We start from the raw sequence: 72,089 nt of genomic DNA on the forward strand, positions 1-72,089 counted from the left end.
GACGATCTTCTTAAAGACAGTATAGGGGCGTTGTGAGAAATGGGTAAGGCACGTATACCCACCATTACCAAGCAGGCACTCAGATATAAGTTGGGTGTTTCACGCATCTGAACCCTGACTAATAGTCATAGGGCAGATCGATAGTTCCCTACCTTACCTAGAAGCTTGTATGTGCTTTCAAAAAATAAAAACATGTGATGCATGTGACAATTCTATAAAATGCACGGAAACAACATTAACAAAAAGACAAAAATGCAAAAACTTAAACACATCAAATACACAAAGCTTAGTCCAATTATGTCGAAAACAATACCTTCCCCAGCGGAGTCGCCATTCTGTCGCACGTCCTCGCGCAACGTCGATGATGATTTTTGTTCGTTTCGTTGTTCGCTTGATTTGAGGAGTCACCACCTAGTATTTGGTTTAAGGTCACTAGGAAACCCAGGTGTACCGGTCTTGTCAGAGATTCATTGGTAAGGAACTGGTTGTGGCTAGAGAAGGTATTAGCACCCCTAGCGCACCCTACCTGAGGTAAGCTGCTTCGTGATTTTGACATTTTGTCTTTTCATCGGATATCCGGAGTACGACTTATATATAAGTTCATAATCCTTAACCGTGAGCAAATCAAAACATTAAATTCTTCTTTTATCTTTGCGGTCCTAAAAAAAAAATCCATGAAAAAAAAAACAAACATACATTCATTTTTATTATGTTTTCACATTCACCTATTACATGTTACAACATAACAAAAATTCAAATAAATCAAATACAATTGAAAAATTACAAAATAAACCCCCAAAATCCAAAAACTGTCAAACGCCTTCTCTGATCTGCATGAATAGTGGCGGCACGTCTTCTCCACGTGCCCCCACCACTAGTGATGCGTGGGTTCAGGTGTCGCGACAAGAAAGTCCAAAAAACAGGGGATCTGGAACGGCTTCCTCCCTTCTTCCTTTTTGTACCGGTGGTGACCTACAAAACAAGAACCCAAGCAAAGTTTCAGTTCCTTCCCTTTTTTTTTCCGGATCTGTTTCTCCCTACTCCTTTCTTAGATCTGCAGATCTTTAGTTTTTTTTATGGGTTTCGTCTTTTTCTCCTCTACTTCGGGTAGCTGTCAACAAGGAGGAGGCGTGGGATCCAGTTGCGGGTCTACAGGCGGTGCTACAGTGTCTTAGCTGCAGTAGAAGCCTGCCTGGCGAGAGCTGGGTCTCGGTTTAGCAGAGATGGGAGCGGCTGAAAAAGCAGGGGAAGAAGGAGCGGCGGACATATTTGGGTTCGTGGGGGATGTTGCTGCTGACGGCGAAGACCAGCTGAGAGGAGAGTGAGGGGGTGGTCTTGGCTGGTCCGTTGAGGCTTGTGTGTAGGGAAATGGGGAGAAAGTTGAGGCCGGCCTGTGGGAGAAGGAAGGAGGGGTGAAGTGGCTGAGGTCTCAGGCTAGGAGAGGGGAGCTTGTGATTAGGGGGAGCTGCTGCAAGTGAGGGTTGAGGGGGAAGAAGATCTGTGTCTGGGTCTGTGAGGGTGGCTGGCCGGTGCTGAGAGGGAAGAACGGATCTGGGAAGAGAAGGAAATGCGGGGAGATCGTTTGGTGAAGGGGAGAAGGTTAAGAGGCTGCAGGAGATGGGTGAAGGAGAAGAAACCAACGGGGTTCGAGCTAGGGGTCGGCGACGGCCGGCTTTTTGTTTGGAGTGGGAGAAGAAAGGATTAGGTTGTTTAGGGATTTTTGTTTTGCCCAAAAAACATTTGTTTCAAAATCCCCCCCATGTTGCGGTTTATTCTTCTCTATTTGTAGAGAAAAAAAATCATTTTTTTTCAAATGCTTAGTAAAACATCTGTATTTGATTTATTCTAAAAATAAGCAATATCAACGTCGCCTCGTTAAGGAAAATCAGTGATTTTAAAAATAAGGCATTGAAAGTCAAACGCGTTCAAAAGACCTTTGAAAATTTAAATTCTTTTTAGACAACGCTGAAAATGCTAAAAACGATGCAAACATATCAAGAACATATATTTTTTGGAATGAATAAAAGTACCATGCATGCAATGGTATACCTCCATTAGTTAGGATGATGTTTGAACGAATATGAGTAACTTGCTTGCATTGTTATGTATCGAATTAATTATGTTATTATTAGGATCAATACAATACCTTACATTGATAGGCATCGAATTAGCCATGATAACCTTGGAATAGATGTAATTATCTTACATACCTCAGTATGGATTGGGTATACACAATGACTTATAGATCGGGGGAGAAATGATAGATAATTGGTCACCATAGTGTCGGTGGCTAAGGATATATTACAATGATCCTTGGCACTGCAATGAGGGTGACCAAGGTTATGTGAATGATGTTTAGTGGTCATAGTGTCGATAACTAAGTTTGTGTGTGAATGATACTTAGCAACCATGGTTACAATGCATATGATATTAATAAAAAAGAAAAAGAAAAAAGAAAAGGGATCGGTACAAATAGAAAATTCAGCTGACATTGATTAGCTATCTGGGTTTGGATAGCTAATGGTATCAATGAGATTTCATTGGTACCAACATTTCAGGTGACATTGATTGGCTATCCGGGTTTGGATAGCTAATGGTATCAATGAGGTTTCATTGGTACAAGCATTTCAGACGTTATTGATTAGCTATCCGGGGTTTGGATTGCTAATGGTATCGATGAGGTTTCATCGGTGCCGACATTTCTTAAATTCATTAGTCGATCCTGAGCAATTGGGTGACTAATGATGTTAGTAAAGATTATTAACATTGGCATGGTTACTCCTAGTTCAGTGAAAAAGATAAGTTGATTAACTATTTTGGGTCGAGAATAGTTAATGATATCAATGGGTCACATTGGTATTGACAACCATTTCTGGTGTGATTAGATACTCCATGTAAGGAGGCTAATGATGTCAAGGGTTCTTGACATCGGCAACTTTGATGGTAAACCAGATATGAATAAGATTATATTAACTATTTTGGGAAGGAATAGTTAATGATACTAATCGATTGTATTGATATTGGCACATGAATGTAATTGATTAGTCTAGCCCAATATTAAAAGAATAATGATACTAATGAGATTTATTAGTGTCAGTGATTACCTTCTACAAAATGAAAGGGAAAATATTGATTAGTTATTCCAAAAGAATAAGATATGCTAATGATACCAAGAGAGGAATATCTTGATATAAAGTGAGAATTGATTTATAAGGAGATGGTGTTTGAAAATCATTGAGTAGTGCCAATGATTATTTTGGGTCAACGCTGTTGGGTCGTTCTGCCAAACATGACCCAATGATGTCGGGTCCTGCTGCGCAGCAAGACCCAACGTTGCTGGGTTTTTATGCCAAGCATGACCCAATGATGTTGGGCCCTACTACCTAGCATCGTTGGGCCCAAATGGATGCCCGACTGTTGGGTCCTTTTGCCAAGACCCAAGTTTATTGAGCCTGGCTCTGCCGCCCAACCCAATGATGGTGGGTCTGGGTGTCCAGCGGGCCACAACAGGGGTGGGCCCAGCTAAAGCAAGACCCACTAAAGTTGGGCTCTACTTCACCAGAACCCAGTAAAGGTTGGCCCAGCTGCCAGCAGGGCCCACTGTTGTTGGGTATTTGGTCGGTTGTCGGAACCACCAAAATATAATTCCACACATCCATTTTTATAAATATGTTGTTCATCGAAGTAAAATAAATATTCTTTCACCTAAAGCAAATAAATTTGATATCCCTTAAAGCCGAGGGAAATCAATGAGATTACGAGTACATTAGTTAAGAAAAGCTCTCTAATCAATCTCTTACCAAACGTTCAAAAGCTTGACAATTTAACTTAGTTTATTCCTACCTAATAAATCAAGATGAGAGTTGCAGCAATCAAATTAATTCTTTTGCTTCTTACTCTAATCCCTAACAACAATTATGGATTGAAAGAAACTAGAAAGCATACATGCCATCTCAAAACAATTCAATAAACTTGAATAATAATCAATAGCATAATTCCGAACAAGGAAAAATAAATACTTGAATCTGAAAGAATTACAATGATAACGTTACTTCTCACAATGTGATAATAGAGATGGTGTGTATCCCTCTTGAACCAAATTCAGGAGTTTAGTTCATGGTTGCTGGAAAATTGACAAAAGCATAGAAAAAAGGAATGATTTCCAACCCTGTTTCACCTGTGTTCTACTCTCTTTATCCTCCCCCTTTGCTGCCAAAATCTTCAAGATTCTTAGGCTAACTACAAGTCTTCATGATGCTAAATTCTTTCCTTCTTTATCTAGTCTTTAAGGTTGGTGAATCTTCTCAGAACTTGTGTTAAAAAGAGATTATGCTGCTATCACATTCTGCTCTAATTCAAACTTTGCTGCAACTTAGACTTTGTTTCTGACTTGGTTTCTTGCAATATCCAACTATCCCAGTTGTATTCATTCATTCATCATATGTTAGAGTCTTGATGTGCATTTTTATTGGGTCCTAAGGCCCACTATTTTTATGTCAGACTCTCAGCCGTATTAGGATGCTCGACACTGTTGGTTTCCTGATCAGAGTAGGAAACCCATCTCGTCCTCCAGATTGCGTCTGGAGTTTAGCCTTCAAAACAATTTTATCTAAATTGGAATCCTTCATCAAAGTTGTATTCCTGGATGTGTAGATGAATTTGGGCTTTTGAATATCCTGATTTCAATATTTGAAGCTCAAGATATTCCCGTTTGAATATCTAGTGTGAAAGTAGAGAATCCTGCTGCGAGTAGGATTCTGACCCGAGTTTTCAGGTTTGATTTGAGGTCTAAATGAGATCATAGTTTTGCCTATAATACCTTCCTGGAAAGCTTGACATGTGTACTTAAACTTAGATTAAACCCATATTGTCATTCTGGAACTCTAACTTGGCAAAAAACCTGTTACAAGAAGCTAGATCCAAAACGTAAAATGCAGAATTTCTTATCTTTTAGCGATTAATTCACGAAGTCTCTTCTGCATGTCAAACTCATAAAAATAACTTCCAATCAACTCGAATAAGTTCAAAATCCCTTAAAAAGAATAGTGTAAAAGGAATAAAAACATATGTATATTTTGCACTTATCAAATTCCCCCACACTTAGCTTGTGCACGTCCTCGGGCAAAATTTCAATCTAACTTTTCCAATGTAAAGAATGTAATGCCATCAATGAACAACAATTAAATTATCAGAAAGTTATGTTCTTTCAATGTGGGTTAAAAAACTTTTTTGGTTTAAATACTTCAACTAAGAAGAACATGATAGTATCTTTTCAATGTGGGATAGAAAACCTTTTGAGGTAATCTTTTAAATTTAATTGTTTACAACATGTATAGACTATATCCACATGGATTATTTCTTGATTTTTCATATAAAATATTAAAACCTCAAATGTGTTTTTTCAATTTTCCCGGTTTGACCCGAGCCAACCTTTATAACCCAAGACCCAACCCTTGGCCAAGTCAACCCCTAGGTTAGGTTTGATAACTATAGTTGTCATGAAAATATATTTTTTGATTTGTTATATTTTTTGAACTCAAAATACGTTGAAAAAATATACATAAATATTTTTTTATAAAAAATAAAAATATTTGACAAACGGCAAAGCGTGGGTCACATAACTAATACACTTTAAAAATGGTTGATAACATAGTTATCTATTAGATTCGAATATATAGGATTAACCAAGGAAATAAAAAAAAAATTAATGAACAAAATAATTAATTAGTTCGGTTTTTATAAAAGACTAAATTAATATGCGATAAAACTAAAAAGAGATAGAAATAATAATTAGAACTAGACAGATTTTGAAGAGGCTCGATTGCACAATATTGTCGGTTTGATCGCTTTTGGTTTAATATTTTTTAGTATTATTCGCTTTGTTTCTACAAATCTGGTATTTCTTCTTCCCTTTAGTTTCTGCAAATCCGATATTTCATCTTCCCTTCTATTTCTGCAATTTAGTATTTCATCTTCTCTTCAGTTTCTACAACTTGGCATTTCTGTTCTATTTTTGCAATTTTTTGTTTTGGAGTAATCATATAACTTCGAGAAGATATTTGTTTAGTTTTTGTGATATCTGTTCAGTTTCTTCAATTTAGTATTTTGTTTTTCGCTGATTTTGCATTCTGGTTCTTTGTAATTGTTGATTATGGCTATTGAAAGAGATGATTCGGTTCAGTTTATGAGTGTGAGGTTTGATGGGAAGAACTTTTTATATTTGAGTTATGTAATGCGAAATTTCTTTAAAGGCAAAAAGATGTGTGGGGGATATGTCAGTGGAACCTATGTGGTACCTAAGAATACTGAGGAAGGGGATGTTGCTTTGATAGATGCATAAGAAGCAAACAATGCAAAGATTATTACTTGGATTAACAATTTTGTTGAGCATTTTATAGGTACGCAGTTGGCGAAGTATGATACAGCTAAGAAGGTTTGGGATCATCTGCAAAGGTTATTTATGCAATCAAATTTTACAGAGCAGTATCAATTAAAGAATGACATATGACCTCTTCACCAGAAAAATGTGAGTATTTAGGAGTTCTATTATGCAATGATAGATCTTTAAGATCAACTGGCTACTTGTAGAGAGTCCAACATCATAAACCATGGTGAGACCAGTTCTATTATGCTCAGAACCAGGTCTAGGTTTCAAGTCTTCATCATAAAGAGCAAAGAGGTATGTATCGAATGATTTTCCTGGCATGAGTGGAGTGCCCACCATCGATTGAAGGTGTGCAATCAAATTGCCATTGTAAGCCTTGGCATTCTCAATGCTTGGCCCTACTTGGTTGTCATCTCCTTTATATGGCCATCCAGTCTCAGCCACCACAATCTCAACATTCTTAAATCCCATAGAATTCAGTGCAGAATAAACTGCATCCTATCAAAGAACCATCTCAACCGAAAAACTTAAGTTATTAGGTAAGGTCTCAAGATATGATTTATATTATTCTCTAACACACCCCCTCAAGTGAAAGCCCTTTGGGCTTGAAACTTGCACAGTCTCACATTACCTTGTGCTTAATTTTTATCAAATAAATGGGGATGGTAAGATTTGAACTCATGACCGCTTGGTCATTAAAGCTCTGATACTATGTCAAAGAACCACCTCAACCCAAAAACTTAAGTTGTTAGGTAAGGTTCAAAGATATGATTTATATTATTCTCTAACACTTCCACCTGCAATTGATTAAACCACTTGTCAGTAGCATTTATTGACACAAAATTTTCGCACTTGCAATTTGATTTACTCTCACCTGAGCATCGAACATGTTCATGTACTTGATCTTAGTGTTTCCATCCATTCGTCCTGCAATCGGCTGGAAAAGGCAAAAAGCAAGAGTGTCAGGCCTTGTATGGCTTCTGGAGGCAAAGTAAGGGTAGGGATTGATTGCGAAAGGCGAACCATTCGCACTATTAAACTCCAACAAGCCCTTCATCAGATCCCCATAACTTGGATCAAAGCTTCCAGAAGAAGGTGGCTCAGACTGCTTAAGCACTCCCATCGGATGAACTGTGGAGACCTTAATTTTACCCCCGAACGATGCATCATTTAGAGCATTCTATACATTTTGCATTGCTGGTAAGAGCTTGTTAAAGAGATTCTGGTTATTGGAAGTCATGACCTCGTTGCCAACAGTGATGAGGATGATATTGCTAGCTGGATAGAAGGGAAGCACCTTTGTGTTGATCCAGCTCTTGGCAAAATTGGGATCAGAGTCTAGTCCTGGAATGTCACCATTTGCAGTGCCGATAACAATTCCAATTCCGGTGTTGGCTAAGGCTTTGATTATGGCGGGGTCCGATCCATATAATCGGACCTTTTGGATTGAAGTGGATTGAAGAAGCTTTGCGGTGGATGGTGGTGGTGGAAGGTTGTCCGCAACTTGGCCATAGTTTATACCGATGAATGATTGCGAGCCTGCACAAAAAGCAGCAAAATTTAAAGCATATGATCAAACATCAATTTTTAAACGACAAAACAGAACACCAACATTTTATGTTTTCATAGACTGAAATGAAGACAGCTCATTAAGGTAAATTTTTAGAAATGGAAGGAGGTAATTAAAATAGAAAGAGACGCAAACTTACTTGCGATTTTTACGGTCTGTAGGAAGGAAAGGAGCAGGAAAGCAACAGTATAAGGAAGCACCGCCAAGGCTTAGGAGGTATCTCAAATATTTTAGCGTTTTAAAATAAATTAATTAAAAATATATCTGGAATATTTTTTATTAAATACCATTCAATTTTTATTTTATTTTCTAATAAGATTGTAGCATTTTTTATAATATTAGCAAATGCTATTTTATACAACCTTTTTCTAATGTTTTATTTGTGTGTTTTTTTAAAATTTTATTATGTTACTTTTATGTGCTTCTCTGTTTTTTATTATCAAATAATTAAATAAGTAATAAATTTCACAAAATAAAGTTATTATACCTAATAAAGCTCATGACCAAGCTGATAGGTTTGGTGGGTTGACTTGGGTCGATCCAAAATATTATTGTCTCTATATTTAAGAAAAAAAAGTTAAAACGACATTCTCTTGATTTGTTTTAAGTCAATCTGAGTCGACCAGATCAAACAAGTCACATCAAATCAACTTCAACCCATTTTAATTTGAAACTCAGTCGTGTAATGGGTCTGCACAATGAGTCTTCAATATCAATTAAAATTTATTAAAATAAAATAATTCAATATATATTTGGGATATTATTTTATCAAATACCATCAAATTCTTTGTTTGTTTTTGAATGATATTATAACATTTTTTTATAATATAGGAAGCACTTTTTTTGTACAACCCTTCATGAATTGTATTTCGTTTTTTGCTTAAATTTTATTTGGTTGTTTTCATGTGTATCTTTATTTTTATTATTTCATAATTAAATAAAAAATAGATTAAATAAATTTATTAAACCTAACTAGATCTGTGACCCGGATCGTGAGTTTGACGAGTTAACTTAGGTTAACGCAGATTGATTCAAAACATCTTCTAAATGTTTTTTTCAAAAAATTAAACAAAGTTATCTTGAATTTTTTTAAATCAAATCGTGTTTTGACCGGGTTGTGTTTGGAACTACATGTCAATCAGGTCATATCATGTCAACTTCAACCTGATTTAATTCAACTTGATTTAATTTGAAACTCGGGTCAAACAAGGAACCAAGTATAAGGGTCTCTAGATTGCCCTGTTGAGCTAGACTGGATTTGATAAATTAGCCAAAATGTTCCCTGAATCAACACACAATTTGTGTATCATTCTTATATATTTTTTTTATTGCATTTGTTTTCAAATTATCAAAACTTTAGTTTTTTTTTAATTTAAACCTCCTTTTATGATTACGATGAGGTGTTGTAAAAAAATATTATTGTAATAAAATGCTAAAAAAAGGGGAGCGTGTTAATATTTTTTATCCTTCTTTCAAATCTTTCATTTTTTATATTTTTGTTAAATAAAGAATATAGAACAAAAAAGATATATATATATATATATATAAATATTATAAGTTTTTTTTATTTTTTTGCTTAATTAAGCTCTTTTCTTGGTTGCAAGGACGCGAAAACCTTCGGATTTCAAGAACCGTGAGATTTATTCTTCCTTTTATTTTCAGTTTATGTTATAAATGAGTATGATTGTTTTCCTATGCATATTTCCTATGATTGTTGTTGATGATTGCTAGAGCGGACTCTAAGTTATTGTTGTGAACAATCTATTACTAAGTTTAATATCAAAACCGGAGTTGTGATATATGAACTTGTGAAGCAACTAAGCTTGATAATTATGGCGGAACTACGTTATTGAACTTAGGGAGAACATTTGAACAAAGTGACACAAGCTATGGACAGCTTGTATGTTAATCTTGATGAAATTATCTAGTTCTTAAAGCTACCATTAAATTGAATCATTAGTGCGGACACTTTGATTGTTTGTTGGTTAGGATTAGTTATACGGCGGATCCGTTAATTAATCAATGTTAAGAAAAGATAAAATTTCAGAACATAAACTGCAATTTTCATTTCAAGGATCGGTTCTAATTTCCATAGGTGGATGTGTGCTTGCGACCAAGGTTTGTTTTCTTGATAAGTTTCGGTTTTAATTGATTTTGTTTGCTAGTTTAATTGCTGTCATAGCTTAGATAATCACAAACCAAATCCCCCCAATTACATAACGCACAACATAAAATTCTGACTTGAAACTTCCTCGTGGGATCGACCCCTTGCTTGCTCTATACTATCTTGTGTGGTGTTTTAAGCTAGGATAATTAATTTGTGCGACCGCGACATCGCAACAAATTTTGGCGCCTGATTAGTACTTAAAAGTGCATTCTCATTAAGGCTTTATATCATCGTATTGCACTAAAGTATCGTTAAATTCCCTAACTAAAGCATGTTTTATAATAACAAGTCTAATAATATAATATATCTTTAATTTATGGTAAATGCTTGTTTTGAATGCAGGTATATCTCACAATTCAAAGGATTGATTGATGTGATTAACAATTGAAAGTGAAGAGACAAAAAGAGGACTAGGCTAAGAGAAGAGATGCTGGTTCAATTCCAAACTGGAACACCATTCGGTTATTTGATCATAACTGGAGTTGTAGAACTCGGATTTAGTTCCACTTTATATGGATGGAAAGATAAAACATAGACCTAAAACTTTCATGAAGGGTCCAAGACTCAATTCTGCCGTTTTCAAGTTCAAATCTTAGCAACAACGGAGAAGTCGGAACCTGTCCTGCAGCTCAAACACTGTTCGGTTTTCAGCTCATATCTTGAGTTCTAGAAGTCCAAATGAGCTCTGGTTTTTTTTGCTGGAAAGCTGAGACAATTTCCCACAGCTTTCATGGAACAAAGGGCTCAAATTCTGATGTTAGAAATGACGTTTTGGCCAGCCAACAATATCAAAAATCTGCCAACAATTTCAAGAACCAGCAGCCAACAATGTCAAAAACCAGCCACCAAATCAATGGTTGGCCACCAACTATTTTCTTAGTCCACCAATCAATAGTTCTGAATCTTAGCCTATAAAAGGAGGCATTTGCCATGTATTTAGATATATTATTTTTCAGATCAAAATCGTCTTCTTGCTTTCTCTCTTTATATCTTTGTAATGTTCAAGTTTTCTTTCATGTTATATTAATCTCTTGTTTATGCTTTTTCATTTCCCTTCATATACTTAGTTAACTTATATCATAATTATGTTCTTATCTTGTTTATTTATGTTTTTCTTCTTCATTATGTTTAGCTAAGTTAATTATGTCAAGGTGAAAAGGTTTTACTAATGGTGTTAGAATAGGTATAATATAAACTCAACATGGACTTTAATGTTTATATCCAAGATAAATTGTTATTAGCATGTCTTATCTTTTTATCTTACTAATTCTTAATACCTTGCTTGTTAAATGGTTAATCTAGATTTATGTTGTATAACACTTGGTACATCGAATGCTTGATCCTTCATAGTTTTCGGCCGACATCGTTGTTATGATAGGAACTTGATTTGTTGTTAACATAAGCTAGCAACATGAATGCCTGATGATATTTATAAGTATGGTGTTACTTAGACAAGATAATTAATATGATCATGTTAATACTTTATAATGAGCCATTAATGATAAATCATCCGATTAGAACCTCCTTTGTGTGTGGTTTCTAGTTGAGTAATAAAAAGAGTTTATATTATATTTATTTGAAATACCATTAGTGAATCCTCTAACCTTGACATTTGTTTTTATCATTGTTTAATCCTAACATTAATCTTCCATCTCAAAGTTCTCATTAATTTCTTCCTCTTCTTCTTTTTATTATTATTATTACTACTATTACTACTACTACTACTACTATTAATATTATTACTATTATTATTATTATTATTATTATTATTTACATTCTTGTTATATGTTATGTACGTTAAGTATGCTCTGTGTTTGATCAAGGATCTTGACATTGTTGGTCTTGCCTTGTTCATTCGCATCATAAATCTGTTTATATTATATAATATATCTCTTTGATCTTTTCATAAAATCAGTATATAGGCTGGAAACCTGTGACCCGATCTTTTAGATCATTCTCAGGTATAACAACGCCACGTACTGAGTATTATTATTATTATTATTATTATTACTATTATTATTATTGTTATTATTGTTGTTGTTGTTTCATTGTTATTTATAATTTATACAATTAACCTCTCTGTGGTTCGACCCCGGTCTTACCGGGTTATTTATTACTTCGATACTCCTGCACTTGGGAGAAGACATCAATCTTTTGGTCGTGTCAGCGCCGTTGTCGGGGAGGTAATTTTAGTTGATTCTTGTGCTTGTATTGTTATTTTTATTTTCCATGATACAAAAAAGAAAAGAAAAGAGAAACAGAATTTTTGCTTGCGGCAGTATTGTTCACTTACGGTAGCGGTACTGTTCAAAACAGATTTTTTGGTGGAATTAGGTATCAGCCTTTTATTTCCTAAAAGGAAACGACATTCTGAACAGGACTAGTGATAAAACACTAGCCCCACCCTATCGAGGCTAAATTCCGTTGTTTTCTAGTGTTTTTAGGCAGTTTTAGTTTTCTATTGTAGGATTTTCGTACAATTTGCATTTTTTTCGATCTCTTATGTGGTTGGTTTCTTTTGAGTTTTCTTGATGAATTATGCCAGTAACCCGTTCTACCAATCAAATTCAAGTGCAGTTGGATCTCGAAATAGAAAAAACTTTACGCAGGTTATGAAAGGAAGCTCGCCTCAACACCATGGCTATTGCACGACAACAAACACTCAAGGAGCTTGCTGCTCCTAATGTGGAAAATCAGCCACTGTGCATAAACATCGACAATAATGTAAACTTTGAGCTCAAATCTGGTTTTATACATTTGCTACCAACATTTAATGGTCTTGCAGGAGAAGATCCTCATACTTATCTCAAGGGGTTCCATATGGTTTGTGTTGGCATGAAACCGAACGGAGTTGATGAAGAACAGGTTAAGTTGAAAGCTTTCCCTTTCTCTTTGAAGGGGGCAGCAAAGGCATGGCTTTTCTCTATTCTCCCAGGATCTATTGGAACTTGGAATGCCATGAAGAAGATTTTCCTTGAGAAGTATTTCCCAGCATCTCGAGTTGCCAACATAAGGAAAGAAATATGTGGGATTCGACAATCTCATGGAGAGACTCTTTCCGAGTATTGGGAAAGATTTGAGCAACTATGCATTCAATGCCCTCATCATCAAATATTCGATCAGCTGCTCATTCAATATTTCTATGAAGGATTGATGCCTACTGACCGTAGTATCATTGATGCTGCAAGTGGAGGCGCATTCGTGGATAAGACACCTGAGGCTACACGCCAATTGATCTCAAACATGGCAGCCAACTCAAAACAGTTTGGCATGCGTGGAGACTTCTCCAACAAACGAGTAAATGAGGTAAGTATTTCTAACATTGAAAATAAAGTTAATGATCTTACTTCTCTTGTGCATTCTTTGGCTTGTGGAAATGTGCAGCAGATGAAAGTTTGTAGCATATGCTCCTTACAAGGACATGCTTCGGATATGTGCCCAACAATGCAAGAAGATTACATTGAACAAGCTCATGTAATTGATGAAGCATTCAACGAACAGCCCCAGCGTAAATATGATCCCTTTTCCAACATGTACAATCCCTGATTGAGAGATCATCCCAACTTACGCTATGGGAACCCACCTCAACAAGGCAATCAAGGCCGACAGTTCCATCCCCATGGATTTCAATCCTAACAGAATTATCAAGCAAGACAACCCCCTCCATTTACAAACTCCAATGTTATGGGGTCATCATCCAATGATGATCTTCGTGAGATGATGAAAACTTTGGCTTCTAACACTGTGACCTTGCAATAAAATGTCATGTCTTTTCAACAAGAAACAAGGTCAAGTATTCACAACTTGGAGAAGCAAATGGGGCAAGTAGCTTCAAGTGTGGGGAAATTGGAAGCACAAATGAATGGAAAATTGCCCTCCCAAGCATTGAATCCAAAAGAGAATGTTAGTGCGATCATGCTGCGAAGTGGGAAAGAACTTGAAGAGAAAAGTTCGAAACAAATTGAGATGAAGGAAGAAGAAGAGATAGAAACTGAATTGAATACAAAGAAGAAACATCCTCCTCCTCCACAAACTGAAACAAAGACCAACACTCCAAAGGTAACTCCTCACTTAATGAATTCCAGTTTTAAAACAATTCCACCCTTTCCTGTGAGTTCTTCTAGGTCAAAGAAAGAAGACAAAGAAAAAGAGATCTTAGAGGTTTTCAAGAAAGTGGAACTGAACATTCCTTTGCTTGATGCTATCAAGTGAATTCCCAAGTATGCAAAATTCTTGAAGGAGTTGTGTACTACAAAGAGAGCTTTCAAACTGAAAGGTCATGAAACGATAAGTATGGGTGAAGTTGTATCTACCATTGTTCAAGAGAATCTGCCTTTGAAACAAAAAGACCCAGGTGCGTTTACTATCCCATGTGTTATTGGTAATGCTAGTTTTAAAAGAGCTTTATGCGATTTAGGTGCATCCATTAGTGTTATGCCTAAACATGTTTATGATTCTCTTAGTCTAGAGCCTTTGAATAAAACTAGTATTGTAATACAACTTGCGGATCGTAGTTTTGTTTACCCACTTGGTGTGATAGAAGATGTCCTAGTCAAGATTGATAGTTTGGTTATTCCATGTGACTTTTATATTCTTGATATGGAACATGATTCTTGTGATTCATCAACCAGCACTCCTATATTGTTTGGGAGACCATTGTTGAAAACTGCCAACACAAAGATTGATTGTGGTAAGGATACCTTGTCTATGGAGGTAGGAGATGAAAAAATTGAATTCAATTTTCATGATGCAATGAAATATCCTTATAGCAATGTTTATTCTATCACATGCTATAACCAAATTGATAAGTGTGTGTAGCAAGTTTGTGATTTTGATTGTGAAGACGGATTAAGCATAGCTTTGAGCTATGGCTATGATTTCACCAAGATAGAAGAGATGGAGAGGCACATGTGTGTTCCCCAAAATGTGCACGAATCAGTATTGGCCTTACAAGCTTTGCAAACCGTTCCCCATGGTAATGTCTTTGTTGATTTAGTACTCTCACATAAAAAGCTTTTGCCATCTATTTTACAGGCCCCCGAGTTAGAATTAAAACCTTTGCCTGATAATTTGAAGTATGTATTCATTGGCGATAACAGTACACTTCCCGTTATCATAGCAAAAGGTTTGACAAGTATGCAAGAGGAAAAACTTGTGAAGTTGTTGTGTGATCACAAGATGGCCATTGGATTTAGCCGACATCAAGGGCATTAGTCCCTCAATGTGTATGCATCACATACTATTGGAGGACAACGCAAAACCAACAAGGGAAATGCAAAGGAGGTTGAACCCGCCTATGATGGAGGTAGTGAAAGCTGAAATTTTAAAACTGTTAGATGCAGGAGTCATTTACCCCATCACTTACAGTAAATGGGTCGCACCAATCCATGTGGTGCCCAAAAAGACTGGAATCACGTTGGTGAAAAACAAAAATGATGAGCTCATTCCTACTCGCATCTCGAGTGAATAGAGAATGTGTGTTGATTATAGAAAGCTCAATCTTTCTACACGCGAAGATCATTTCCCATTACCATTCACGGATCAAATGCTTGAACGCCTAACAGGTAAGTCTTTTTATTGCTTTCTTGATGGATATAGTGGATACAATCAGATTGTTATTAATCCTGAGGATTAAGAAAAGACTACATTTACATGTCCATTTGGTACATATGCATATAGGAGAATGCCTTTTGGTCTCTGTAATGCTCCTACAACTTTTCAAAGATGCATGATGAGTATTTTTTCTGACTATGTTGAAAGAACAATCGAGGTTTTTATGGATGATTTCATGGTGTATGGTGATTCTTTTGATAAATGTCTGGAAAATTTAACTTTGATCTTGAAAAGGTGCATTGAAACTAACCTTGTCTTGAACTATGAAAAGTGTTATTTTATGGTAGAACAAGGAATAGTTCTTGGGCATGTTGTGTCTTCACGTGGATTAGAGGTTGATAAAGCTAAGATAGATGTTATTTCATCATTGCCTTACCCCTCATGCGTGAGGGAAGTTCGTTCTTTTCTAGGCCATGCAGGTTTCTATCGATGCTTTATCAAAGATTTCTCGAAGATTACAGTACCCTTGTGCAGACTATTAGCCAAAGAAGTGGATTTTGTGTTTGATCAAGCATGTAAAGATGCCCATGATGAGCTTAAGAGACGTGTCACATCTGCCCCTATCATCCAACCACCAAATTGGGATGAACCTTTTGAGATAATGTGTGATGCAAGTGACTATGCGGTAGGAGCTGTGCTTGGGCAAAGAATTGGGAAGAATTTGCATGTTATCGCCTATGCTTCTCGCATGTTGGATGGAGCACAATGCAATTACCATACAACTGAAAAGGAATTTTTTGCAGTGGTGTTTGCTCTTGAAAAATTCAGGTTATATCTACTTGGTACAAAAGTCATTGTTTTTACTGACCATGCAGCTCTCAGGTATGTTTTGAAGAAGAAGGAGTCCAAACCAAGACTGATTAGGTGGATCTTGCTTTTACAAGAATTCGATCTTGAGATCAAAGACAAAAAAGGTGCCGAAAACCATGTGGCTGATCACTTGAGTCGACTGAGGACCGAGGATATACAGATCGAAATAATAAGAGAGACATTCCCCGATGAGCAGTTGTATATGTTGCATTCCTCTACAAGACCATGGTATGCTGATTTGGTAAACTATTTAGTTACCAAAGAATTCCCTCCAGGTTTGTCTAAACCCCAAAAAGATAAGTTACGAGCTGATGCTAAATATTATTTTTGGGACGATCCTTACCTTTGGAAATTTTGTGCGGATCAAGTAGTTAGGAGGTGTGTACCACAAGATGAATTTCATTCCATTCTCACTTTTTGTCATTCTCATTCTTGCGGTGGGCATTTTGGAGCAAAAAGAACAGCCCACAAGGTACTTGAAAGTGGTTTCTATTGGCCTTCTATTTTTAAAGATGCATATCACTTCTGTAAATCATGTGAAAAATGCCAAAGAACAGGTAATATCACTCATAAGAATCAAATGCCTTTAACGAATATTCTTGTAAGTGAAATTTTTGATGTTTGGGGTATTGACTTTATGGGTCCATTTCCTTTTTCTTTTGGCAATCTTTATATTCTTCTTGCTGTTGATTATGTGTCCAAATGGATTGAGGCAAAAGCCACACGAACTAACGATGCTAAGGTTATTTTAGATTTTGTCAGGACTCACATATTTGACAGGTTTGGAATCCCTAAAGTTATCATTAGTGATCGTGGCACTCATTTCTGCAATCGTTCCATGGAAGCATTGCTACGTAAATATCATGTGACTCATCGAACTTCCACATCATATCATACTCAAACGAATGGCCAAGCTGAAATTTCAAATCAAGAAATCAAGTCCATTTTGGAGAAAACTGTGCAACCTAACCGGCGAGATTGGAGTATACGTCTTGGAGATGCACTTTGGGCTTATCGGACTGCTTATAAATCACCTATAGGAATGTCACCTTATAGAATGATTTATGGGAAAGCATGTCATCTACCGGTGGAGCTTGAACACAAAGCTTTTTGGGCCATTAAACAATGTAACATGGATTATGATGCTGCTGGGATTACAAAGTCTTGAAATAAACACATTATTAAGGTAAGCATTTTTCATTCCTAAAGTCTGTAGTTTTTTTTTAAATTTGTTCAATATATATTGTTATTATTATTGCCATAATAATTGAATACTTTGTTGAATTTTAATTGTTATTGTTGAATTTACCTTGTAATTAGTAATTGAATGTATAGGAATAAATTGAATTATTTTATTCAATTTTACTCTATTATTGCATGATATGTGTTTAATTATTTCCATTAATTTTAATTGAATATATAGATGTTAAATTTCTATAGATGTTAGGTTGTATATAAGATTTTGCAATGGAGTCAATTGGCTTGTGGATATTATCAATATTTACAGGTTTGAAAACTGTGGGTAGTCTCCAGTATAGGAGAGGTGCTGTCGAATGTTTTTTAAATAATCAAATTTAATTATGTAATTACTCATATAAATTTATGTAGATGCGTATAATGAAATCAACATAATGTCGTCAACAGATGGTTGCAGCTAGTTCTTCTAGTAGCGAGGATGACTTATCCTTAGTTGCTCACCAAGAAGAGGCACCTATGCCAACTTGTGATGCTACCTCTTCTAGCGTGGTTTCAAAGCGCAGAGGCGGTGTGCCTTCACAGCGGGGTCAATTCACCCGCAAGTATCAGGCACATTGGAATGATGAGCTTTCAATGTCAGTTTGTTTAGGTTTTAGTTTTTTTTGTACTTATAACATAATTTATGAAGAACTAATTAATATTTTATTAATTTTATTTTATTTCAGGTTCACAAACATTAAGGCTGCTCGGACAATATCATCGGCGTTTAAATTGTCGATGGAGATTCCATTATTTCAATAGAGTCAGGTTTCCAGACATCCTAAGTGGAGAACTAATATCGATGCATGGTTTCGATGATTTCAGGTAGGTGTTAACTTCTAATTTCCAGCTTACTTTTAATAAATTATTTTTATAATTTTATATCTTGTACTATTTTTATTTAAAATGAATTATTTATACACAACACAAATTTGAGTGGGATAGCGCGAACAACAATGTTGTGAGGAGGGTATGGGAGAATCACGCGGCAACTAGGTAACATCGAAAATAATATAATTTTTTGTTATATAATTTTTTGTTCTAAATTCTAATTTGTTACTATGGAAGTAGGTTGCGTGATTTTTGGTACGACACACAAAAAAAGTAAAAAGATATGCGAGAGATAACGATTTAGAAGGCTGGAATGAGGTGGCGGTTTGGCGGGAATTCAAACCGCCATTCATCTCGGGGGATATATGGACGCAATATATTGAGTACATGACGTCTAAGCGGTTTGCACGATGCTCACTGTCCGATGCCGACAGCCGGAACTGACAAATTCATGGTTTGGTGACCACGCACACTAGTGGCTTCGTTCCGCTACTTGCACATGCGAAGCGGATGGTAAGATTAATTTAAATGAAATATATCGTTAATTAATTTGTTGTTGCTTATAAATATATTTAACTTGCAACATTTTTTTCAAATAGGCTACGTCTCTTGGACGTGAGCCGAGCCCAATGGAGTTGTTTATCGAGACGCACGTGCAGAGTGAAGACCGCCAAAAGGGGGTGCAACAGTTCGTGAACAACCGTGCTCAACACTTCGTGGTATGTTCGTTCAATCATTTTATTTCGTAAGTTATTATTTTCTTGAATTGAATATGATGATTTTTGTTTAAAATTTTCAGGAGACCTATAATAGACGGTTGAGGGAGAGATATGGGGACGATCCTTTGACCCATCCAGAATTTGATCCGGATTTGTGGATGGAGGTAGGATCGTCTGGTGGACTCGATAAAAATCGGGTCTACGGCCTCTCCAACACTACGGCCGAAAACTTGTGGGTGGCCCGTAATGTCTCAATCGTTGGGAGCTCTCCATCAGTATCGAGCGCCCAGTCTGAGGAGTTCATGGCTTTGAAACAACAACATAAATGAATCTCGATAGATTATGAACAACTCTGTCAAATGATCATGGACATTAGATCAAGGATGAGTGATGATACATGTGCATCCTCTTTTTGGCCGTACAGTCCCGAGAACAACTAACCTCTTCCTCCTCCTCCTCCTCCAGCTCCGCCGTTATTCTAGTTTAATTTTGTTTTTGAAACACATTAAATTTGTAATGAATATTTGGATGAATATTATTTAACATTATTTTTATATTTTTAATGTTTAATACAATTTTATTTGGTTAATTAGTTTATTTTTACTATTAATCAATATAATATTTTTTAAAAAAATTATTTATTCTAAATAATGTTTTTTAGATATTTTAAATAAATACCGATGACCTTACAGACGGAACAGGTCCGTCAGTATTAGACAGAAAGTTGAAAAAACTTTACTGCCCATGCCACAATCACCGACGGAATAACATCGTCGGTGATTTACTGTTGACAATACCGACGTATTGTATCCGTTGGTATTTTATAGAGAGTTCTGAAATATTTACTGCCCATGCCACAATCACCGACGGACTGGTCGTCGGTGATTTACCGGTGAAAATACAGATGGAATAAGTCCGTCGGTAAAGTTCTAGCGGAGAATTATTTTTTTGTGCGCTTTGTCCGTCTGTAAGACCGTTGGTGTTTTTTTTCCCCGACAGAAGTAGCGACGGAAATGAGAATTACCGACGATCAATATTCCGACATACGGATTCCATCAGGGATGCTGTTGGTAAAAAAAATTTCGATGAATTGTGTGTCTGACACTGACGAAATTAATCCGTCGGTAAAACTGTTTAATGGTGTAGTGGGTGTTGGATCTACTGGTGTTTGAGCTTAATGTGATTTGTAATGTTTTTTCATAAATGTTTATGTTTCTTGGTGTTTAAATTTATTATTTAAACAGTAAAAGTTCTGGATTTTTATCAGAAGTTTGATAGAAGAGATTGATGGCATAAGAGATGCTATTGTGTTCGGTTCAAAGCAAGCCCCACCTGGTTGGATCGGATCACGGTCAATCCCTCGTCCACAAGCAAAATCCAGATTAGCCATGTTGCTTTGTTTGTTTGGCTATGGAGTTTTTGGTTTAGTCGGAGTCTTAAAGCATAATAGATCAAGTTAATTAAACTTTATAAACTACTGTTACGACGGAGATGAACCGAAAGAAACAGTGGCAACAGGGAAGGCATGGATAAGAACTGTAAAAATATTCACAATTCCACCAACGAAATCTACCAAAATTGAGGTTTCTGATACTCATAAGGATCAAATTTCTACCAAATGAGCCAGTAGGTCCAGATATAAAATATATAAAGATTTCACGATGTTGAATAGGATAACACCTTTCCTCGTCCCATTAGATTAGGAACTGAGCGCATGTGCTAAAAGTGTTAATGGAGCTACTTCATAAACTTAACTTTTCCTTTCTTTTCTCTTCAGCTAAATTATTTTTTTAAAAAAAATTAATAATAATACTCAACCAGCAATTATTTTTTGAACTGATTTTTCAATTATTTTTTCTATTTATTCCTAAATAATAGAATCGACAGAGTAACTTATAAAATAGAGAAAAAAACCCTAACCTATCTTCATCGTCCCTTTACAACTTTTGATTCTAAGTTTGCAAGTTATAAAAGAAAAGGCAAATCAAAGAAAGTCTCATAAACCCATACAAGAAACCTAAATTGAAAATCCTAATTAAATATACTTTGTTGCTGCCGCTGCCGCTACTGATGCTAATGTTATTCGTGCTCGAGCTCGTGCTCGTGCCCGTGCCCGTGCCCGTGCCCGTGCTCGTGCTCGTGTTGCTGCCGTTGTTGCTGGTAATGGTGTTGGTGGCGGTGACTGCGGGTGCTGGTGATGGTGATGGTTGTGCTGCTTTTGCTAGTGACTGGGTCTGACGTTTCAATAAATTAAATGGGTTTTGGAGGTGCAATATGCAATAATATTTTGGATTTATTTGCGTAAAAATGATGATTCCTGTATTTCAAATATTGTTGATAAAGATGTTAGATTAAAAAATTGAATATTTCTTTCTACATTTTTTTTGTAATTATTAATAGAAACATAGAGAGCGATTAAAAAGATGTTATGGGCCTATTCCAAAAATTATTAATAGAAATATTGCTGGTAATGGTTTTTCTTTTTTTGTTAATTTCCTAACAGAACAAGCCTATTCCAAAAATCATAATGTTTAGGATAGAAAATCAGAATCTTTTTTGTTCAGAAGTTAAGTTCAAGGAGCTTTTTATTAGTAAAATTTGGCCTTTTTCTTTCTTGAAAAGGAACTGTTCAAACAAAATGCGTAGTAAATTTAAGTGATGTTTTAAAACCCATCTTCCCATCCAAACACAGAAATTTAAATGCCAAATCAAAGGAAAGCTCAGGAATAGCAGAACACTTGGCTGTTGAAAACTCGAAATACCAATGAAATGCACGTAAATTTTGTTCTTACCTGGCTACTTGTAGAGAGTCCAAAATCATAAACCATGGTGAGATCAGTCTTGAAAAGTCCAAATGATCGCTCAGAACCAGGTCCAGGTTTCAAGTCTTCGTCATAAAGAGCAAAGAGGTATGTATCCACTGATTTTCCTGGCATGAGTGGAGTGCCCACCATCGATCGAAGGTGTGCAATCAAATTGCCATTGTAAGCCTTGGCATTCTCAATGCTTGGCCCTACATCGTTGTCATCTCCTTTAAATGGCCATCCAGTCTCAGCCACCACAATCTCAACATTCTTAAATCCCATAGAATTCAGTGCAGAATAAACTGCATCCACCTGCAATTGATTAAACCACTTGTCAGTAGCATTTTTGTTAGATCATCTATTGATACAAAATTTTCGCACTTGCAATTTGATTTACTCTCACCTGAGCATCGAACATGTTCATGTACTTGATCTTAGTGTTTCCATCCATTCGTCCTACATTCGGCTGGAAAAGGCAAAAAGCGAGAGTCTCAGGCCTTGTATCGCTTCTGTAGGCAAAGTAAGGGTAGGGATTGATTGCGAAAGGCGAACCATTCGCACGACTAAACTCCAACAAGGCCTTCATCAGATCCCCATAACTTGGATCAAAGCTTCCAGAAGAAGGTGGCTCAGACTGCTTAAGCACTCCCATCGAATGAACTGTGGAGACCTTAATTTTACCCCCGAGCGATGCATCATTTAGAGCATTCTGTACATTTTGCATTGCTGGTAAGAGCCTGTTCATGAGATTCTGGTCATTGGAAGTCATGACCCCGTTGCCAACAGTGATGAGGATGATATTGCTAGCTGGATAGAAGGGAAGCACGTTTGTGTTGATCCAGCTCTTGGCAAAATTGGGATCAGAGGCTAGTCCTGGAATGTCACCATTTGCAGTGCCGATAACAATTCCAATTCCGGTTTTGGCTAAGGCTTTGATTATGGCGGTGTCCGATCCATTTAATCGGACCTTTTGGATTGAAGTGGATTGAAGAAGCTTTGCGGTGGATGATGGTGGTGGAAGGTTGTCCGCAACTTGGCCATAGTTTATACCGATGAATGATTGCGAGTCTGCACAAAAAGCAGCAAAATTTAAAGCAGATGATCAAACATCAATTTTTAAACGACAAAACAGAACACCAACATATTTTTTGTTTTCATAGACTGAAATGAAGACAGCTCAGTTAAGGTAAATTCTTTAGAAATGGAAGGAGGTAATTAAAATAGAAAGAGACGCAAACTTACTAGTGATTTTTACAGTCTGTAAGAAGGAAAGGAGTAGGAAAGCAACAGTATAAGGAAGCACCACCATGGCTCAGGAGGAGCGGTTTCTATTCTGCATTTTTTGAAACTGGAGTGGGCATTAAATATAGAATATGCTACAAGTCGAGGGAGAAGCGTAAAGATGACTTCGGATATATTCTTATTATAGAATATGGTGAAACTTCAAGTAGAAATTTATTAAGATATACTAATTTGGTGGCCCGTGGGTTCATCTTTTAAAATATTATAAAAATATAAGATGTAAAAATATTTGATCTGGCTGCAACATTAGACTCGAGAGCATTGAGTATAACTGCAATGCCAAACCTAACAATAATGTTTATAATATTAATAATAATATTTCACTTGACTGTCAAAATTTTTATTTTTTTTAATCTTTCAAAAAAAATTATGGTTTTTCTTTGATAGTAATAATAGTTTTTTTAAAATTTATTAATGATAATGATAATGATAATGATAATAATAATAATAATAATTATTATTATTAATTTGACACTTCAAATCAAATCTATGGTTATTTTTCAATATTGATAATAATTATTTTTCAAATCTATTTATTATTTTATTAATAATATTAATTATAATAAAAATAATTATATTTATAACACAAATAATACTATTTTTAATATTAATTCTTTTAATTATAATAAAAATAATAATATTTATAACAAAAATAATAATATTTTTTATATTAATACTTTTAATTATAATAAAAATAATTATATTTATAATCAAAATAATTATATTTAGAAACTTAAGACCCAAGAACCTTGGGTCCTGAAGCAGGATCCATAGCCTTGGGTCTTGACGGGTCTAGCGCGCGGCTGGACCCAAAGCTATTTTGGGTCCTTCCTGAGCAGGACCCAACTTAATATATTTTCTTGGTTGTGGCTGCTCAGCTAGACCTAATTTTAATATATTTAAAAATAAAATTAATAAAAATATTTGTGAGGTATATTTGTGTAAGTTTTAGACAAAATGATAAAATAAAAATATTTGAGATGTAATTTATAATTAAGTAATACAATTGGAGTTAAATTTAAGGTATTTCTAAAATGCATCAAGTTTTAAATTGACTATCGAACTTAAATAAAAAGAATAAAAAAGAATGGTATTCTAATATGTTTAAATTTGTTTGTAAACACTAAAAGATTTAGCAGTTTTACCTACAGATCGAATTCGTCGATGTGAGATTCATAGTCCATCGATAAATTTTTTACTGACGGACTCACTGACAAAAAACGTCCGTCGACATCCCTTTCGTCGGTAATACCACATTCCGTCGCTATATCTGTCGGTAAAAAAAATTGCCGATAGTTTTACAAACAAAAAATGCGCGCCAAAAAAAAATCTAGCTGGAAATATACCGACGGATTTTACCTCCATCCACAAATTCAGATGGAAATCCGGATAGGTCGAAGGATCGTCCCCATATCGATCTCTCCCTCAACCGGCTATTATAGGTCTCCTGGAAATGAAAAAAGAAATCATATTCAATTCAATAAAAATAATAACTTACGAAATAAAATGGTTGAACGAACATACCATAAAGTGTTGAGCGCGGTTGTCAACGAACTGTTGCACCCCCTTTTGGCGGTCTTGACTCCGCATGTGCGTCTCTACAAACAGCTCCATTGGGCTTGGCTCACGTCCAAGAGACGTAGCCTGTAAGAAAAAAAATTAATCAAGTATCAACAAATTATTTACACAATATATTTCATTTAAATTAATCTTACCATCTGTTTCGCATGTGCAGTAAACGGAACGGAGCCGTCGGTGTGCGTTGTCAGGGAACCATGAATTTGCCGGTTCTGATTGCCAGCACCGGACTGTGAGCGTCGTGTGAACCGCTCCGACGTCACGTGCTCAATATATTGCGGCCAAATATCTTCTGGGATGTGTAGCGGTTTGAAATCCTTCCAAACTATCACGTCGTTCCAGCCTTGGAAGCCTCTATCTCTCATGTTTTTTTTTGCCTTTTTTTATGCTTCATACCAAAAATCACGCAACCTACTCCCATAGTCACAAATTAGATTTTAAAACATAAATTTTTTTTAAAAAAATATATCATATTGTTTTCGATGTTACCTAGTTGCCGCGTGATTTTCCCACACCCTACGAACAACATTTTCATGGGCGATGTCCCACTGTAATTTGTGTTGTGTATAAGTAATTTATGTTAAAATAAAAATAATAATTGATTACAATTATATTAATAATTTATTAAACATAAGCTGGAAATTAGAAATTAACACCAACCTCAAATTTTTTAAACCACGCATCGATATTCGATATCCATTCAGGATGTCTGGATACCTAACTCCATTGAAATACTGGAATCTCCATCGACGATTTAAACAACGATGATATTACTTGGGCAACCTTAATGTTTGTGAACCTGAAAATAAATTAAATGAATGAAATATTGATTAATTGCTCATAAATTATGTTATAATTAAAAACAAAACTAAAACCGAAAGTAACTTACATTGAAAGGTCGTCCTTCCACTGTGCCTTGTATTTGCGGGTGAATTGATTCCGCTGTGAAGGCACATCGCCTCTGTTATGTGATGCCGCACTGGAAGCAGCATTGGTAGATGGCGTAGGTGCCTCTTCTTGATTGGCACCTATGGACATGTCGTCCTTGCTGCTAGAAAAACTAGCTGCGACCCTATGTGAGCGAAGAGTTGTTGATTTCATTTTACGCATCTACACAATTTTATACGAATAATTACATAATTAAATTCGATTGTCAATTAATACCCTGTTAAATTCTAATCTTTAATATATATATATATATATATATATATATATATATATATATATATATAAAATTCTGTAAAGGTGTTTTACTAGGGCGCTTTACACTATGCCTCTCCTCAGAAATCCCGACAAATTTCAATAGTGCCTTTTTAGTTGTCAAGGCTGGAGGAACTATACGTTAACAAGCAATTAATTGTCCAAACTTGATCCAAGGCAAAGTTGATGAGATAAAGTTTAAATTTATAGCATAAAAACATATTTAAAAGAAAAAAGACCAATCATAAAAAAATTAGCATGGCTTTTCTAGAATTACTTTTGCCTTTTATCGCATATTAATTTAGTCAAACCGAACTGATTAATTATTCTGTTCATTAAATTTTTTTTATTGCCTTGGTTAATCCTATATATTCGAATCTAATAGATAACTATGTTTTCATGTTTTTTTTTTTCAACCATTTATTTCATGTTTTTGTTTTTCTTAGGACCATTGACCTGCCTTTTGGTTATGTGGAAATTAAACAAGAGGGAAAGGCAGAGAACTCAAATCGATCCAAGTCCTTGGAAAGTTATGGTGCGACTACAAACACTTCAAAGCTAGCTTGTTAACGTATAGTTCCTCCAGCCTTAACAACTAACACTAAGCATTGTCACAACCATTGCATCTGCTTATAAATTCTTTGAAGACAAGTTCTCCTTCCAAGTTTCAAAGCTTCTCCGTAGGCACAAACATAGATAACGTTGAAATCTTGTATGTAGATCGTTAGGGGCCAAGTTCATGTTGAAAAGAAGTATTGAAAACTGAAAAGCATTCTCCACCCTTCAATCCTACAAGTGAAACGGAGAAGACGAGAAGGTTTCCTCTTTTCCGAGACACACAAAGGGTTATTGGTGTGAAATCCATAGATCAAATTGCTATGTAAACTTCTGAAAATTGATTTGAGCTTAGGTTAACTTTGCACTTTCCTATATTTGTGTGAGTTTTCATAGTTTTTTGTTTTTATAATATGCACAAAACATCATCATTAAAAGCAAGTTTTCCATACTTTTTCCTATTTCTTTATGTGAGTTTCATAAAAAAAAACTTATCATGCCGCACTCTCAAACACACACTTTGTAAAATAACAATACATCTTCAAAATTATAAGAAAAAAATAATGGAGATTATTATATAGTTCTTAACTTAGTTGTTAAAATTGATTCGAGATCCAACCTAACCTGACTTAGAGTTTGAATTATTAATTGGTTAAGTCAATTCATGATTCATTGGGTCAATTTAAATCTATTATTTTTATCTAGAATAATGTTTTTTTTTTATTCTCTGCTTTTATAGTTTCAACTAAGGTTGCATAGTAACATTCCAAGTTAGATTGAATTTAATAATTATGATAGTTAAACGTCAATTTTATTATTATTAATTTTTATAATGTCTTGTCTTTTCAGTGAAAATTTATCTCTTATGCTCTTGTACCGTGGTTTGGTCTTTTTTCTTTTAATTATGTCTTTATGCTATAAATTTAAACTTTATCTCATCAACTCGGCCTTGGATCAAGTTTGGACCTTTAACTACCAAAAATATATAAATATAAGAGATCATCAACTCAAAAAAATCAATTATGATAGTTAAACGTTAATTTTATTATTATTAATTTTTATAATGTCTTGTCTTTTCAGTGAACTCAATGTAATTAATGTCTCTTTAATCTATTTCTTATGCTCTTGTACCGTGGTTCAAGCATTGGCATCAATAAAAGACAAGGAAAGTTCTCTCCCACCCGTTTTCTAGTATGTGGTTGTGCCAATTTATTAGGATGTCCCATGCTGAGTTGGTGGTTGTTATCGATGGATGAAAATGACCTCCAATTTGGATTTCTTTTGGTACTTCATTGTTCAATATATTTATTTGATTCATAATTGTGTTGTAGCACACGTTTCTAAACCTAGAGGTCGCGGCTTATTTCAACGTTGTGCCCACGTATTAGCAGGTTCGGATAAAGGAAAATTGTGCATGTTTATTTCTACAGTGAATATTTGAAACTTGGAAGGAGAACTTGTCTCAAAGAATTTATAAGCAGATGCATTGGCTGTGACAATGCTTAGTGTTAGTTGTTAAGGCTGGAGGAACTATACGTTAACAAGCTAGCTTTGAAGTGTTTGTCGTCGCACCATAACTTTCCAAGGACTTGGATCGATTTGAATTCTCTGCCTTTCCTTCTTGTTTTCCACATAACCAAAAGGCAGGCCTCAGAGATTATTATACATAAAGCTAAATCATGTGAGGAAAGTCCTGTTCATGAAGACTCATTGTACTATGAATTGAAATAGTGTTAACAAAAGTCTTGTTCATCAAGATTCATGACACTGTGGATTGGAGTAGTGTAATAACATAATTGTCCTTGCCACAGAGAGGTGCAAAGACTGTAGGGAGAGGGTGGGGTTGTCTTTTTATTTGGATGCATTTGACATTAAAGAAATGGTTTTGGAAAAAACAGTCAATGCAAATTTTAGTGGGGCATAGTGGGGCTACAAACCCCAGACTGCAGACACCTGGTGCTAGGCTATCATGCCCTGCCACATATGGTGGACTAAGCAGTAAAAGTTTTGGGTTTTGTGAAGGACTTCCTTTTGTTAATGAAGACACCTGCAACAAGGCTATATACACTACCAGATTTCACAGTTTTATCGACAGACCGAATCCATCGGTGTGAGATTCAGACTTTGTTGGTAAATTTTTTACCGACTAAATCACCGACGGAAAGTGTCTGTCAGCATGTCTTTCGTCGATAATCCCACATTCCATCGCTAAGTCTGTCAGGAAAAAAAATATTATCGATGGTTTTACAGACGGAAAATGCACGCCAAAAAAATTTTCCCGCTAGAAATATACCGATGAAAATATTTCGTCGGTGATAATGGCATATCCAGTAAAATTTTTTCAACTCTCAGTAAAATGCCGACGGACTCTATCCATCTGTGAAGACGTCGGTGATTGTGGCATTTCCAGTAAATATTTTTCAACTCTTAGTAAAATGTCGACGGACGTTATTTGTCTATGAAGACGTCGGTGATTGGGGCATTTTTAGTGAATATTTTTTACTTTCTGTAAAATGCAAATGGAGACATTCCGTCTGTACATTCGTCAGTGGGGTTTTTTAATTTGTTTTCAAAAAAATTATTTAGAATAAATACTATAAAATTATATAAATTAATAGTAAAAAAACCAATTATGCAAATAAATTTTTATTAAACATCAAAAAAAAAAAGTTAAATAAAATTCACAACAAATTGAATGTGTTTCCAAAAAAATATTAAACTAGAACAATGGCGGAGCTGGAGAAGAAGGAGGAGGAGGAGGAGGCTGGTTGTTCCTAGGACCATACGGCCAAAAAGGGGGCGCACATGTATCACCAATTTGTGATGTCATGTTCATGACCATTTGACGGAGTTGTTCATAATTCGCCGATAGTTTCTTGTATTTTTCAGTGAAATGAGTCGTGTGTTGTTTCAAGGCCATGATTTCCTCAGTTTGGGTGCTCGATACTGATTGGGAGCTCTCAACGATTGAGACACTACGGGCCGCCCGCAAGTTCTCAGCCGTAGTGTTGGAGAGCCCGTACACCCGATTTTTATCGAGTCCACCAGGCGATCCTTCCTCCATCCACAAATTCAGATCGAAATCCGGATGGGTCGAAGGAGCATCCCCATATCTCTCTAAGTGTTAACATTTCTTAAAATTGTGAAACCAATCTCCATATTTCAAAACCATGATGAAGACATGTATTAAGCAAATCTTTATACCTATCCCAACACTTGTTAAATGTTTTCTCCTGGTTTTTGAGTGAATGTGGTGATTTGTCTTTTGAAAGAGTTTGTTCTATGAGACGGAAAAAACTTCTTTAAAAATTGTTGTTGCATTTCATCCCAAGTACGAATGGATCCTGACCTAAGATTTTGTAGCCATGTTTTATCTTTATCTTTTAATGAAAAAGGAAAAAGCTTTAATCTAATGGTGTTTATGCTACAATTTAAGTCATTATAGGTGTTACAAACTTCTTCAAATTCTCTTAAATGCAAGTATGGATTTTCTAATTCTAAGCCATGAAAAGTAGGTAAAAGTTGAATAATGTCTGGCTTAAAATTAAAATGAGATGCATCAGGAGGAAAAATTATACATGATCGTGCACTTGTTCTTGTTGGATTCATGTATTCTTTAAGTGTTCTAACACGATTATTCTCATTATGAATTGACTGGTTATCTTCGTTAGCCATGTTTTCTGAAAAAGATGAGGATTTCCTAGAAAGTCTACCACTTAATGTATGTGTCCAAACTCTCATGCAAGTGCAGAAAGAAAGAAAGAAAGAAAAAAAGAAAAAGAAGAAGAAGAAACAAAAATTAGAGAAACAAATAAAAGTGAAAAGAAAGGAAAATAAAAGAAAATATATAATTTATAAAATAACTTACCACCCCGGCAACGGCGCCAAAAACTTGACAAGACCAAAAGATTAATGTCTTCTTCCAAGTGCAGGAGTGTCAAAGTAATAAATAATCTGGCAAGACCAGGGTCGAACCACATGGAGGTCAACTATATAAATTATAAATAATAATGATGATGATGATGATGATGATGATGATTTAAAGAGGACTTTGAGATGTGAAGACTAAACAATGATAAAAACAATTGTCAAGGTTAGAGGATTCACTAATGGTATTTCAAATAAGTATAATAAACTCTTTTTATTACTCAACTGGAAACCACACACAAAGGAGGTTCCAATCGAATGATTTATCGTTAATGGCTCATTATAAAATATTAACACGATCATATTAATTATCTTATTTAAGTAACACCAATACTTTTAAATATTGTCACGTATTCATGAGCTAACTTATGTTAACAACAAATCAAGTTCCTATTACAACAACGATGTCGGCCGAAGACTATGAATGATCGAGCATTTGATGTACCAAGTGTTATACAACATAAATCTAGATAGTCATTTAACAAGAAAGGTATTAATAATTAGTAAGATAAAAAGATAAGACATGTTACTAGCAAACTTTCTTGGATATAAACATTGAAGTCCATGTTGAGTTTATATTATACATATTCTAACACCATTAGAGAAACCTTTTCACCTTGACATAATTAACTTAGCTAAACATAATTAAGAAGAAGAACATAAATAAACTAGATAAGAACATAGTTATGATGAAAAGCATAAACAAGAGATTAATAATAGCAAAACTTAAGCATTACAAAAATATAAAGAAAGAAAGCAAGAACATGATCTTGATCTAAAAACCAAGATGACTAAATACATGACAAATGCCTCCTTTTATAGACTAAAATTCAGAACTATTGATTGGTTGACTAACTATTTAGTTGGTGGCCAACCATTGACTTGGTGGTTGGTTTTTGACATTGTTGGCTGGTTATTGATATTGTTGGCTGGCCAAAACGTCATTGCTAACATCAGAATTTGAGCACATTGTCTTCATGAAAGTTGTGGGCAATTGTCTCAGCTTTTCAACTAAAAAACTAGAGCTCATTTGGACTTCTAGAACTCGAGATATGAGCTGAAAACCGAACAGTGTCTGGGTTGCAGGACAGATTCCAACTTCTTCGTTGTTACTACCATTTGAACTCGAAAATGGCACTTTTAAATCTTGGACTCCCCGTGAAAGTTTTAGGCCTATGTCTTAGCTTTCCATACATATAAACCAGACCTAAATCCAAGGTCCACAACTCTAGTTATAACCCAATAACCGAATGGTGTTCCAGTTTGAATTGAACCAGCATCTCTTCTATTAGCCCTTTCTTTGTCTTCTCAATTTCAATAGTTAATCACATCAATCAATCCTTTGAATTATGAGATATACCTACATTCAAAATAAGCAATTACCATAAATTAAAGATATCTTATATTATCAGACTTGTTATTATAAAACATGCTTTAGTTAAGAAATTTAATGATACTTTAGTGCAATATAATGATATAAAGCCTTAATGAAAAAACACTTTTAAGTACTAATCACAAGCCGAACCAGATTTTCCCATCTTCATCCTCCAGTAGCAGCCTACACACAGCGGCACCCACGGAAGCAGCCCCATTTCCAACTGAACTCGCTGACCGGGCAGCCACTACCATCTCCACAGCAGCTTCAGCGGCCACGGACGACAGTAACAAAGTCAACCCCGTAGCTACCCAACAGCTAGATCTGCCATAGGCAGAAGGAAAAATGAATCGGGAGGAAAGAGAATAGAAGGCTTTAAACAAATCTAAAAAAAAACTTAAAAAAGACTGCTTGTGTTTCTTGTTGCACGTGATAGTGGTTCTCACCACCGGCGAGGAAGAGAAGAGGAGAAAAAGCCAAACCAGATCCACCCGTTTTCAAGGTTCTGCCCTCAGGCATGCACCGCCAGCGGTGGCGGTGCGTGGAGAAGAAGCGCAACCACTATTCCGGCAGTTCTAGAAGATTTCTCGGCAGTTACTGATTTTTGGGGTTTATTTTGTAATTTTTGAATTGGATAATGTGTTGTTTGATTTTTATTATTTTGCAACATGTAACTATGGGTGTGGGAGAAAAACATAATGAAAAGGGATATATGTGTGTTTGTATTTTTTTTATGTATGTTTTAGAATTATAAAATAAAAAATACAAGAAAAAAAATTTAACGTTTTGATTTGCACACGATCAAGGATAATGATCTTATATGTAAGATGTATTCCTGATGTTAAAAGAAAAAAAGAGTTTGTTTGTGTTTTATTGACGTTAGAATTGTTATATTTTCTTTGTCTAATAAGATAAGAATCTCCTTACCGAGGAGAACTTTTTTTAATAGGCCATTGACAAGACAAATTGTCAAAACTTCTAAATCACATCAAATTGCAAAGCAGCTTACCTCATGTAGGGTGCACTAGGGGTGCTAATACCTTCCCTAGTCACAACTAGTCCCTTACCCTTGAATCTCTAACAAAGGCCAGTATATCCGAGTTTCCTAGTAACCTGAATCAAATACTAGGTGGCGACTCCAACAATCGAACGAATGAACGAAAATCGCCATCGACGCCGCATAGGGATATGCGACAACTCTGATTCTAGCCTCCAGCACTGCCATTTTATCTTGATCGATGCTATCAAATGACTTTCGTTGGCAAATACGTCCATGACTGTCAGGGCTTGTGCAAGTATTGATGACTACACAAATATTGGATTGTGTTAAGGATCTTGACCATGTTTATCATTCTTTCTTCGAGCTAAGCTGTTGTCGGAGTCTGATTGGAGGTGACAGGTCAGTTAGAAGGACCTTCACCAAAGGTATTTCCCACTGTTTGCTCGAGTAAGCTAGTGAGGCGAACCATACTTGTCTTCAGAGATTCCAACTCTTCTTGAAAATAGGCGTCACGATGAGCACACTCTTCATCTTCCATGTTTCTTGCTCGGAGTCGAGTGTTGTAGATTCTTTAGGGACCTATATTTCTACCTGGTGCATGTATGTATGTTATTTACAATGAATGGATGTAAATTTTTGTACATTCTTATTGGATATGGATGGCTATTTAGGGAGCTTATACTCTAAAGACAGGTTTTGGGGATATTATATGATGGGTAGGCTTTCTACCTAGTCTCAAAAGGGTCTCTTGTTGTCCTAGTGATCACCCTTGTGAAGGCAATGTGGGGGCTCAGTAGGTAACGGGATGGCATGTAGACCAATCATTACTATTCTAAGCACTCAGTGAACAGTTAGGGTTTACACAAACTTAAACCGTGACTAAAAGTCGTAAGGTAAGTTGTTAGTGCCCCACTCAACCTAAAGTTTTTCAGTGTAAACTCTCACACAAAAAAGTGAATGATGCATGAATCTATTCTATACAATGTGTGAATGATACGTCCAAGAATCCAAGCGTAAATAATAAAAGGAAATTGAATATTTTAAAAAACAAACATACAAACCCAACAACAACACAAAAATCAGACATAAATAAAGTTTAGTCCATAGGGTCCCCAGCGGAGTCGCCATTCTATTGCACGTGCTCGTGCAGTGTCGATGGCGATCATCCGCTCTCGTATGTATATGTAAAATATGGTGTAAACACCTAAAAAAATAAAGAGTAAATGATACAATCCGGGCAACAAAAAAACAATTAGATTCGGATTCTGATGTAAAATGCACAACTGTCCAGTTTTACGGCAACAATTATAATTCTCAATCCGACCGTTGGATCGGGCTGAAACTTTATGTGGAGTCTCTTGACATGTTGTCGTACCTTGGATTAAACTTCCAGATCAATCATAGTTTGGGAAGGCTTTTCAATATGGGTCCAGAAAAGCTGTATGAATTTTGTTATTTACTTCATTTTAACTTGTGGACTTCCTATTTGGCAAGGATTCTTTTCCTACAAGGATATGGCAGCTTGTTTTGGGAATTTTCTAGTTCTACAAGGATCTTTAATGAGCTGCAATATAATCTCCAAGTGTGGCAAAGATTCATTAATGTTTCATAATCCTTTTCTTATAAAGATTCCTTATTCATCCTAGCTACACAAGGAAAAAAAGGGATTGTGGTATTTAATGACAAATTAGTTATTTTTTATTATTTTCTTTCATGTTTGGGCTTAATTAAAACTTTGTTTTGAGCTTGGATCCAAGGCTTGTTTGGATTAGGTTGTGGGCTTTTCAGTTTAAGGTTTTTGGGTTAGTTTTGTATGTGGGTCAGTTCAGCCCACAAGGGTAGATCTATTAGGGTTACTTTTAAGAACTCTTAAACAAATGTAACCTAAATTTCAGAGCTTTGATGATTATTACTTCTGAATTTTTTAGTTTTAACATGTGAGAGTGATTCTTGTATTCTTCAGTTCTTGAACGAACTGAATCTGACTTATCGAAGATTAACTGGCTTTGTGGCGTCATTCTACTCATTCCAATAGTGTTGGTGCCTTAGGGCAGGTTGTCATTGTGTCACACTCCTATCAGACCTATTTCGGCTTTCCAGGATCAGATCTTAATCTTGATTGTGGGTTGCGTGATCATGAGGTTCGCATCAGTTGGTATCAGAGCTAGGCTCTGAAACAAGGTCATATCCTTATGTTATTTTTGTTTTTTTAGTGTTTGCGTCCATCTTCTGGTTCTTTGTGTCTGCGTCATCTAAGCAAAAAAACAAAACAAAAACAAAATAAAGGTTATATTTCATCTTGTTACTATCTCTAATCATATCAGTATATTAAAAAGAAAAAAAGAAAGACAGAGAGAGGGATTAGTTGAAATTTAAAGGATCATTCAATTTTTACCGTAGAAACACAACTCTTGGTGAACTATAAGCAAATCACCTCAGAATCAATTGAAACTTCATAATCAATCTATTGGGGCTGAAATTACATCATATGTCAAATTTGGGCTTATTCTAATATTTTTTTCTTAAGGTTTTATTTCGAGGTTCAATTTTGTCATAGAAACATAACTTTTAATGAACTATATGCAAATCAACTCAGAATCAATTGCAACTTCATATTCTGTCTAATGGTGGTGAGATCGCAACATATGTAAAATTTGGGTTTATTTTGATATAGTTTGCTTGAGGTTTTAATTCGAGGTTCAATTTTGTCGTAGAAACACAACTTTTAGTGAACTATAATCAAATCACCTCAAAATCAATTGCAACTTCAAATTCTGTCTATTGGTGGTGAGATCGCAACATATGTAAAATTTGGACTTATTTTGATATAGTTTGCTGGATGTTTTAATTTGAGGTTCAATTCTACCGCATAAACACTATTCTTAATGAACCATAAGCAAACCACCTTAGAATCAATTGAAACTTCATATTATGTGAATTGGGGATGAGATTGCACACCTTTTGTTAATGAAGACACAGGTGTTTTATGGTTTCATTTCCTTTTTTTATCTTTATATTAACCTTTTGTTAATGAAGACAATTCCTTTACGTAACAAGGCTATATATATTTTATATCATCATGCAAAAATATTCACAAGTCCACCAACGAAACTACCAGAATTGGGATTTCTGATACTGAAAAGGATCAAATTTCTACCAAATGAACCGGTTCGTCCATATATAAAATATATAAAGAAGTAACCATCTAATAGGTGGCCCAGTGGTAAGAGCTTGGGACTAAGAGGTTTATTCCCCCTGCGGTCTCAGGTTCGAGCCCTGTGGTTGCTAATATGATGGCCACTGGAGACATACATGGTCGTTAACTTCAGGGCCCGTGGGATTAGTCGAGGTGCGTACAAGTTGGTCCGAACACCCACGTTAATCAATATATATATAAAGAAGTCACAATGCCAAATACAACAACACCTTTCGTCATTTTATTGGATTGGGAACTGAGCGCACCATGTAAAAGTGTAAATGGAGCTTGCTCATAAACTTAACTTTTCCTTTCTTTTTTCTTTGGCTAAATTGTTTTTTTTAAAAATTAATAATAATACTCAACCAGCAAATATTCACTGAACTAATTTTCTAATTATTTTTTCAATTTACTCTTAAACAATAAAATCAATAAAGAAACATATAAAATAAAGAGAGAAAAACCCTAACCCATCTTCATTGTCTTTTTACAACTTCTAACTCTAAGTTTGCAAGTCATAAAAGAAAAGGTAAATAAAAAAAAGTCCCATAAACTCATACAACAAATCTAAATTAAAAATTCTAACTAAATTTATTTTGTTGCTGCTGATGATGCTGATGGTGTTTGTGCAATTGCATGAGCACGAGCACGAGCACGAGCTATTGCTTGTGGTGGCTCCTTGTGGTGCTGCTACTGGTGACTGGATCTGTTACAATAAATTAAATGGGTTTTTGCAGGTGCAATTTGCAAGAATATTTTGAATTTATTTGTCTAAAAATGATGATTCTATATATTTCAAATATTATTGATAATGATGTATATTAAAAAATTGAATATTTCTTTGTACATTTTTTTTTTTATCATTACTAATAAAGATAATAGAGACATCGATTTTGTTCTTACCTGGCTACTTGTAGAAAATCCAAAATCATAAACCATGGTGAGATCAGTCTTGAAAAGTCCAAATGATCGCTCAGAACCAGGTCCAGGTTTCAAGTCTTCGTCATAAAGAGCAAAGAGGTATGTATCCACTGATTTTCTGCATGAGGTGCCCACCATCGATCGAAGGTGTGCAATCAAATTGCCATTGTAAGCCTTGGCATTCTCAATGCTTGGCCCTACGTCGTTGTCATCTCCTTTAAATGGCCATCCAGTCTCAGCCACCACAATCTCAACATTCTTAAATCCCATAGAATTCAGTGCAGAATAAACTGCATCCACCTGCAATTGATTAAACCACTTGTCAGTAGCATTTTTATTAGATCATCTATTGATACAAAATTTTCGCACTTGCAATTTGATTTACTCTCACCTGAGCATCGAACATGTTCATGTACTTGATCTTAGTGTTTCCATACATTCGTCCTGCATTCGGCTGGAAAAGGCAAAAAGCGAGAGTCTCAGGCCTTGTATCGCATCTGTAGGCAAAGTAAGGGTAGGGATTGATTGCGAAAGGCGAACCATTCGCACGACTAAACTCCAACAAGGCCTTCATCAGATCCCCATAACTTGGATCAAAGCTTCCAGAAGAAGGTGGCTCAGACTGCTTAAGCACTCCCATCGTATGAACTGTGGAGACCTTAATTTTACCCCCGAGCGATGCATCATTTAGAGCATTCTGTACATTTTGCATTGCTGGTAAGAGCTTGTTCATGAGATTCTGGTCATTGGAAGTCATGACCCCGTTGCCAACAGTGATGAGGATGATATTGCTAGCTGGATAGAAGGGAAGCACGTTTGTGTTGATCCAGCTCTTGGCAAAATTGGGATCAGAGGCTAGTCCTGGAATGTCACCATTTGCAGTGCCGATAACAATTCCAATTCCGGTGTTGGCTAAGGCTTTGATTATGGCGGGGTCCGATCCATTTAATCAGACCTTTTGGATTGAAGTGGATTGAAGAAGCTTTGCGGTGGATGATGGTGGTGGAAGGTTGTCGGCAACTTGGCCATAGTTTATACCGATGAATAATTGCGAGTCTGCACAGAAAGCAGCAAAATTTAAAGCAGATGATCAAACATCAATTTTTAAACGACAAAACAGAACACCAACATTTTTTGTTTTCTTAGACTGAAATGAAGACAGCTCAGTTAAGATAAATCCTTTAGAAATGGAAGGAGGTAATTAAAATAGAAAGAGACGCAAACTTACTTGAGATTTTTACAGTCTGTAAGAAGGAAAGGAGTAGGAATGCAACAGTATAAGGAAGCACCACCATGGCTAAGGAGGAGCGGTTTCTATTCTGCATTTTTTGAAACTAGAGTGGCATTAAATATGGAATATGCTACAAGTCGAGGGCAGAAGCGTAAAGATGACTTCGGATATATTCTTATTATAGAAAATGGGTGGTGAAACTCTAGAAACCAATTAGAATATATTAGTTTGGTGGCCTGGGGGTTTACCTTTTAAAATATTATAAAAATATAAAACATAAAAGCACTGAATCTTGTTGTAAGGTCGGATCTAAAAGCATTAAGTCTGTCTACATTACCATAACCAACAATAATATTTCAAATATAATAGAATCTAATAGATAACTATGTTTTCAACATTTTTAAAATGTATTTGTAGTTGTTTTTTTTTCTTAGGACCATTGACCTGCCTTTTGGTTACGTGAAAAACAAGAAGGAAAGGCACAGAACTCAAATCGATCGGAAAGTTATGGTACGATGACAAACACTTCAAAGCTAGCTTGTTGATGTATAGTTCCTCCAGCCCTAACAACTAACACCAAGCATTGTCACAACCATTGCATCTGCTTATAAATTCTTTGAAGACAAGTTCTCCTTCCAAGTTTCACTACCAGAAAATTAATAAATACAAACGGAAATACCGAGAGAATATTTCCGTCGGTAATTTTTCGAGGGATTTTACCGACATAAATATTCCCTCGGTATATACCGAGGGAATTACCGTGGGAAAACAAATTAAAACAAAGCAAAAAAAAATGATGGCGTGTCATTTTTACTAACGGAATTCGCCGGTAAATTCTATCACATATGCAGGAAAATTCGTCGGTAAATTCGTTGGTAAACTGTGAACACTGTTCATCATGTCAATTACAAAGGGAATCACCGACGGAATTTTTCGTCGGTATTTTCCAGAGAGCTCTAGAATTGTTCACTTTCCAATTGCACTGTTAATTGTTGTTCTTTACGGACAAAATCACTGATGGATTGAAAAGTAGTCGGTGTTATTTGGTGGTTTTCTGAAAAAATTCAATTAATTTATAATTTTCATTTAAATATTACAGATGGAATCACCGACGGATTGAAAAATCATCAGTAATTGTTGGCGGTTTCTGAAAACTTTTTACAAAATTAAAATTTTAAATTAAATATTACCGACGGAATAATTAAAAAATATTAATATTCAATTATCCGTCGGTAAATCCGTCTCTAACGTGCCCCAATAAAAAGCCTGAATCCCCTTATTTCACAAGAGACAAACTCATTTCTTATTATTCTTTTTCTTCTACTTCTTCTTCTTCTTCACTATATGTCAAAACAATCAATATCTATTTCTTTCTCTTCTTTTCTCTCCTCATCTCCTTCTTTTTTCCTCCATGCTCGAGTATGTCTTCTTCTTCTTTCTTCTTTTATCCTCTTAGTTTTTTTTTTAATTAATATGCTTTACGAATTATTTTTTCTCTCCTTAGCTTCACTTGTAACTACATTAAGGTAAGATTTTTCTTTTTTCTTCTTTTTTCATGATTTTTTTCACTATATTTGTTTTTTATTTTATTTTTAATTGTTTTTGTTCTTAATAATTGTATAAATGTTGTTGTGATCTTTTTTTTTTCATAAGAGATCAATTTTGAGTTGATTTATTTAAAGGATTTTTAAATTTTTAGCAATTGCAACTTCATTTTTTTCACATAAATTTTTTTAGTTGAATTTATTTTTTTGTTTTATTTATTTGTTGCAAATTTGTTTGAGTTGATTTTCTTATTCTTTTTTCCAAGCATTTTGAGTATATATTATAGAGTGTTGATTTATGTTAATTTAATTATTTTATAATTTTATTACTAACGGATTATCGACGGACAAAAAATTACCGATTAAAGATTCACTGACGGAGCATTTCTATCGGTGATTTCGTTGGTAAATTAATTATCGACGGAATATGTGTCTTACGCCGATGGAAAAATTCCGTCGATAAAATTGTTAAATGTTGTAGTGTTTCAAAGCTTCTCTGTACAAATAAACATGCACAATTTTCCTTTATCTGAACCTACTAATACGTGGGCACAACGTTGAAATAAACCGCGAGCTCTAGATTTGGAAACGTGTGCTAACTAAGTACGCTACAACACAAAATTATTATCATATGAATCAAATAAATATATTGAACAATGAAGTACCAAAAGAAATCCAAATTGGAGGTCATTTTCATCCATCCATGACAACCACCAACTCAGCATGGGACATGCTAATAAATTGGCACAACCACATACTAGAAAACGGGTGGGAGAGAACTTTCCTTGTCTTTTATTGATGCCAATGCTTGAACCACGGTACAAGAGCATAAGAGATAGATTAAAGAGACATTAATTACATTGAGTTCACTGAAAAGACAAGACATTATAAAAATTAATAATAATAAAATTGACGTTTAACTATCATAATTATTAAATTCAATCTAAGGTATGTTACTATGCAACCTTAGTTGAAACTATAAAAGCAGAGAATTAAAAAAAAAATTATTCTAGATAAAAATAATAGATTTAAATTGACCCAATGAGTCATAAATTGACCCAATGAGTTATAAATTGACTTAACCAACTAATAATTCAAACTCTAAGTCAGGTTAGGTTAGGTTGGATCTCGAATCAATTTTAACAACTATGTTAACTATATAATCTTCATTATTGTTTTCTTATAATTTTGAAAATGTATTGTTATTTAATGAAGTGTGTGTTTGAGAGTGCGGTATGATGAGTTTTTTTTTTTATGAAACTCGCATAAAGAAATAAGAAAAAGTATGGAAAACTTGCTTTTAATAATGATGTTTTGTGCATTAAAAGGGTTCTATATTATAAAAATAGAAAACTATGAAAACTCACACAAATATAGGAAAGTGCAAAGTTAACCTAAGTTTGGTGAAATTTGGGTTTCAGTTGTTTGATGAGATGTCTTTCTTGCAAATGAATGACTAATTTATTAAGAGATCTAGACAAGAGACAATTTCCCTTGTTGATGTTTAGTGTATACAAATCAAAGCTCAAACCAATTTTCAGAAGTTTACATAGCAATTTGATCTATGGATTTCACACCAATAACCCTTTGTAAGTCTCGGAAAAGAGGAAACCTTCTCGTCTTCTCCGTTTCACTTGTAGGATTGAAGGGTGGAGAATGCTTTTCAGTTTTCAATACTTCTTTTCAACATGAACTTGGCCCCTAACGATCTACATACAGGATTTCAACGTCATCTACGTTGTGCCCACCACGTATTAATTAGTAAGTTCAGATAAAGGAAAATTGTGCATGTTTATTCACTACCAGAAATTCGCTAAATACCAACGGCTTTACCGACGGCATATTTCCGTCGGTAATTTGAGCTCGAAATTACCGACGGACACTTTTCCGTCCGTAAGTCAGTCGGTAACTACCGACGGACCATTTTCCGTCCGTAATTCAGTCGGTAACTACCGACGGAACATTTTCGTTGGTACTTACCGACTCAATTACGGACGGAAAATGGTCCGAATTAAAAAAAAAGGCGGGTCGCTGACGTGGAGGTTTTGGCGGGTTATTTTTTGCCAACGGATTCAAAACAACAGCCCGTACAGTGCCCGTACAGTGACGCGTCCGGTTCGCCATTTAAATTGCCGACGGACTCACCGAGGGATTTGAAATGGCAGATCCGTATGGTGACTTGTTTACGTTTCCGTCAGAATCACCGACGGTTTCACCGACGGAAACTCCGTCGGTGAAACCGTCGGAAAAAGTTAATATATGTCAGCTCTACCGACCCTCTCCCCCCCTATTTCTCCTTCTTCTTCCTCATCCCAACTCTCCCCATCTGCAAACAACCAGCCCCCCCTCCCCCCCCCAAAAAAAAAATCTTCCTCATATCAGCACAACAAGTTATATTTCTTGAAGTTTTGTGGTCACAGCATCCGTGTTCTGATTTACCGACGGATTTTATCAATTTTTGTAAGTAATTTCTATCTTTTTAAATTTTAACATTTAATTAAATGTCAATTTTATTGTTTTTTTAGTATATGTATTTTGTTAGTAGATGTACATGTTTTATTGTTATTTCTCAAACAAACTTGTAGTATATGAATGTATAATTTTATACCTGTTATGGTTTGTTTTAGATTTTATAAGATTGTATTTGTTTGTAAATTGTTAAAACTTTATGGAACTACCGAATTACATGTGCTATTTTGAAATAATTAATAGCTTGCTTAATGGGCCCGTTTAAAGTTTTATCAATGGTATTGCTGAGTGGTAATTTCTGTAAATTTATATATTTTAATTCGTATGGACGTTGATAAATGATAATGAATATTTAATATTTATGAGAAGTTGTGATTGGTTTGTTGGATAATCTCGAGGTAAAGTAATATTTTTGCAAGTTTATTTACCTAACTTAGTTAATTAATACATTATGTCATCATAATTTTATAGAGGTTCGATATAAGTCATGGATGATCGTTCATGGATGTATCGAGATTCACCCCAAGGATTGCGGAGGATGGATTATTGTAACGGGGTTCAGGGTTTTATTAATTTCGCAACATCTATTCCCAGAAATTTTACTGGAGGCGGTATTAGGTGTCCATGCAGGAAGTGTGAAAATAAAAAGTATATGCATCAAGATGTTGTAATGATGCATCTTCTACACAAAGGGTTTATGGAGAATTACCAGTGTTGGTATGCACATGGAGAAGTATTTGTTAGCGAGAGTGAGAGGAGTATGGAAGAAACGGTGGTTGGGTCTACTTCTAGTGCTAGCAACGTGCATGAAGCGGCAAATGACAACACTAATCCTTACAGAAATATGGTTATGGATGCAATGAGAATGAATCAAGGTAATGGCAGTCAATGTCCAATCGTAGAAGAAGAACCTAATGCAGATGCAGCTAGGTTTTTTGATTTGTTGAAAGATTCTGACGAACCATTATGGGATGGCTACACGAACCACAGTAAATTATCGGCCGTAACACAGGTGTTCACCATCAAGTTAGATCACGGGTTGAGTGAGGTCGGGTATGACAAGATTATTGAATGGGTAAGAAGCATTTTCCCTTAAGGGAACAGGCTGAAAGAGAACTTCTATGCTGCGAAGTCCATAATGAAACCCCTCGGTTTAGGATACCAAAAAATTGACATGTGCCCTAACTTCTGCATGTTATACTACCTTGAAAATGCTAAGATGACTGAGTGCATGACATCTACTGTCATACCCGGTCCAAGAAGCCCGTGGCGGAATATAGATGTTTGTCTTTGACCGTTGATTGATGAGTTGGCGCAGTTGTGGTCCTCCGGAGCTCTAACTTATGATATATCGAGGAAACAAAATTTCCTTATGAGGGCGGCATTGATGTGGACTGTCAATGATTTTCCAACTTATGGAATGCTTTCTGGTTGGAGCACGCATGGGAAACTCGCATGTTCATACTGCATGGAAAACAACAAGGCATTCACGCTAGCAAACGGAGGTAAAGCTTCTTTTTTTTACTGTCACCGTCGCTTCTTGCCACTTCATCACAGGTACAGAAAGAACAGAAAAGATTTCTTTGTTGGCAGAGTTGAAAAAGATGTTGCATCCCCGCGTCTTTCTGGTGAAGAATTGCATGATGTTGTCTCAGAGTACGGTGACATTGTGTTTGGCCTTCAATCAGGTAAGCAAAAGTTTCCTTGTTTTGGTTTGACCCATAATTGGGTAAAGTGAAGTATCTTTTTTGAGCTTCCTTATTGGAAGACCAATCTGCTCCGCCATAACCTTGACGTCATGCACATCGAAAAGAACATGTTTGAGAACATTTTCAACACCATCATGGATGTGAAGGGGAAGACAAAGGACAACATCAAGGCTAGATTGGATATAGCTTTATACTGTAACCGTAAAAATATGGAGTTGGTTTATGATGAGTCACGGGTCGCAAAACCAAGAGCAAGCTTCGTGTTAGAGAAAAACACACAACTGCTAGTCTACAAATGGCTTAAGAGTCTGCGTTTTCCGGATGGACATGCATCGAACATATCAAGGCTGGTTAATATAGAGGACTGCAGATTGTATGGAATGAAGAGTCATGACAGCCACGTGTTTATGCAAACACTCATCCCATTAGCTTTTCGTGATTTGTTGCCAAAGGGAATATGGGATGCACTCACGGAGATCAGTCATTTCTTCAGAGATATATGTTCCAGCAAGTTGAATGTTGATCACATTGAGAGGCTTCAAACGAATATCGTCGAGACACTATGCAAACTTGAGATGATATTCCCTCCATTATTTTTTGACTCAATGGAGCATCTCCCTATACATCTACCGTTCGAGGCAAAAGCTGGAGGACCAGTCCAATATAGATGGATGTACCCATTCGAACGGTTAGATATTACAGTTGCAATGTAATTCATATATAAAAGTATTTTATATGTTTTTCTTAATTGAAAATACTTGATTAATATTTCAATGCAGGTACTTGTTTAATCTCAAGAAAAAGGTTAAGAACAAGGCACATGTTGAGGCTTCGATATGTGAGGCCTATATTGTTGAGGAGATCTCAACATTTATCTCGTACTATTTCGAACCTCATCTGAGAACGAGAATCAATCGTGTTCCACAGCATGATGATGGCGGTGAAGTGCCTTCTAGTGGGAACTTGTCAATATTCTCCAATACTAGACGACCCACACCTAAAAATGCCGTAAGAGGAAGATATTTGTCGGAAATAGAGTTCAAATAAGCACACAACTATGTTCTATTTAACTGTGATGAGCTGAGACCTTTTATTCAGTAAGTTTATACTAATTAAACTTTGTTAGTAATATACTGTTAATTATATATTGTAATATCATACACTCATTATCACTTGCAGGCAACATCGTCAATATTTGCTATCCAATAACTCACAGCTGACCGAATCCCAAATCTTTCAATTACAAGATGAGCAGTTTGCCACGTGGTTCAGAACACATGTAAGCACTATCACAAACTCATTCTAACTTGCAAAATTACTGTACGTATGCATGTCATTACGAGATTCTCGTTCATTTACTGTTTATTGATGTACATTACATACAAGGTTTATCAAATGGGAAGGAGTGCACCTAAGTCATTGTCTTCACTAAGCCTAGGGCCTGAAAGAAAATGTAAGTGCTACAACGGGTATTTTGTAAATGGATATGTTTTCCATACTGAAGAATACGGGCAAGGAAGAAAGACATACAACAGCGGTGTTTGTGTTAAGGGATCCACTAGTAGTGAGTTAGAAGTTGACTACTATGGTAGATTAGAAGAGGTCGTCGAACTGCAATATCATAACGAGCAAAATATAGTGTTTTTATTCAAATGCTATTGGTATGACACGACTGACAAAGGAATCAGAGTTGATCCGCACTATGGTCTGGTCGAAATCAACTCAAAAGCTATACTCCGCAACATAAACGATGTTTTTGTTTTCGCAAAGCAATGTCAACAAGTTTATTACACATACACCCCTTCATTTAGAAAGGATCGATCAAGAGTGGATTGGTTGTCCGTTTTAAAAACGAAACCCCGGGGTCGTGTCGAGGTTGTTCAGGATGAGAACGAAGACACAAGTATGCAAGATGAAGTCTTTCAAGTTAGTGAGGTGGTTGCACCATATCGAGTTGCTCCTTTGATTGAATTGGAAGAAAATTCAAATTTTCATGTTTTCGATGATAGTCTTGTTGATGTTGATGCAGCGGAGTTGAATTTTGTTTTGAGCTCTAGCGGACAAGCAAATGTCGATGAAGAAGATGATATTCATATTGAAGATTGCGACGAAGGTGATGACAATTCAATTGATGATGAAGAAGAAGAAAATTCTGACTAACTACCAAAATGAAGCCCTATGTAAAACCCTTTTTCTCATGTAATTTAGATTATGGATGATATATTTTGAAACACAAAATATTTATTACTTGAAATAATTAGTTGAAATGCCACAATTACGAAATAATTACTTGAAATAATTATTGATCATGGATGATATATTTTGTGACATGAAATAATTACTGGTAATGCCACCACATCACCAACGGCCACACCGACGGACCTAAGTCCGTCGGTGTTTCACAGAGAGTTCGAAAACAATTACTGGTAATGCCACCACATCACCGACGGCCACACCGACGGACCTAAGTCCGTCGGTGTTTCACAGAGAGTTCGAAAACAATTACTGGAAATGCCACCACATCACCGACAGCCACTTCGACGGACCTAAGTCCGTCGGTAATATCTCAATTTTACCGACACAAATACCGACGGACCGCGCGAATATCAAAGGGTTGTGCATTAAATGCATCTCTGACCGCGTCATCTTACCGACGGATTTACCGACGGACTGCGAAAAATATGGAGCGCCATTAAAAATTTGGTGCGAAATTCAAAAGTTACCGATGGATTTTTAACACATCACCGACGGAATAAATTAAAATAATAATTAATTTTATATCCGTCGGTAAAACTGGCTTTTAACCTACCCCGACCGCCTCTTCAGTTCATTTTCTCTTCTCCTCAGGTTTTCACCATTCTTTTCCTCTCCGTTCTTCACTCCATTCTTCAGGCGATCTCAAGCTTTTTTTATCGTGAATCTCCATCAGTTTAAAAGGTTAGTGTTTCCTCTATTTCATTTTACTTTAATGGTTTTTTTTTTGCTATTTTTTTGGTTATTTTTTTTGTTTTGGTGTATTTTTTGTAATGTAGATAAAGTCTATAGTTTTTTTTGCATAATTCATTGCTAAAGTCTATAGTTTTTTTTTTGAATTTATTGAATATTTTTTATTGTTGTATTGGCATAATTATTATTAGTTAATTTGTTGAATATTTATTGTTAATGTTGAATTTACCATAGAATTAGTAATTGAATATGTTGGAATAATTATTAATTTTACTTTATTATTGCATGATTTGTGTTTAATTTTTTCCATTTATTTTGATTGTTATTCTAGAGTTTTTTTTTTTAATTTATTGTTTTGTTGTATTGGAATAATTATTGAATAATTTGTTGAATTGTAATTCTTAAGTTGAATTTACCTTAGAATTAGTAATTGAATATGTTGGAATAATTATTAGTTTTACTCTATTATTGCATGCTTTGTGTTTAATTTTTTCCATTTATTTTGATTGTTATTCTAGAGTTTTTTTTTTAATTTATTGTTTTGTTGTATTGGCATAATTATTGAATAATTTGCTGAATTGTAATTCTTAATGTTGAATTTACCTTAGAATTAGTAATTGAATATGTTGGAATAATTAGTATAGATTGGGTAAATTGGTTGTGGCTATTGTTAATATGTGCAGGTTTGTGGATTTGGGTAGTATCCGGTATAGGGGAGGTGCTGTCGAATTTTTTTTTTACATTTGAATTTAATTATATAATTATTTGTATCAAATTGTGTAGATGCGTAGAACGAAAACCAGAGCTAGTCGCTCAAGTGCGGTCGCTGCTAGTTCGTCTAGCAGCGAGGATGATATTTCCTTAGGTGCCGCTCAAGAAGAGGCACCGACACCACTGCGACGTCAACCGATGCTACCTCTTCCAGCGGTACTTCACAGCGCAGAGGCGGCGTGCCTTCGCAGCGGAATCAATTTAGCCGCAAGTACGAGGCACAGTGGAAGGACGACCTTTCGATGTAAGTTTGTTAAGGTTTTAGTTTTTTTTTTAAATTACAACATAATTTATGAAGTAATCACTATTGAATTTATTTCATTTATTTTCAGGTTCACAAACATTGAAACCGCTCGAGTAATATCATCGGCGTTTAAATCGTCGATGGAGATTCCATTGTTTCAATGGAGTCAGATATCCAAGCATCCTGAATGGATGCCTCAAATCAATGCATGGTTTGGCAGATTTCAGGTTGGTGTTAATTTATAATTTTCAGCTTATTTCAAATAAATTATTAATATAATTGTAAATAAATTATTGTTTTTATTTAAACTTGTTTATTTATACACAGCACAAATTCTGCTGGGACAGTGAGCATAACACTGTTGTGAGGAGGGTGTGGGAAAATCACGCGGCAACTAGGTAAGATCGAAAATAATACAGGATTTTTTTTAGACAAAAATTTATGTTTCGAAATGTAATTTTTGGTTGCGTGAAGTAGGTTGCGTGATTTTTGGTATGAAGCACAGAAAAAGGCAAAAAAAACCGCGAGGGATAGGGGTTTCCAAGGCTGGAACGATGTTGCGGTTTGGAGGGATTTCAAACCGATATACATCCCGGAAGATATATGGCCGCATGATGCAACCATATTATTCGATAGTTTCACCCACATTTAACTAGTGTTTTGCCTATGTTTTATATATAAAATACCTAATATTCTTTGTTTTATGTTTTGAAGGCACTTTTGGATGAAAGATGCAAAAAGGAGTAAATTGGAGATAATTGGCAGATTTGACCTTCAGTCGATGTTTTGTGCAGAGCGTGAGCTCTAGAGGTTGAAATGAAGTGATTCTAGTGGAATTAAAAAGCTAACATCCATACCTTTCTGGACATCTAAGGCAAGAAAATAAAATAAGGAAGAGCATAGAAATCGCAGCCTTCAAAGTCAAATCTCGCAATCTGCCAGTGTTGACCTTCGGCCATTCCAACTTGAATATCTGGAGCTAAAAAATTCCAATTGATGCAAACTCAATTTTGTTGGATTCATGTCTCAAAGGTCTATAAACGCTAAAAATTTCAGCCAAAACCGATGTCATATGAGGGAGATATGATTTTTCAACGATAACAACTAAATTCTGCCAGCAAACAGGTTTCGTGAAGAAACGAGTCCAAATTACGTTCCGAAGCATCTAAACCGATATCCAAGTTTGTATTTCAGCAATTTAGCTCCTCTAAGTCAAAGCTTGAAGATTTCATGCAAGGCTATTTCTCCTTTTTTAGGAAAATAGTTATTGAAGTACTTAAATGTAAACAATCTACTTAATGGAGGACTATTTTGTAAAATAGAGACCTAGGGTTTCCTAGGATATAAAAAGAATGAGAGAAGAGAAGGGGGGCAGCCAGCCAAGAAGAGAAAAACGCCCCCTTCCTCTAAGAAACCCTAAATTATGCATTCTTCCTTCTTTTTGATTAGTTGTTCAACAAACATGCAAGGCTAAACACTTTTTCTTGGTTGCAAGGACACGGAAACCTTCGGATTTCAAGAACTGTGAGATTTATTTTACCTTTTCTTTTCAGTTTATATGATGAATATGTTTGTTCTCCTATGCTTATTTTTCCTATGATTGTTTATTTTAATTGCTAGAGCGGACTCTAAGTTATTATTGTAGACAATTTATTGCTAAGTTTGATATCAAAACCGGAGTTATGGTATATGAACTTGTGAAGCAACTGAGTTTAATAATTGTGGCGGATCTACGTTATTAATCTTAGGGAGAACATTCAATCAAATCAAACATAGACTGCGGACAGTTATGTTTTCTTGATTAATCAACTTATCTAGTTCTTAAGGCTGTCATTGAATTAAATTACTAGTGCGGACACTGTGGTTGTTTGATGGTTAGGGCTAGTTATACGGCGGATCCGTTAACTAACCAATGTTAAGAAGAGATAAATATTCAGAATATAAATTGATGTTTCGTTTCCATGATCAGTTCTGATTTCTGTAGGTGGATGTGTGCTTGTGACCAAGGTTTGTTCTCTTAATAATTTTCTGATTTTATTAAATTTAGTTTGATAGTTTTCTGTTTTCTTTTGCTTTAGCCTAGATAACGTCCAAACCCCCCCCCCCAAATTGCATATCTTCTAGCATAAAAATCTGACTTGAATCTTCCTCGTGGGATCGACCCCTTGCTTGCTCTATACTATCTTGTGTGTTGTGTTTGAAGCTAGGGTAATTAATTTGTGCGACCGCGACATCGTAACAAATTTTGGCGCCGTTGCCGGGGAGGTAATTTTAGTTGATTCTTGTGCTTGTACTGTTATTTTTATTTGCTGTGATTCAAAAAAAAAAATAGAGAAACAGAATTTTTACTTGCGGCGGTACTGTTCACTTGCGGCAGCGGTACTGTTCAAAACAGATTTGTTGGTGGAATTAGGTATCGGGCCTTTTTTTTTCCTGAAGGGAAACGACGTTCTAAACAGGACTAGTGGTAAACCACTAGCCCCACCCTATCGAGGACAAATTCCGCTGTTTTATAGGGTTTTTAGGCAGTTTTTGTTTTCTACCGTAGGATTTTCGTACACTTTGCATTGTTTTCGATCTCTTGTGTGGTTGGTTTCTTTTGAGTTTTCTTGATGATTTATGCTAGTAACCCGTTCTACTAATCAAAGTCAAGTGCAGTTGGACCTTGAAATAGAAAAAACTTTACGCAGGTTACGAAAGGAAGCTCGCGTCAACATCATGGCTGCTGAACGACAACAAACACTCAAGGAGCTTGCTGCTCCTAACATGGAAAATCAGCCATTGTGCATAAACATCAACAATAATGTAAACTTTGAGCTCAAATCTGGTTTTATTCATTTGTTACCAACATTCAATGGTCTTGCAGGAGAAGATCCTCATACTCATCTCAAGGAGTTCCATATGGTTTGTGTTGGCATGAAACCGAATGGAGTTGATGAAGAACAAGTTAAGTTGAAAGCTTTCCCTTTCTCTTTGAAAGGGGCAGCAAAGACATGGTTTTTCTCTATTCTCCCAGGTTCCATTGGAACTTGGAATGCCATGAAGAAGATTTTCCTTGAAAAGTATTTCCCAGCATCTCGAGTTGCCAACATAAGGAAAGAAATATGTGGGATTCGAGAATCTCATGGAGAGACACTTTCCGAGTATTGGGAAAGATTTGAGCAACTGTGCATTCAATGCCCTCATCATCAAATACCCGATCAGCTGCTCATTCAATATTTCTATGAAGGATTGATGCCTACTGACCATAGTATCATTGATGCTGCAAGTGGAGGGGCATTGGTAGATAAGACACCCGAGGCTGCACGCCAATTAATCTCAAACATGGCAGCCAACTCGAAACAATTTGGCACGCGTGGAGACTTCGTAAACAAACGAGTAAATGAGGTAAGTATTTCTAACCTTGAAAATAAAGTTAATGATCTTACTTCTCTTGTGCGTTCTTTGGCTTGTGGAAATGTACAGCAGGTGAAAGTTTGTAGCATATGTTCCTTACAAGGACATACCTCAGATATGTGCCCAACAATGCAAGAAGATTACATTGAACAGGTTCATGCAGTTGATGAAGGATTCAACGGACAGTCCCAACATAAATATGATCCCTTTTCCAACACGTACAATCCCGGATGGAGAGATCATCCAAACTTATGTTATGGGAACCCACCTCAACAAGGCAATCAAGGCCGACAGTTCCATCCCCATGGATTTCAGCCCCAACAGAATTATTAAGCAAGACAACCCCCTCCATTCACAAACTCCAATGTTATGGGGTCGTCATCCAGTGATGATCTTCGTGAGATGATGAAAACTTTGGCTTCTAACACTATGACCTTGCAACAAAATGTCATGTCTTTTCAACAGGAAACAAGGTTAAGTATTCACAACTTGGAGAAGCAAATGGGGCAAGTAGCTTCAAGTGTGGGGAAATTGGAAGCATAAATGAATGGAAAATTGCCCTCCCAAGCATTGAATCCAATAGAGAATGTTAGTGCGATCATGCTGCGAAGTGGGAAAGAACTTGAAGAGAAAAGGTCGAAACAAATTGAGATGGAGGAAGAAGAAGAGATAGAAACCGAATTGAGTACAAAGAAAGAACATCCTCCTCCTCCACAAACTGAAACATCGACCGACACTCCAAAGGTAACTCCTCACTCAATGAATTCCAGTTTTAAAACAATTCCACCTTTTCCTATGAGTTCTTCTAGGTCAAAGAAAGAGGACAAAGAAAAAGAGATTTTAGAGGTTTTCAAGAAAGTAGAACTCAACATTCCTTTGCTTGATGCTATCAAGCAAATTCCCAAGTATGCCAAATTCTTGAAGGAGTTGTGTACTACCAAGAGAGCTTTCAAACTAAAAGGTCATGAAATAGTAAGTATGGGTGAAGTTGTATCTGCTATTGTTCAAAAGAATATGCCTTTGAAGCAAAAAGACCCAGGTGCGTTTACTATCCCATGTGTTATTGGTAATGCTAGTTTCAAAAGGGCCTTGTGCGATTTAGGTGCATCCATTAGTGTTATGCCTAAACATGTTTATGATTCTCTTAGTCTTAAGCCTTTGAATAAAACTAGCATTGTAATACAACTTGCGGATCGTAGTTTTGTTTACCCACTTGGTGTGATAGAAGATGTCCTAGTCAAGATTGATAGTTTGGTCATTCCATGCGACTTTTATATTCTTGATATGGAACATGATTCTTGTGATTCATCAAACAACACTCCTATATTGTTTGGGAGACCATTCTTGAAAACTGCCAATACAAAAATTGATTGTGGTAAGGATACTTTGTCTATGGAGGTAGGAGATGAAAAAATTGAATTTAATTTTCATGATGCAATGACATATCCTTGTAGCAATGTTTATTCTATCACATGTTATGACCAAGTTGATAAGTGTGTGCAGCAAGTTTTTGATTTTGATTGTGAGGATGGATTAAGCATAGCTTTGAGCTATGGCTATGATTTTACCGAGATAGAAGAGATGGAGAGTCACATATGTGTTCCCCAAAACATACATGAATCAGCATTGGCTTTGCAAACTGTTCCCAATGATGCAGGAGTCATTCACCCCATAATGGATAGTGAATGGGTTGCGCCTATCCTTTTGGTGCCCAAAAAGATTGGAATTACGTTGAAAAAAATACAAAATGATGCTTATGAGAATGCAAGGATTTACAAAGAAAAGACTAAGAGTCTCCATGACCGAATGATTACAAGAAAAGAGTTTAATGTTGGAGACAAAGTCCTTCTTTATCATTCGCGTTTGAAACTTTTTCCTGGAAAGTTACGCTCTTGTTGGATTGGACCATTTGTTGTTTCTAATGTTTTTTCTTATGGTGCAGTTGAAATTACAAGTTTAGAAACCAACAAAGTACTCAAGGTCAATGGGCATCGCTTGAAACCTTTCTATGAAGGTTGGACGACAAAACTCACCGCTTCTGCGGAGTTAGCTGAACCAATCTATGAAGAATGAGCATGCAACATGTCGAGCCAATGACATAAAACAAAAGCGCTTACTGGGAGGCAACCCAACACAAAAAAAAAAAAAAACAGATTTGCTTTCTTTTTCCCTTATCTTTTATTTTTCGCATTTTACTTTATTTTTGTCATTCTCCAATATTCCTTTTCTTTTATTTCAACATTGAGGACAATGTTGTGTTTTAAGTGTGGGGGTATTGGGAGAATGTTGGTTTTCTAATTTTGGTTTTCTTTGTTATTTTTCAAAATTTAAAAAAAATTATGTTTGATCTTTTGAACTCCCATTGGTTTTTGAGAATATGAGTATTATGTATGAGAATTAGTTGAGATAGATGAAGATATAAATCAAATGAAGGAGTGTGCATCCAAGTTTTAAGGTTTAATTGGTTTAGGGATTGACTTTGAGAATATGTCATGTTGACTTTATAGTGTTATACCAATGCAAGCTTTTGAGCCTTCAACATTATATTCTTTGATTGTGCCTTCTTTCAATGATATGTATCTTTAGAACTTGCTTCATATCTTGTTGAGATTACATTCATATTACATACATACATGAAGATGATAAAGGCATTAGGAATTTTAACCACTTGAGCCAAAAAGCCAACCTAAAGCATATTATCCTTAGTGAGCCCCTTTTGAGCTTGTTTATCTTTTCTTTGCTTTATCCATGTATAAGCCTTAACTTTTTATATGTTTTCCTTTTCCCTTGGCCAAGGATTAGTAGAGCATATACTAGTGATATTTCATGGAATTATGGTTGGAAATTATGTGAAAAGAAAGAAGAAGTGATGTTTGATGAAAAGATGGGCAAAGTTGCCAAAGGTAAAAAAAAAAAAAGGAAAAAAAAAACAGAAAAAAGAAAAAGAAAAGAGTGTTCCTTTATGTTCTTAAGATTTTATATTGAAAAAGCTTGAAATCAAAAGAAGTTAAGCATTGGTGATTAAAGATGGAAAATTTATGTGCTTTGATGAAATATCTTGTTTGAAATATCATTTTTCAGAATGCTCTACTTTCTTTGGTTTGAACCTTTTCTTTTACTCTCTTTTACCTCACCTTTACCTTAGCCCCATTACAACTAGAAAATAAGACCTTTTGATTCATGCATTATTTGTAATATGTTATTAATGGAGATGAGATTGAAGAGCAAGCTTATGGTAGAACATATTCATTGATTGAATTTGAGAGATTTAAACACATAAGCCCTAAACACATGAGTGTTGGAGTGTATATCAATGAGAGGACCTATCACTTTGGCATGGCATAGATTTCATTTAAATCTCGACGATTAATTGACTTTCGAAGTTTGCATGTAAATAAATTCATGAAAATTTATACTCTTTATCCTTCTTAATTGTGTTCTTGTTTATAATGCATATATTCTTGGATATTGATGGGAGATTAGAAGATTAGTCATAGTGATTTCATTTAATTTAACTTCAATTTGATTTTACCTATCCTTTCTCGAGGACGAGCAAGAGCTAAGTGTGGGGGTATTTGATGCAACCATATTATTCTATAGTTTCACCCACATTTAACTAGTGTTTTGCCTATGTTTTATATATAAAATACCTTGATATTCTTTGTTTTATGTTTTGAAGGCACTTTTGGATGAAAGATGCAAAAAGGAGTAAATTGGAGATAATTGGCAGATTTGACCTTCAGTCGATGTTTTGTGCAGAGCGTGAGCTCTAGAGGTTGAAATGAAGTGATTCCAGTGGCATTAAAAAGCTAACATCCATACCTTTCTGGAAATCTAAGGAAAGAAAATAAAATAAGGAAGAGCATGGAAATCGCAGCCTTCAAAGTCAAATCTCGCAATCTGCCAGTGTTGACCTTCGGCCATTCCAACTTGAATATCTGGAGCTACAAAATTCCAATTGATGCAAACTCAATTTTTTTGGATTCATGTCTCAAAGGTCTATAAACGCTCAAAATTTCAGCCAAAACCGATGTCATATGAGGGCGATATGATTTTTCAAAGATGACAACTAAATTCTGCCAGCAAACAGGTTTCGTGAAGAAACGAGTCCAAATTACGTTCCGAAGCATCTAAACCGATATCCAAGTTTGTATTTCAGCAATTTAGCTCCTCTAAGTCAAAGCTTGAAGATTTCATGCAAGGCTATTTCTCTTTTTTTAGGAAAATAGTTATTGAAGTACTTAAATGTAAACAATCTACTTAATGGAGGACTATTTTGTAAAATAGAGACCTAGGGTTTCCTAGGATATAAAAAGAATGAGAGAAGAGAAGGGGGGCAGCCAGCCAAGAAGAGAAAAACGCCCCCTTCCTCTAAGAAACCCTAAATTATGCATTCTTCCTTCTTTTTGATTAGTTGTTCAACAAACATGCAAGGCTAAACACTTTTTCTTGGTTGCAAGGACACGGAAACCTTCGGATTTCAAGAACTGTGAGATTTATTTTACCTTTTCTTTTCAGTTTATATGATGAATATGTTTGTTCTCCTATGCTTATTTTTCCTATGATTGTTTATTTTAATTGCTAGAGCGGACTCTAAGTTATTATTGTAGACAATTTATTGCTAAGTTTGATATCAAAACCGGAGTTATGGTATATGAACTTGTGAAGCAACTGAGTTTAATAATTGTGGCGGATCTACGTTATTAATCTTAGGGAGAACATTCAATCAAATCAAACATAGACTGCGGACAGTTATGTTTTCTTGATTAATCAACTTATCTAGTTCTTAAGGCTGTCATTGAATTAAATTACTAGTGCGGACACTGTGGTTGTTTGATGGTTAGGGCTAGTTATACGGCGGATCCGTTAACTAACCAATGTTAAGAAGAGATAAATATTCAGAATATAAATTGATGTTTCGTTTCCATGATCAGTTCTGATTTCTGTAGGTGGATGTGTGCTTGTGACCAAGGTTTGTTCTCTTAATAATTTTCTGATTTTATTAAATTTAGTTTGATAGTTTTCTGTTTTCTTTTGCTTTAGCCTAGATAACGTCCAAACCCCCCCCCCCCAAATTGCATATCTTCTAGCATAAAAATCTGACTTGAATCTTCCTCGTGGGATCGACCCCTTGCTTGCTCTATACTATCTTGTGTGTTGTGTTTGAAGCTAGGGTAATTAATTTGTGCGACCGCGAATCGCAACACCGCATTATCTTGAGCACGTGACGTCTGAGCGGTTCACACGACGCTCACAGTCCGGTGCTAGCAATCGGAATCGGCCAATTCATGGCGGGGTGACAACGCACACTGGCGGCTCCGTTCCGTTTGTTGCACATGCGAAACGGATGGTAAGATTAATTTAAATGAAATATATCGTTAAATTCAGTTGTTGTTAATATATCTTTTTTCATTATAGGCTGCGTCTCTTGGACGTGAACCGAGCCCGATGGAGCTGTTTGTGGAGACGCACGTGCGGAGTCAAGACCGCCAGAAGGGGGCGCAACAGTTCGTTGATAATCGTGCTCAGCATTTCGTGGTATGTTTGTTTTCAACCATTTTATTTTGTAAGTTATTATGTTCATTGTATTGAATATGATGATTACTTTTTTTTTATTTTCAGGAGACCTATAATAATTGGTTGAGGGAGAGATACGGGGACGATATTTTGACCCATCCGGAATTCGATCCGGATTTGTGGATGGAGGTTGGCTCGTCAGGTGGACCCGATAAAAATCGGGTTTACGGGCTCTCCAACACTACGGCCAACAACTTGCGGTCGACCCGTAGTGTTTCAACCGTTGGGAGCTCCCAATCAATATCGAGCTCTCAATCTAAGGAGTTCGTGGCCTTGCAGCAACACACGGCTCAGCTCACCGAGAAATACGATAACCTAAAAGCGGAGTAGGCACAACTCAAAACGTCTCATGCACAACAAAGAGCGGAGTCTGAGCAACTCAAAGCGTCTCAAGCACAACAAAAAGCGGAGTATGAAGCGGCTCATGAACAACAAAAAGCGGCTTATGAACAGCTTCACGAAATGATTATGAACTTGTCAAATAGTGGAACATGTGCGCCTAATCGTTTTTGGCCGTATAACCACCAGCCTCCACCAGGATCTCCTCCTCCTCCACCTTTATATTAATTTGTAATCAACATTATTTACCTTTAAAACTTCATTTAATATTTTTCTTGAAACATATTCAGTTTGTAATGAATATTATTTAACTTTGTTTTTTTTTATGTTTAATATAAATTTTATTTGCATAATTGGTTTGTATTACAATTAATTTATATAGTTTTATATTATATATTCTAAATAATTTTTTAAAAACAAAATTAAGAAAAAAAATATTATCAAGGATTTTACCGACGGATGAATTCGGTCGGAATTTTAAAACATCACCGACAGACTTATCGACGGACGTAATCCGTCGGCCTTTAACAGTAGCTTCCACACGTACCGACGCATTTCCAGACGGACATATTCAGTCGGTATTTCATACACTCACCGACAGATTTACCGACGGTTAGTTTCCGTCGGTCAATCACAATATCACCGACGGACTAAAAATCCGTCGGTATATTTCAAGTGGGAATTCACCGATGGACTAAAAATCCGTCGGTATATTTCAAGCGGGAATATCACCGACGGACTAAAAATCCATCGGTATATTTCAAGCGGGAATCTTTTTTTTTTCGGCGCGCAAATTCCGTCTGTAAAACCATCGGCAAATGGTTTTTTTGTTTTGCTGACCGATATGGCGACAGAAGTGGGAATCACCGACGAAGGTAAAGCCGACGGACTTAATCCGTCGGTGATGACGTTGGTAAAAAAATCACCGACGAACTTCTAATCACACATGACGGAAGGTTTCTGTCGGTAAAACTGTGGAATCTTGTAGTGATTTCTACATAGAAGCTTTGAAACTTGGAAGGATAACTTGTCTTCAAAGAATTTATAAGCAGATGCAATGGTTGTGACAATGCTTAGTGTTAGTTGTTAGGGCTGGAGGAACTATACGTTAACAAGCTAGCTTTGAAGTGTTTGTCGTCGCACCATAACTTTCCAAGGACTTGGATCGATTTGAGTTCTGTGCCTTTCCCTCTTGTTTTCCACATAGCCAAAAGGCAGGTCAATGGTCCTAAGAAAAAAAAAACAACTACGAAAACACTTTAAAAATGGTTGAAAGCATAGTTATCTATTAGATTCGAATATATAGGATTAACCAATGCAATAAAAAAAAATTAATGAGCAGAATAATTAATCAGTTCAGTTTTTATAAAAAACTAAATTAATATACGATAAAACTGAAAAGAGATAGAAATAATAATTAGAACTAGATGGATTTTGAAGAGACTTGGTAGCACAATCTTGTCAGTTTGATCGATTTTGGTTTTTTTTTTAGTAATATTCGCTTTGTTTCTGCAAATCTGGCATTTCATCTTCCCTTGAGTTTCTGCAAATCTGGTTTTTCATCTTCCCTTCAGTTTCTTCAACTTGGTATTTCATCTTCTTTTCAGTTTCTGTAACTTGATATTTGCGTTTTATTTCTGTAATTTTTTGTTTTGGAGTATCATATAACTTCGAGAAGATATTTGTTTAGGTTTTGCGATATTTGTTCAGTTTTTGTAATTTGATATTTTGTTTTTCGCTGCTTTTGCATTCTGGTTCTCTGTAATTGTTGATTATTGCTACTAAAAGAGATAATTCAATTCAATCTGTGAGTGTGAGGTTGGATAGGAAGAACTATTCGTATTGGAGTTATGTAATGTGAAATTTCTTTAAGGGTAAAAAGATGTAGGGATATGTTAGTGGAACCTATGTGGTACCTAAGATTACTGAGAAAGGAGATGTTGCTTTGATATATGCATGGGAAGCAAACAATGCAAATATTATTACTTGGATTAACAATTTTGTTGAGCATTCCATGGGTACGCAGTTGGCGAAGTATGAGACAACAAAGGAGGTTTGGGATCATCTACAAAGGTTATTCATGCAATCAAATTTTGCAAAGCAGTATCAATTAGAGAATGACATATGAGCTCTCACCAGAAGACTGTAGTATTCAAGAGTTCTATTCTGCAATGACAGATCTTTGGGATCAATTGGCTCTTACAGAATTGGCAGAATTAAAGGCATGTAGTGCCTATATTGATCATAGGGAACAACAATGATTGATACAGTTTTTAACAGCAGTTCGCAGTGATTTTGAAGGATTCAGAGGTTCAATTCTACATCGTTCTCCACTGCCTTCTGTTAACTCTGTTGTGAGTGAGTTATTGGCTAAAGAAATATGTCTCCATTCTTATTTTGAAAAGTGAATTCTTTCTGCTTCAAATTCATCTATACTAATAGTACCCTCCAAGTCATTCTCTAATCATTAGAATAAGCCTTACACAAGGGTTGCCTTGCAGTTTCTGTAAGCAAAAAGGTCATTAAAAGGTTTAGTGTCCCAAGTTGAGACAGCAAAATCAAGCTTGGAAGTCTGGCAACCAATCACTATCTAATGCTCATAGACCACCTTAGATTTATAGACCACCACACCATAATACTGCAGCAGTAGTTTCATCAAACCCTATCATCTATCCTAGTACTTTGGCTAAGCAATTTCAGAAGTTTTTTCTCTTTACAACCACAAGCAATGTCTACTTCTTCTTTTGTAAGTTTGTTGCCTCATAGTTCCTCAAGAAGGTCACATTTTAAATGGGTCTTGGATTTTGCTACTTCACATCATATGTCTCCAGATTCTTCATCTTTTACCTTTGTGTCCCCTTTGCCCTCCATTCCTGTTATGATTGTTGATGGCACTCCATTGCCCTTAGCAGGTGTTGGTTTTATTGTCACACCTCACTTGTCTTTCCCTAATGTTCACTACAAGATTTAACAGTTTTACCGATGGAAATATTCCATCGGAATGTGATTAAGATTTCGTCGGTAAATAAATTACCGACGTCATCACCGACGGAAAACGACCGTCGGCTTTCCTTTCATCGGTAATACCATATTCCGTCGCTATATCGATCAGAAAAATAAAAAAATTTGCCGATGGTTTTACAGACGGAAATTGCGCACCAAAAAAAATATTTTCCCGCTTGAAATATACCAACGGATTTTAGCCCGTCGGTGATAGTGTGACATACCGACGGTTTAAAACCGTCGGTAAAATTGTTGGTGAATATTTGGAATACCGACCGAAGATCTTCGTCTGTAAATTCGTTGGTCGTTGTGGCAGGCACTGTAAAAGACCAACAGCTTAAGTCCGTCGATAAAGTTGTCGGTGAGTCTCTAATGCTAACCGAATATATCCGTCTGTAAATTCATTGGTGACTGTGGCAGCTACTGTCAAATGCCGACGGATATATTCCGTCGGTAAAACCCTCTGTGATTATTTTTAATATGTTTTTAAAAAATTATTTAGAATACATAATATAAAATTATATAAATTAATGGTAATAAAAAAACCAATTATGCAAATAAAATTTTTATTAAACATCAAAAACAAAAGAAATAAAATTAAATAATATTCATTACAAACTGAATGTGTTTAAAAAAATGTTAAATTAACTATTAAAGTTAAATAATATTCATTACAAATTAACATAATGGTGGAGCTGGAGGAGGAGGAGTAGGAGGAGGCTGGTTGTTATACGGCCAAAAAGGAGTAGGCGCACATGTATCACCACTCTGTGATGCCATGTTCATTACAAATTCACGAAGCTGGTCATGCTCCGTTTTTTGTTGTGCATAATGTTGTGCATGCTCCGCTTTGAGTTGTACATATCGTTGTGCATGCTCCGCTTTGAGTTGTGCATGCTCCGCTTTGAGGTGGTCGTATTTTTCGGTGAGCTGAGCCGTGTGTTGCTGCAAGGCCACGAACTCCTTAGATTGGGTGCTCGATACTGATTGGGAGCTCCCAACGATTTAAACACTACGGGCCGCCCACAAGTTCTCGGCCGTAGTGTTGGAGAGCCCGTAAACCTGATTTTTATCGGGTCCACTAGACGATCCAACCTCCATCCACAAATCCGAATCGAATTTCAGAAGGGTCAAAGGATCGTCCCCATATCTCTCCCTCAACCGCCTATTATAGGTCTCATGAAAATAAAAAAAAGTAATCATCATATTCAATTCAATAAAAATAATAACTTACAAAATAAAATGGTTGAACAAACATACCACGAAGTGTTGAACAAGGTTGTCAACGAACTGTTGCGCCCCCTTTTGGCGGTCTTGACTCCGCACGTGCGTCTCCACAAACAGCTCCATCGGGCTCGGCTCACGTCCAAGAGACGTAGCCTATAATGAAAAAAGATTAATTAACAACAAATTAATCTAATGATATATTTCTTTGAAATTAATCTTACCATCCGTTTTGCATGTGCAGCAAACGAAACGGAGCCGCCGGTGTGCATTGTTACCAAGGCATGAATTGGCTGATTCCGGTTGCTAGCACCGGACTGTGAGCGTCGTGTGAACCGTTCAGACGTCACGTGCTCAAGATAGTGCGGCCATAAATCTTCCGTGATGTATATCGGTTTGAAATCCCTCCAAACCGCCACGTCGTTCCAGCCTTGGAGACCCTTATCTCTCGCAGTTTTTTTTGCCTTCTTTTGTGATTCATACCAAAAATCACGCAACCTACTTCCATAGCGAGAAATTAGAAGTTGAAACATAAATTCTTTTTGTAAAAAAATCTTGTATTGTTTTCGATGTTACCTAATTGCCGCGTGATTTTCCAACACCCTCCTCACAACTTTGTCATGCGCCCTGTCCCAGGTGAATTTGTGCTGTGTATAAATAATTAGATAAATAAAAATAATAATTTAGTTACAATTATATTAATAAATTATTAGATATAAGCTAGAGATTAGAAATTAACACCAACTTCAAATCTATTAAACCATGCATCGATTTGAGTTATCCATTCAGGATGTCTAGATAACTAACTCCATTGAAATAATGGAATCTCCATCGACGATTTAAATGCCGATGATATTACTCGGGCGGCCTCAATGTTTGTGAACCTGAAAATAAATTAAATTCATGAAATATTGATTAGTTGTTCATAAATTATTTTATAATTTAAAAGAAAAAACTAAAACCTTAACAAACTTACATTAGAAGGTGGTCCTTCCACTGTGCCTCGTACTTGCGGGTGAACTGATTCCGCTGCGAAGGCACGCCACTTCTGCGCTGTGAACCCGCGCTGGAAGAGGCAGCATCGGTTGACGGTGCAGGTGGCGTAGGTGCCTCTTCTTGAGAAGCACCTAAGGATACGTCATCCTCGCTACTAGAAGAACTAGCTGCGACCATACGTGAGCGACCAGCTCTGGTTTTTGTTCTACGCATCTACACAATTGTATACGAATAATTATATAATTAACTTCGAATGTTAAAAAAAATTCGACAGCACCTCCCTTATACTGGATACTACCCAAATCCACAAACCTGTAAATATTGACAAAAGCCACAACCAATTGACTCCATCTATACTAATATTGTATATATATAACATAACATCTATACATTTAACATTCATACTAATTACAAGGTAAATTTAACATTAACAACATATTCAATCATTATATAAATACAAACAATAAAAAATATTCAATAAATTCAACAAAAACTCTAGACTAACAATTAAAATTAATGCAAATAATTAAACACAAATCATGCAATAATGTAGTAAAATTACTAATTATTCCAACATATTCAATTACTTATTCTAAGGTAAATTCAACATTAACAATTACAATTCAACAAATTATTCAATCATTATATAAATAAAAACAATAAAAAATATTCAATAAATTCAACAAAAACTCTAGACTAACAATTAAAATTAATGCAAATAATTAAACACTAAATCATGCAATAATGTAGTAAAATTACTAATTATTCCAACATATTCAATTACTTATTCTAAGGTAAATTCAACATTAACAATTACAATTCAACAAATTATTCAATAATTATACCAATACAACAATAAAATATATTCAAAAAAAAAAACTATAGAATTTAGGAATGAAACATGCATACCTTAATAATGTATTGATTTCAAGACTTTATCTACATTATAAAAATACACCAAAATAAAAAACATAAAAAAAATAGCTAAAACAAAAAAAAAAACCCTTAAAGTAAAATGAAATAGAGGAAACACATACCTTGTAATCTGATGAAGATTCACAAGAACACTTGCTAGAGATTGTAGGTGAAAGCCTTGGAGAAATGAGAGGAAAAAAATCAAAATTGAAGGTGAAGAACGGAAGAGATGAAAAAATGAACTGAAGGGGCGAACAATGTGATTTATATGGCAATTTTACCGACGGATATAAAAAAAAATATTATTTCAATTTAGTCCGTCGGTGACGTTTCAAAAATCTGTCGGTAATTTTTGAATTTCGCACCAACATTTTTAATTACCCTCCATAGTTTTTGCTGTTCGTCGGTAATTCCGTCGGTAAACTCACGCGGTCAAAGATGCATTTAATGCACCGCCCTTTGGAATTCGCACAGTCCATCGGTGATTTAGTCGGTAATATTACCCGCCGACAAATGACCGACGGTCTTAATTCCGTCGGTAAATGCGTCGGTGATTGTGGCATTTCAAGTGATTATTTTCGAACTCTCTGTGAAATGTCGACGGACCTTATTCTGTCGGTATGTATATCGGTAATTGTGGTTTTCAAGTGATTATTTTCGAACTCTCTGTGAAATGTCGACGGACCTTATTCCGTGGGTATGGACGTCGGTAAGTGTACAAGAAAAATTATATTTGTATTGGCTATTTACGTTCCTGCAAACACTTAAATGATAAACTATCCATTGCACCAAACAATAACAACAGTGCTTAAATAATACATATTTCATGTTACAAAATATATCATCCATAATCTATATTACATGAAAAAAGGGTTTTACACAGGGCTTCATTCTGATAGTTAGTCATAATTTTCTTCTTCTTCGTCATCAATTGAATAGTCATCACCTTCATCGCAATCTTCAAAATGGTCATCATCTTCATCGACATATGCTTGTCCTGTAAACCCTCGGTTATAATTTTTCTGGGTATTTAAAAGATGAGAAATTTAACCAATAGTAAAATGGGTTAAATTAAATTAAAGAAACCTAAATTAAGATAAAAATAGTGAAATTAATGAAATGAAAAGTGAATATAGTACTAAATCATTGAAAAGAAAAAACATTTGCGAGGACAAAATGAATACGTAAGATCAAAAGAGGTCAATATTCAAATAACAGAAGGTTGAGAGTTTATGTATAAATGATAAAAAGGGGTGGGGATAAATGTGCAATTAACAAGATGTTAGAACTATAAATATCATTCTATTTTCTCTCTTGGAGGGACTGGCAAGAGTAAGAGAGGGTTTAGAGAGAGGCTGGAGAGAAGATATATTGATGGTAAATCAACCGACAGCTATAACTCCACCTTCTACCGTTGGATCAGCACGATATTCGGGTATGTTGTTCTCACCCATGTCGTGTACATTTTAACCGTAGGGATTTTCTATATCAATCCCCGTTTAAGAGATACCCAGGGAGGAAAATATCTGGGAAAATACACTTCTGGATAGTCTTCTTTGCTGTCTGTTTTCTCCTTCGGCCACCGTTGGATTAGGCTATAACTTGGATATGTTGTTCTTCGGTATAGAAGTTGTGTATCTCGCACAGTAGGTCTGCAAGTTTGAGGTCAGTTCCGTTAAACCCATATTTCTGGAAATTTCACCATTTGATGAAGTTAATATTTGGATATGGTATAGTCATAATAATGCATTATAACTTGACAGTATAGATTATTTGAAATATTATTCGTTTGTTATTTATGGTTGATAGAAACTGTGTCCAGGATTGTGTTTAGAAGAATATTGTTCGGAAAGTTTGTAAAATCGACAAGAATGTTTTATTTTAATGTTAAGAGGGAAGATTGAAATAAATAAGATAAATTGGCTCTTATAAAGATATTCTTTTTTACAGTCTTAAATGATATGTGATATGACCAGGGGTTGAGATGATAGAAAAAAAAGAGTTAAATTGTGGATGTTGTGTGTAAATGGAAAGGTTGATGAACCTGGACAGATTCATCTCCTAACTTTTAGAGAGAATTCGAGTAGAAGGATTAGAGAATTAGGATCAAGTTTCTTCATAGTAATTGTAGTTTTGGATGTTAGCTAACTAAGAAATTGGTCTTGCTCAATATGGAGCCGTAGAACCCCAGCTATGGGTCATCAACTGAGATTGGGTCTTTACAGACCCTGTAGGGTAGTGTTTGTTGATGAGCAATTTTGACTATCTTAAAGGCAAAATTGGGTTCTCCTTCCTTCAAAGAACTTGTAGCCTTGTGTATTAGCTTTCCAACGAGACTAATCTCGCTTAAAACAGAGTTCTATAAGTCTAGATATAGTTAAAAATATGATAAGTGTTCAGACAGTAACAGTTCAATGTCTAGACAGTAACAGTTGGATAGTAATAGTTCAATGTCTAAACAGTAACAGTTCAATGTCTAGACAATAACAGTTGGACAGTAACAGTTCAAAGTATAGACAGTAACAGTTCAAATGTCTAGACAATAACAGTTCAAAGTGTAGACAGTAATAGTTCAAATGTCTAGACAGTAACAGTTCAAAGTCAGACAGTAACAGTTCAAAGTCAGACAGTAACGGTTCAAAGTCAAACAATAACAATTGGAAAAGTCAAAAGAGTAACAGTTCAAAGTCAGATAGTAACAATTGGAAAAGTCAAACAGTAACGGTTCAAAGTCAGACAGTAATAGTTGGAAAAGTCAAACAGTAACAGTTCAAAGTCAGACAGTAACAGTTCAAAGTCAAATAGTAACAGTTAGAAAAGTCAAACAGTAACAGTAGACTTTCACGTGAATACTATATAAAAGAATTGAGTCATACGAACACTTGCACATTGAGATAATAACTCTGAAAACATACATGATATATGTATGTATGTTATTATGAGGCAATGAACATGCATAAGAAAGTAACATATGAGTAATGGATGAATATGGATTCTCTATAATATCGGCCTGAAAGAATGATAACTATGGTTGGATAAAGGATGACAACATTAACGAGTGTAATGAGAAAAACGTAAGATATAAAGAAAGAAATGATTGAAAGAAAGATTTATTAGCTATTGATATGATTATTATAAAACATATCCTTGAATGAGGAAAATTTATGAGATGAGTCTGTGACTGCAGGAGGGACCACCGGTGTCGTACAACAGCAGCAACAGGGGAGCACGAGTAGAGCTTCTACTGCAGGTAGGTAACTTTCACCTTCCTTTTAAATAATGTTGAATAATGAAAATATTTTATCATGAATGTTATTGTATTGTGTTAATTCAGATACCAGACTGTCAAATGCTTAAATGTTAACAAATGGTTGATTAGCTTCGGCTAAAGGCATCTGAAGAGATGACCTTGAACAATGAAATACCTTATCATGAACGTTGCCGTATTGTGTTAATTCATATATCAGATAGCCAAATGCTTAAATGTTGAAAAATGATTGATTAGCTTCGGCTAATGGTATCCGAAGGGATGACCGGGACAAACGATTGATTAGCTTCGGCTAATGGCATCTGAATGGATGACCGGGAAAAGGAATGATTAGCTTCGGCTAATGGCATCCGAAGGGATGACCGGGACAAACGATTGATTAGCTTCAACTAATGGCATCCGAAGGGACGACTGGGACAAACGATTGATTAGCTTCAGCTAATGGCATCCGAAGGGACGACTGGGACAAACGATTGATTAGCTTCGGCTAATAGCATCCGAATGGATGACCGGAATAAATGAACGATTAGCTTCGGCTAATGTTATCCGAAGGGATGACCGGGACAAACGGTTGATTAGTTTTGGCTGATGGAATTCGAAGGGGATGGCCGAGGTGAGTGAATAGTTAACCTCGATAAATGATGTCTTAAAAGAATGGCCGGATTTAAGATTATAGTTGATTGCAAGAATTGGTGCATATATATGTACTACAAGTTGTGTATACCAAGAACATGAAGGAACTACAAATGTCACGCTTCAAACATGAGATAATGTTAATGCTTCGTTAAACTGCCAGACCATTTTCTTATTGTTATTATTATTATTATGATTATTATTATTATTATTAAGTAATTGCATTCTTGTAAATGTTTTGTACTGCAGTAGGGACGTCATACCAACAAGGTGCCTAGGAAACCCGATACACGGGAACCTACTTTTGCAAGGAATCATGTAGTTGCATTCTAAATCATGATGTATTTTATATGAATCAATGTACTGAATGTATAACTATTATTAGATCTTTTTAGATTAAATTCGTGATGACTATTTGTAGGATAGAATACAAACTCATAACTATGCATGTATATTTTAAATGTGAACTTCTAATCATGCAAACATAACATTATGAGTTTATGTAAGATTCACTTTTAAATGAAAATGTTGATTGTTGTTGATGTATGGATTATATATTGATGATGTGAAGGGAACATGTTCGCCGATTACTGAGACGATGTGTGTCAAGTACAAAAAAAAAATTACTATTGTTTTGGGCTTGAAAAAGCCGGGTTGTTACATGTCCGCTAGAGCTCAAAACAACATTCAACTCCTTTGCGTCAACATCAACAAGACTATCATCGAAAACATGAAAATTTGAATTTTCTTTCAAGTCAACCGAAGGAGCAACTCGATATGGTTCAACCAACTCACTAACTTGAAAGACTTCATCTCGCACACTTGTGTCTTCGTTCTCATCCTAAACAAGCTCGACACGACCCCTGGGTTTTGTTTTTAAAACGGACACCCAATCCACTCTTGATCGATCCTTTCTAAAAGAAGGGATGTATGTGTAATAAACTTGTTGACATTGTTTACGTTGCGGAGTCTAGCTTTTGAGTTGATTTCGACCAGACCATAGTGCGGATCAACTCTGATTCCTTTGTCAGTCGTGTCATACCAATAGCATTTAAATAAAAACACTCTATTCTGCTCACTATGATATTGCATTTCGACGACCTCTTATAATCTACCATAGTAGTCAACTTCTAACTCACTAGTAGTCGATCCCTTAACACAAACACCGTTGTTGTATATCTTTCTACCATGCCCGTATTCTTCAGTATGGAAAACATATCCATTGACAAAATACCCGTTGTAGCACTTAACTTTTCTTTCAGGGCCCAGGCTTAGTGAAGACAATGACTTAGCAGCACCCCTTCCCATTTGATAAACCTTGTATATAATATACATCATTGAACAGTAAACGAGAATCACGTAATGACATGCATACAATAATTTTGCAAGTGAGAATGAGTTTGTGATAGTGCTTACATGTGTTCTGAACCATGTGATAAATTGTTCATCTTGTAATTGAAAGATCTGGGATTTGGTCAGCTGTGAGTTATTGGACAGCAAATATTGTCGATGTTCCTTGCAAGTGGTAATGAGTGTATTATATTACAATATCTAATTAACAGTATATTATTGACAAAGTTTAATTAGTATTACACATATATACACTTACTGAATAAAAGGTCTTAGCTTATCACAGTTAAATAGAACATAATTGTGTGCTTGTTTGAACTCTATTTCTGACAAATATCTTCCTCTTACAGCATTTTTAGGTGTGGGTCGTCCAGGATTGAAGAATATTGACAAGTTCCCACTGGAAGACACTTCACCGCCATCATCATGCCGTGGAACGCGATTGATTCTCGTTCTCAGATGAGGTTCGAAATAGTACGAGATAAATGTTGAAATCTCCTCAACAATATAGGCCTCACATATCAAAGCCTCAACATGCGCCTTGTTCTTAACCTTTTTCTTGATATTGAACAAATACCTGCATTGAATTAATCAAGTATTTTCAATGGAAAAAAACAAAGAAAATACTTTTATATATGAATTACATTGCAACTGTAATATCTAACCATTCGAATGGGTACATCCATCTATACTGGACCGGTCCTCCAACTTTTGCCTCGAACGGTAGATGTATGGGGAGATGCTCCATTGAGTCAAAAAATGATGGAGGGAATATCATCTCAAGTTTGCATAGTGTCTCGACGATATTCGTTTGAAGCCTCTCAATGTGATCAACATTCAACTTGCTGGAGCATAAATCTCTAAAGAAATGATTGATCTCCGTGAGTGCATCTCATATCCCCTTTGGCCACAAATCACGAAAAGCTAATGGGATGAGTGTTTGCATAAACACGTGGCAGCCATGACTCTTCATTCCATACAATCTGCATTCCTCCATATTAACCAGCCTTGATATATTCGAGGCATGTCCATCCGAAAAACGAAGCCATTTGTAGACTAATAGTGGTGTATTTTTCTCTAACACGAAGCTTGCTCTTGGTTTTGCGACCCGTGACCCATCACAAACCAACTCCATATTTTTACGGTTACAGAACAGCGCTACATCCAATCTAGTCTTGATGTTGTCCTTTGTCTTCCCCTTCACATCCATGACGGTGTTGAAAATGTTCTCAAACACGTTCTTTTCAATATGCATGAAGTCAAGGTTATGGCGGAGAAGATTGGTCTTCCAATAAGGAAGCTCCCAAAAGATACTTCGCTTCACCCAATTATGGGTCAAACCAAAACCAGGAAACTTCTACTTACCTGATTGGAGACCAAACACAATGTCACCTTATAATTTTACAACATCACGTTCTTTTCAATATGCATGAAGTCAAGGTTATGGCGGAGAAGATTGGTCTTCCAATAAGGAAGCTCCCAAAAGATACTTCGCTTCACCCAATTATGGGTCAAACCAAAACCAGGAAACTTCTACTTACCTGATTGGAGACCAAACACAATGTCACCTTATAATTTTACAACATCATGCAATTCTTCACCAGAAAGACGTGGGGGTGCAACATCCTTTTCAACTCAGCCAACAAAGAAATCTTTTCTGTTCTTTCTGTACTTGTGATTATGTGGCAAGAAACGACGGTGACAGTAAAAAAAAAAGCTTTACCTCCATTTCTTAGCGTGAATGCCTTGTTGTTTTCCGTGCAGTATGGACATGCTAGTTTCCTATGCGTGCTCCAACCAAAAAGAATTCCATAAGCTGGAAAATCATTGATAGTCCACATCAAAGCCGCTCTCATAACAAAATTCTGTTTCCTCGAGATGTCATAAGTCAAAGCTCCAGAGGACCACAACTGCGTCAACTCATCAATCAACGGACGAAGACAAACATCTATATTCCACCCCGGATTGCTCGGACCTGGTATGACCATAGATAAAAACATGAACTCCAGCCTCATACACATCCCCGGTGGCAAGTTATAAACCGTCAGTATGACCGGCCAATAAGAATAAGGAGCAGCAAATGACCTGAATGGGTTGAATCCGTCTGTACATAACCCAAGACGCACGTTCCTTGATTTAGCTGAAAAGTGAGGATGCACACTATTAAAGTGTTTCCACGCTTCGCCGTCATAAGGATGCACCATCACTCCATCAACCACATCATATGATTGGTGCCATGTCATGTGCTCAGCAGTCCTTAGTGACATGAATAACCTCTGCAGTCTAGATGTGATTGGGAAGTATCTAAGTTTTTTATATGCCACTAGAGTCTTTCCCTTACCAGTTCTGGGTTTGTAACGGGAATGCCCGCATGTCATGCACTCGGTCATCTCAGCATTTTCAAGGTAGTATAACATGCAGAAGTTAGGGCACATGTTAATTTTCTGGTATCCTAAACCGAGGTGTTTCATCATGGACTTCGTAGCATAGAAGTTCTCTTTCAGCCTGTTCCCTTCAGGTAAAATGCTTCTCGCCCATTCAACAATCTTGTCATACCCGGCCTCACTCAACCCGTGATCTAACTTGATGGTGAACACTTGTGCTACGGCCGATAATTTACTGTGGTTCGTGTAGCCATCCCATAATGGTTCGTCATAATCTTTCAACAAATCAAACAACCTAGTTGCATCTGCATTAGGTTCTTCTTCTACAATTGGACATTGACTGACATTACCTTGATTCATTCTCATTGCATCCATAACCATATTCCTGTAAGGATTAGTGTTGTCATTTGCTGCTTCATGCACGTTGCTAGCACTAGAAGTTGACCTAACCACAAATTCTTCCATTCTCCTCTTACTAACAAATTAATACTTCTCTGTGTGCATACCTACACTGGTAATTCTCCATAAACCCTTTGTGTAGAAGATGCATCGTTACAACATCTGGATGCAGATACTTTTTATTTTGACACTTCCTGCATGGACACCTAATACCGCCTCTAGTAAAATTTCTGGGAATAGATGTTGCGAAATTAATAAAACCCTGAACCCCGTTATAATAATCCATCCTTCGCAATCCTTAGGGTGAATCTCGATACATCCATGAACGATCATCCATGACTTCTATCGAATCTCTATAAAATTATGATGACAACATGTATTAATTAACTATGTTAGGTAAATAAATTTGCAAAAAAATTAGTTTACCTCAAGATTATCCAACAAACCAATTACAACTTCTCATAAATATTAAATATTCATTATCAATTATCATTAACGTCCA

At 35.8% G+C, this 72,089-nt stretch overlaps 4 protein-coding genes across 7 annotated transcripts; 1 reads left to right on the forward strand and 3 right to left on the reverse strand.

The window, feature by feature from the left end:
• Positions 1-6,490: 6,490 nt before the first annotated feature.
• On the reverse strand, positions 6,491-8,035 carry LOC18105401 (glucan endo-1,3-beta-glucosidase 7-like). Its single transcript, XM_052447042.1, has 4 exons — positions 8,029-8,035; positions 7,683-7,924; positions 7,260-7,565; positions 6,491-6,883 (listed from the first exon to the last, which is right to left on the reverse strand). The coding sequence occupies exons 1-4, from the start codon at positions 8,033-8,035 to the stop codon at positions 6,491-6,493; spliced, it is 948 nt and encodes a 315-aa protein (XP_052303002.1).
• Positions 8,036-12,672: 4,637 nt separating this feature from the next.
• LOC127904312 (uncharacterized) lies at positions 12,673-53,043 on the forward strand. Of its 2 annotated transcripts, none has more exons than XM_052447253.1 (2): positions 12,673-14,835; positions 52,898-53,043. In XM_052447253.1, exon 1 carries the CDS (start codon positions 12,760-12,762, stop codon positions 13,666-13,668), a length of 909 nt encoding a protein of 302 aa, XP_052303213.1. In that variant the 5' UTR covers positions 12,673-12,759; the 3' UTR covers positions 13,669-14,835; positions 52,898-53,043. The 2 variants fall into 2 exon arrangements, with proteins under 2 accessions (XP_052303213.1, XP_052303214.1); XM_052447254.1 differs by lacking the exon at positions 52,898-53,043 and adding an exon at positions 52,309-52,622 and having other exon boundaries at positions 12,673-14,246.
• On the reverse strand, positions 21,171-38,529 carry LOC18105402 (glucan endo-1,3-beta-glucosidase 7). 3 transcript variants are annotated; one of them, XM_052447251.1, is made up of 4 exons: positions 38,418-38,529; positions 22,539-23,203; positions 22,124-22,465; positions 21,171-21,565 (listed from the first exon to the last, which is right to left on the reverse strand). In XM_052447251.1, exons 1-4 carry the CDS (start codon positions 38,512-38,514, stop codon positions 21,284-21,286), a joined length of 1,386 nt encoding a protein of 461 aa, XP_052303211.1. In that variant the 5' UTR covers positions 38,515-38,529; the 3' UTR covers positions 21,171-21,283. The 3 variants fall into 3 exon arrangements, with proteins under 3 accessions (XP_052303211.1, XP_052303212.1, XP_024440702.2); XM_052447252.1 differs by having other exon boundaries at positions 21,181-21,565; positions 22,124-22,447; XM_024584934.2 differs by lacking the exon at positions 38,418-38,529 and adding an exon at positions 23,378-23,541 and having other exon boundaries at positions 21,181-21,565; positions 22,124-22,447.
• Positions 36,720-38,217, reverse strand: LOC127904313 (glucan endo-1,3-beta-glucosidase 7-like). Its single transcript, XM_052447255.1, has 3 exons — positions 37,581-38,217; positions 37,172-37,489; positions 36,720-36,974 (listed from the first exon to the last, which is right to left on the reverse strand). Exons 1-3 carry the CDS (start codon positions 37,944-37,946, stop codon positions 36,771-36,773), a joined length of 888 nt encoding a protein of 295 aa, XP_052303215.1. The 5' UTR covers positions 37,947-38,217; the 3' UTR covers positions 36,720-36,770.
• Positions 53,044-72,089: the final 19,046 nt, after the last annotated feature.

Source organism: Populus trichocarpa, chromosome 14, assembly GCF_000002775.5.
Source record: "Populus trichocarpa isolate Nisqually-1 chromosome 14, P.trichocarpa_v4.1, whole genome shotgun sequence".
In the NCBI taxonomy this organism is placed as follows: domain Eukaryota; kingdom Viridiplantae; phylum Streptophyta; class Magnoliopsida; order Malpighiales; family Salicaceae; genus Populus; species Populus trichocarpa.

What these genes read in the sequence shown, in the direction of transcription:
- LOC18105401 (XM_052447042.1), bottom strand. An exon ending in AGAGCTGGATCAACACAAAG is followed by an intron (nt 7,566 to 7,682) that starts GTGCTTCCCTTC and finishes CAAAATGTATAG; the next exon opens with AATGCTCTAAATGATGCATC. An exon ending in TGAACATGTTCGATGCTCAG is followed by an intron (nt 6,884 to 7,259) that starts GTGAGAGTAAAT and finishes GTTCTTTGATAG; the next exon opens with GATGCAGTTTATTCTGCACT.
- LOC127904312 (XM_052447253.1), top strand. Translation starts at nt 12,760, where the DNA reads ATGGCTATTGCACGACAACAAACACTCAAGGAGCTTGCTGCTCCTAAT.
- LOC127904313 (XM_052447255.1), bottom strand. Translation starts at nt 37,946, where the DNA reads ATGACTTCCAATGACCAGAATCTCATGAACAAGCTCTTACCAGCAATG. An exon ending in TGAACATGTTCGATGCTCAG is followed by an intron (nt 37,490 to 37,580) that starts GTGAGAGTAAAT and finishes AATCAATTGCAG; the next exon opens with GTGGATGCAGTTTATTCTGC. An exon ending in GATTTTCTACAAGTAGCCAG is followed by an intron (nt 36,975 to 37,171) that starts GTAAGAACAAAA and finishes TTATTGTAACAG; the next exon opens with ATCCAGTCACCAGTAGCAGC.
- LOC18105402 (XM_052447251.1), bottom strand. Translation starts at nt 38,514, where the DNA reads ATGCAGAATAGAAACCGCTCCTCCTTAGCCATGGTGGTGCTTCCTTAT. An exon ending in ACAGACTGTAAAAATCTCAA is followed by an intron (nt 23,204 to 38,417) that starts GTAAGTTTGCGT and finishes CTTTTTGTGCAG; the next exon opens with ACTCGCAATCATTCATCGGT. An exon ending in TGAACATGTTCGATGCTCAG is followed by an intron (nt 22,466 to 22,538) that starts GTGAGAGTAAAT and finishes GCTACTGACAAG; the next exon opens with TGGTTTAATCAATTGCAGGT.